Genomic DNA, 72,089 nt, shown 5'->3' with positions numbered 1-72,089 from the left:
GTCTCTGGTTACCATGAGCTGTTTACATGACACATACAGGCTTTGGACATACACAAGTGGGGTATTTAATGATGAATTATTATATGATTTATGTTGTAGAAAACACCCTAAAAGTATCTTAAGCTTGTGTTAATATCAGGCCTCTAATAAAAAAACACGTAAAAAAAACCAATGTCTTTGAAAAGAGGGAACCAGAAACAAAATGCTTACTCATTCCCGTGTTTTTAGGACTCGTTCCGGCACCACTCTACACCGACATCAAACATTGTTAGTAGTTTCAAACTGATGTTAAATAACTGATGTTTGGACATTTTACCTTAATGTAACTTCAATTTTTCCAACCTGATTTCCTGAGCGTGTATGCTCTTTACCAGAAACATAAATATAGAAAGGAAAGGGAGAGGAGTGCATGATTAACTTGGAGCTGTTAGGGCCTCACTCTGCTCGTCTCTGTCTTGGAGACAAACGCATTTCCCAGCCTTCTTTTCCCCGGATCACAGAGCACCATTTATTTTTAATGGAAAGCCTTCAAAAGGGAAAAAAAAACACAACAGCTTTTCTATCCTCCCTTCTCCTCTGTTTTCCATGCCAGGCCACAGAGAAATGGGAATTTATGAATAAATTAGCTGGAGCATTTCATTTTTTCTTGGGGCAGAGGAATAAGAAACATTTGAATGCATTGAGCCTTTCTGTTTAGGCAGATGCACCGAGCTACGGAGGGCCAGATGCTTGGTCCAAAGGACGATATCAGCAAATATGTCTGTGATGAGCAGAATGAGCTGCATTATATTTTACAATAATAGTGTTTGGCCTGAAAGATTGAACAGCTCGGAAGATTTGACAAATCAATTTGTGAGTTCCATTGAGCGTGTTATAAAGACTATAATTCTGAAGGCAGACATCTTGCCTATTGCTGATAACAGGGAGTCACATTAAGGGCAATGTCTTCTCTTAATGTGTTGTTTTTAAAGTGGAGCTCTAAAGTCATTCCCATTCAAAACAATACATTAATTTCCCCTGGCTTCATATCATGATAAAGGTTATTTCCACTGGATATAAGGAGTGGCTTTTCTTTCTGTTGCAGGTTACCAGAGCACTTTGCAGGAGTTGGGCAGAATTCGGGGAAACATCCCAGGTGGTTTCTTTTATTTCTGACACATAAATAATTCTGTCAGCCTCTTTCATACATGTACGATGTTACTGAACGTAATTGACTAAAAACGTAGGAACGCCCAGGTCAATGGTGCATTCTGGTGCCCCCCCAAGTGGGTCTTCTGGCTTCGGTGGTTCATGAAACTTTGGTTATAACGTGGAAACAATATGGCTTAAAAGAGTTGTGTTGTATTTTATTGGTCAAATCTTTTAAGTAACAAGTGGATAAAGGTTGCTCTAGCTCATTGTTGATAAGGGGTCTTTCAAGTCAGTGTTTGTTGTCGGTACTACACCACATGAATGCAGCACAAACATCTCACACTGTTATGTACAGTTAGGTCCATAAATATTTGGACAGAGACAAAGTGTATCTAATTTTGGTTCTGTACCTTACCACAATGAATGTTAAATGAAACATTTCAGATGCAGTTGAAGTGCAGACTTTCAGCTTTAATACAACACAATCCCTTCATTTCAGGGGCTCAAAAGTAATTGGACAAATTAAATATCTGAAAATAAAATGTTCATTTCTAATACTTGCTTGAAAACCCTTTGCTGGCAATGACTGCCTGAAGTCTTGAACTCATGGATGTCACCGCTGGGTTTCCTCCTTTTAATGCTCTGCCTGGCCTTTACTGCAGCGGTTTTCAGTTGCTCTTTGTTTGTGGGCCTTTCTGTCTGAAGTTTAGTCTTTAACAAGTGAAATGCATGCTCAGTTGGGTTGAGATCAGGTGACTGGCTTGGCCTTTCAACAATATGCCACTTCTTTGCTTTAATAAACTCCTGGGTTGCTTCGGCTGTATGTTTTGGGTCATTTTCCATCTGTATTATGAAACGCCGCCCAATCAATTTGGCTGCATTTGAGCAGACAGTATGTCTCTGAACACCTCAGAATTCCTCCGGCTGCTTCTGTCCTGTGTCACATCATCAATAAACACTAGTGACCCGGTGCCACTGGCAGCCATGCATGCCCAAGCCATCACACTGCCTGTGGTATGCTTTGGATCATGAGCTGTACCACGCCTTCTCCATACTTTTTTCTTGTCATCATTCTGGTAGAGGTTGATCTTGGTTTCATCTGTCCAAAGAATGTTCTTCCAGAACAGTGCTGGCTTTTTGAGATGTTTTTTAGCAAAGTCCAATCAAGCCTTTCCATTCTTGAGGACTATGAGTGGCTTGCACCGTGCAGTGAACCCTCTCTATTTACTTTCATGCAGTCTTCTCTTTATGGTAGACTTGGACATTGATACGCTTACCTCCTGGAGAGTGTTGCTCCCTTGGTTGGCTGTTGTGAAGGGGTTTCTCTTCCCAATGGAAATAATACTGCGGTCATCCACCACTCTTGCCTTCCGTGGACGTCCAGGTCTTTTTGCGTTGCTGAGTTCACCCTTGCTTGCTTTCTTTCTCAGGATGTACCAAACTGTAGATTTGCCACTCCTAATATTGTATACATTTTCTCAGATGGGTTTTTTCTGTTTTCGCAGCTTAAGGATGGCTTGTTTCACCTGCATTGACCGCATGTTGTCCTCACAGCAAAATCTTCCAAACGCAAGCACCACACCTCAAATCAACTCCAGGCCTTTTATCTGCTTAATTGATAATGACCTAACGGAGGAATTGCCCACACCTTCCCATGAAATAGCCTTTGAGTCAATTGTCCAATTACCTTTGGTCCCTTTTAAAAGAGGTTGGCACATGTTAAGGAGCTGAAACTCCTCAACCCTTCATCCAATTTGAATGTGGATACCCTCAAATGAAAGCTGAGAGTCTGCTCTTTATGTCCATGTCCATTGTATAACTATAACTGGAATATGTTTCAGTAAACAGGTAAAAAAACAAAACCTCTGGTCCAAATGGACCTAACTGTAAGTATATATGATAATAAATGTTAGTGCAATGCATCTGTCGCATGATTTGGATCTGTTTAACAATGTTATCAGTTCTTCCTTTGACAATGGTACACCCTTCCACCCAACAAGTTACATTAAAATCCCTTATGGTGCAACAAAGAACTATATCTCACATCCTTTCTGGATTTTTCCTACACTTTTGCTGTGTAAAAATGTAGCTGTTAGAACATTTTTGGATCACGGTACACATAATACATTTGATCTGGAAAACTTTGAGAGGATTCGTTCAGCAATATTGATAACGGTATTCTGTAAGAGTAAATGTTGATAATTGAAATGGTATTTTATTCTAATTTGAGTTATTGTTTATATGTTCTATGTGAGCGTAGGGCTTTCATTTCATTTTGCACCCCTGTTTAAAATTACTTTCCGAGACTTGAAATATAAGGGAAAACCTCTCCACGACTGAGCTCATACGAACAAAAGGAGAACAACATCAGGTTTGTGATTACAGAGGAAATGACTAATCTTTCCCTGTGTCATTGTAGCTGTCACATCCTAGACTCTGGCCGCCAAATGGCTGAAACAACGTAATTTGTCCTTGGCTAGTCTTGGCTCTGTGGAAAGCCAATACATGCATACATGCTTTTAGAGAGTATATTGTCATTTAGACCTTCCTCAACATGAATAATTCAGGGTTTCTGTCGGGTCACGGAAATATATTCTCATGTACCTGGCATTGCAAGGAACATTAGTATAAAATGTCTATACCTCAAAAAACAAGAAGGATAATATGGGACTGTACCATGTGTTAGAATCGCAGGCACAAAGACAGATGTGGAAGTGTTCTGATACTATATTAATTCAATTAAAAGTCCTGTATTCAAAATGTAACTTCACTAAAAGGTAACCGTGGAAAAGTATAGCATCTAAATATAAATGATGTACCAAATGTTAAAGTACTTACCCGGCACAACAGCCCATTTGACAATCCGATACCTGTATATTATATCACTGGATATATATAATGTGGTGCTGGCTTATAATTATTATTATTATAAACGTTGCAGCTTTTCTACTTTTCTACTGCCAGTTGATCATCAATTTCACTGGAGGATCAATTAGGTACTCGATACTAAATTACTTTTTGAACACTTTTGTGTTATCAATCTTAATCATCCTTATATTATTAATAACTTATCAAACAAAAACATTTTTACGTAATGAATGTGAATATTTATGTAACATGAAGTTGAATACAGTACTTGATGGTGTCCACTTCTTGTTGTGTGAGCTGTAATTTAGCCCGTCAATAGTGTTTGATGGTTTTTTTCTCGCTCAACTTTTCTATCTAACTCTGTTTTATCTTCTATGTTGAGATGATTATATTGTATAATTTTATATTTTCCACTCTTTTTTTATTTCCAATTATGTTCAGTACTTGTTTTGCATGCTTCTGCAATGAAAACATTTCCCAATGTGCTTTTTGTAAATGTTCCTAGTTACTGTCCAACATTGAAGAGCCTTATTGTACAAACTGTGTTTTTATGGAAGACATACAATAAGATAAGCCTTCTCGTGGGGAAATTGAGGTGTTTTAGCAACAACAGCAATAACATTAAAACACAGAATCACAGGCATGAGTTCACACAAGGAATAATTAGAATAACAAAGTAAAAATCAAGGGACAGTATATATAAAATAATAAATTGTTACCATATATACAATAAGCAACATTAGAGTTCACGTGATCATACAAATATCAAGCACACAATCAATAAATTAGATAAATACCAAACATGATATATATAACACTAATAATTCAATAAATGAATGAGTTGCACCTGACAGTGACAGTGAGTGACAGCCTATATTCTGTTACGTAAGTTATATTATAAAGAACATGCCTAAAATTCCCCTCAGGTCTGGACTTGTTATCCTGGAGGTCATACACAGTGTGAGGTCGGGTGGTCGGTGCCTCTAGTACAGTATACCATGTGTCTTCAGCATGAGATGCCTGTTTGCTAAATAAGAGATGAGCAACATCTCTCTTCACTTTGCACCAAATGCATTCATAGTGAATGTTGATTGCAATGTTCTGTGCAATTAAGCAAGCGTTCAAGCTTCGGGAAGAGAGAGGAACTAAGTGCTGCTTCAGGTAATAAATAGGCATCTCACTCCTGAATGCAGGGCACAAATAGACATGACATTCTACATGAACCTGCAAAAACCTGAGTGCTCTAAGGTCCCTCGGTGCTCTTGAAGTAAAGAAACCCTGAAATGTTTTATCGTAACTACAAAAAGGATCATTAATAAGGAAAAATGGAAAACCATATGGAAGTGGGAAACCATAGACTGCTGAGCTCCAGTGCTCTCCTGGCTAGTCAAAGTGTTTACCCCAGAATGATTTATGTGAATATTGAACTAAATGGGGTGTGAATCCAACATTTTCCCCAAAGCTCTGGCTCAGGAAAGATCTGCGTGTGAGAGTGCTTAAGCTCGCAGATGGCCGAGGCTGATCAGGCTCCGAGACAGGTGGATGAGCCCCTCTCCTAATTGATATCCCCATTGTTCCTACTTGGTTAGGCAAGTATACTGTATTAAAACTGACAGTGATGTGGTCTACTACCGAGTTATAGTATGTCTTATCAAGCCTTGAAACTAATAAGAAGAATTGCGGCGTCTTTGCCATAAGTGAGTATTGCAATGACCTCAATAAATCACTGTAAAAATTACCAGAAATTCGATGCATTTGCATTATTCTGATTAATTCAACACAACGTTCAATGTGTTGTTGAGAAATGAATTGTTGAGTTCTCGTGTCTTGCTGTGAATGATTCACTCTATGTATCGCACACTTGCTGCGCTGGGCCTTTCCCTACAGCTGCTGCCTTTCTCTCACAGCAGATGAAAAAAAATAAAAATACAAAAAAGGTTATACTTTTATATTTCCCATATTCTGGGGGGCTTGTGTCCTTAATAATTCTGTGGTTTAAACCCTGTTCTTTATATGCTTTCCTTTACATGGAAAGAGGAAATGATATGTGGCCATGATACCTTCAATATTCAGCTACTTCCACTATTTAAAGTTCTAGAGCTTATGTCATTCTTAGTTTGTATGTCAGACATCATAGAGTGCCATAACAGTTATTAATCACATACTTATTTGTGAAATTTGATTTGCTGTTCCTTCATAGTAGCATCCCTAGATGCATGAAATCTGGTCCACTAGAGATTGCAGTGCAGAGTGCGTCTCTGAAGGGCCAGGAGACCAGTTAGCCCAGTTCAGCTGGCAGCCCACAAATTATTCAGGGATGGATGCCGGGGTGCATTCACACATTGGTGTCACCAAGAGTTCACAACATAGCTGCGTTATACAGGTGGAGTTTGAAACCCCCACAGATAGCCCGAGCTGTTGCCACCTTCTTTTTTTAATTTGACTGTCGAGGTGATAGCATGTGTAGCATACATTTCTTATTGGTGTTGTTCGGATTAGCATTTTGTTTAAAAACACCTTGGAAAAAAGCAGTTTTCAGCAGTATTTGCTTTTGTATTACTTTTATTTCAAGCAAAAGTAGTAGTGGCAGTAGGGACAGAAACAAGCTTTCACTGTTATGTCTCGTCAAATTTGTTAGTCATGCTTATATTATGTCATGTCTTGTTTAGTTTCAGGTGTCGGTCCTGTATGTTTGAGTTTAGTCAAGTCACTCATGTCCAGTCCTGTCATGCACTTCCTGTTTTATTTTGAAATGTTTTCCCTCTGTTGTGTCATGTGTTTTACTTTCTGTCTTTGTGTTATGTCTCGTCAAGTCTGTTAGTTATGTTTATTTATTATGTCTGTCATTTCATGTTTAAGCAACTATTGATGTCATGCCAAGTGAGGTGTTCATGTATTCCCGTCATGTCATGTCTAGTCAAGCCCCTGTGCTTCATGTTGTGTCTCGTTTTCCATTTCCTGTTTTATTTTGTACTTACCTTGTTTCTCATTGCAGGCCCTGTTACTTTCTGTCTTTGTGTGTTTTCCCGCCATTGTCAGCGTCTGCCCCGCCCCTGATTGTTGTCACCTGTTGCCCTCATGTTTCTGCCTCCCCTCTCCAGCTGTGGCTTGTGTTGTGATTAGTGTCTCAGTAATTAGTCCTGCTTTCCGTTGTGTTCTCTGTCAGTTTGTTATCGTCTTTCATGCGTTCAAGTCAAGTGTTTTTCATGTCCTGGATTTTACCTAACTTTGTATTTTTGTAAAACAGCTTTCGTCTTCATCTGTTCAAGTCAAGTGTTTTTCATGCCCTGGACTTTACCTAACTTTGTATTTTTGTAAAACAGCTTTGGAATAAAGCTCGCCTTTTGTTTGTACCCATACCTGCCTCCCTTTTTGCTGCACTTGGGCCCTGTTTCCCCAAACCCTGACAGAACGAACTGACCAAAGATGGACCCAGCAGCTGAGCTACATGAGGTGAAATACAGATTAATTTGCCTAAAGAATTGGTCTCGATATGCCTCAAGTAAAGAGGAGAGGCAGTGTATCTTGGCCATGGCGCACCAAGAAGTGACATCAAGGCCCTGGTTAAGGGGCTCATTTCCGGATTGGGAAAAATACTTTATAGGTGATTATGAGAACATACCTGATTCCCGGCCTGCTAGCTCCAGGCATGCTAGCCCTCAGGCCGTTCCCAACGATGCTCCTCTTGTGGACCCCTTTTTGGGATCCCGCCTGGCCTTTGGTGGCCCGCGGAGCATTCAACAGGCTCAAAAGGGACGCAAGGCCAGGTTTGCAGCTAAGCCTCCACTAGCCAAGGCCATGTGTTCAAGTAAAGTGTTTTTCATGCCCTGGACTTTACCTAACTTTGGATTTTTGTAAAACAGCTTTGGCATAAAGCTCACCTTTTGTTTGTACCCATACCTGCCTCCTTTTTTGCTGCACTTGGGCCCTATTTCCCCAAACCCTGACATTCACACCATCCATCATAAGTTCTTTCTATTCCTTTACTTTTATGAAATCTAACCAACATTTCATAGTGTTATTGTATCTTTCCCATCAATTGCCATTCATTTCGCAGGGTTTACATATTATGATGAAATGTATGTTAGCAGATTTCATATTGAGTGGCAAAGTCCTCCATTCCCTTCAATGATTTCAATTGCTTCACAGGAATTCACATGCAACACAACACAGTACCTGTAATCCAGCATTACTGTACCGTACACTAATTATTTCTAATGATTCAGTTCCAAAAACATGACGCTGTGCATGGGGAATTTTGATTTTGCTCCTTGGATTAAACCCAGGCTACAACCATGTTCTGCTTCAGGCAGACGCCAAACGGATCTTTGATCAGGGCACTGAAACACCAGATGGACGTAATTGTTTTTTTACTTACTTGAAACTTTTTGGATAGTTATTTTTTTCAAACTAATGTTTGATTAACAGTATGTTATATTTAGAAAAAATAATACTTAAGTATTTTATACAATTTATAATAAAGAAAAGAACATTGACGGGGGTCAGGATCTCAACGACAAGTCCATTGCACTCTGTACCACCGGCTGAACTGCGGCAACGTATTATGACCACAGCACTGATCGAGGTTTTCTGCATATGTCTAGGTCTGTTTACATTTCCTTTTCATTAACCAGTCTTCAAATAATGACAGTGTTTTGGTAGTCGAAGTTTTGAATAATGAGCTAAGTGGGTCTAGTCTAAACTGAACATTTTACTATATATTAATGCAGCAGTTCACAACAAGAACAATAGTTGTAGTGGAAACATAGGCCTATACTCGACATCCCATATTATTTTCATTATAATTCATGTTTCTAGAGTCTTTGTCCATCGCACTGGATGCCCGAAAAAGAGCTTAAAACGTGTTACCATATCAGCTGCATGTATGCTACATGACCTATGAAGTCCTGCTTTATGCTTTTTGTCTGCTTTGTGGTTGCATTAAAATATTCATAAACACTTTACTATTCTTAAAAGGAAGACTCATAGTAATAAGCACAAACCAGGGCTTTATGTGGTGTTGTTTGACCCCAATCTCTGCACTTGAACCATGATGTCAATATTTAATGTTTTTAACCAACATTAAAAATAAATGTACATTCCCAATTCCTTCTCTACTCAATGCGATAATCCACTCATTCTAATAATTTGACGACTTTATGAATGGAAGCTTAAGTGGGCACTTATTATTTTCTCTTACTTAAATACTTCTGGTCCTTTGACAAGTTTCCCCTTTATTTAAGAGTTGATAATTGCAGCGGTGACTTTGCTTGGGACCTGGAAGGTCACATAGCACCAGGATGCAGAATGGAAATTTCCCCACTATGGGACGATTAAGGGTTCCTTCTTCTTATATAAGCACATGACCCGGTCAACTACATTTTAGCAGGACTTAAATAGGAGGTTATGTTATCTCTAAATGTAGATATTTCCATGAGAAAAAACAAGATTAAGCAAATAAAAAAGTTGTTGGATGAAGCTTCACTAGCAGGGACCATGCCACAACAATGTGATGTTTGTAGGTCTATTGAAAGAAGTGACAATGAATTGATATGGAGGGGGTGATGATATGATTATGACGAATGCTGTCTGTTGGAAGTCTGTTCTGTGAGGTCAGACTGCTGCCTGCTGTTCTTTTCAGCGGATCTAGTGAAGAGAGCAGCCACTTCTCAGAGGCTGCAGATTTATCATTCGGCTACTTCCTTCTGATGCTGCAGAGATTTCCTGAGCTGAAGGAGTATTTCATACTAAAGCAGCTGGGCAGCAGATACTGTTGCCTCACACTCCTAAGCTTTGCTGATTTGGAATGGAGAACGCCTGCCTCAAGGCGCACTCCAGTAGTTGCAAGGTTCCATCTCCGGCATGGTTACGCTCGGGCTGATAACGGGCCTTCACAAGATTCCTAAAATTAGAAGTTCAAACTATGCACAAGTGAAATATGAATGGGGACAGGCAGATGACAGGGGGTGATGTAGGGATAAGGGAAGGGTGGATGAATGGATGTAAGGTATGTAAGGGATGAAGGGATATCTGTGTGACCGCGGTCGTGCACACGGCCTGAAGTTAGCTGTTCTACTGATCAAATTTGCCCTTTTTCTCAAATTTATCAAACAGCAAAACTCTCAGATTCAATTAGAAATACGATACAGTTGGCCGTCAACAAAAAGGATCAAGACAAGGATTTACTCCCAAGACTATGATATTTATTTATAAATATCAGACACATTTAATACATTACAAACAGTACTACCAGTTAAAGCAACAATTTATGAGGAATTCATCAACAACAAGAATAGTATTTAAAATGGTATCCAGCCTAGAAAAACTGACTAAACGAGACAATTAAGAGGGGGGGAAACAAGCAGGTAAAAGCTAAAGATTACTCACCGCCACTCACACGTGCCCTGTACAGACACAGCAAATTGAAAAGAAAGTGATAAATTAGGACACACACACACACACACACACACACACACACACACACACACACACACACACACACACACACACACACACAGGCCTAACACACCGCTGAATCCCAACTCCCAAGGCTGCCGCTCACGTCAGGGTGCTGGATCCCTCGTAAAAGACACAAAACAGTATATCAGCTCATTGGATCCAGATTTATACAAACAATAAAAACATTAATAATCTTGGGAGATTAGAAATTGGAACAACAATGTAAACAAAAGCATCAAAAACGAACTACTTTAACAAATCAAAACCAAGGACACAAATCAGCAGTGGCGGACAATCTTGTGTATCTCGGACAGCGCAGCCCCTCACTAACCCACACAGTACCGCTGGTCTTGTTACCGTCACGGCCGTGGCGGCTGGTGGAGTTTTCTCCAGGGGGGGCTATAACTCCAAAATTTATTAAAAAAATGTAAAAAGCATGCATACATGTAGGTACTAAGGTATCAAACGAGTGTATTTACATAAATGAAAACAACAAAAACAACATTATAGATAGATAGATAGAAGTGCAAAGAGAAACAAGTGCGATATATAGAGTATGTTCAGTAGTTAAGAGTGATTATGTAAAGATAAGGGCAGTATAAAGAGGTGGGAATAATTGGCATAGTATAAAAAGATGTAGTTTGAACAAATATACAGATGTGCTATATTACTACACAGATGGCCAATATACATATATAACAAATATCTATCTATCTATCTCTATATCTATCTCTAGATATATCTCTATCTCTATATATTTAAATAATATATATCATATATAACATGGACAATACACATACTTTATGACAGAAGGCTGTGACGTCATTCCCGCCGCCAAATCCAGCTGCATTCAGCTCGGGGCGCAGGAGAGGTGCGCCCCAACATCGTCCTATCTCTTGTATCGAAGAGGAGCTACTGCGCATGTACAACTTTTAACGAGAGTCTATGGGCAAAGATTCCTGCGCCCCAGGTCGGAAATACGTCACCAATCAGACAATGTCAACGAACGAAACAACTTTACTCATCATTAACTATGAAATATTTATCTTGCACATCTAAAAAAATATATACATATATTTCGAAATATTTTTATTTTATTATTTCATTTTTATTTAATTTTTTTATGTCTTATTCAAGGAAATGTGGTGAGAGGTGAGTGGTGGGGCGGCGCCCTAGCGCCCTCTATTGGCCAGCCGCCACTGCGTCACGGACAAAGCTACAGTCGGAAACGTCTCGCTCGAACAGGACAGAACTATCAGGTATCAGCTGTTTAAATATTGTTTACCAAGTGAATGGAATGCGGAAGTGGGCGGTACCACTGTAGCACAATACTACAGTGTCCAAAAGGTAGTTTACGTTTATGGTCGGCTACATCTGGATGACAGGATCAGGATGTAAGGATTGAGGGATGAATGGATGTAGGGGCATATCGTTGAAGGGGGTCGATGGGTGCAGGGATGAAGGAGTTTGGCTAAGTATTAGGTAGATCCCTCCTACAGGTAGGGAACTGTAGGAGGGAGAGGGAGGGTGGGTTGAGAGAAGAGAGACAAGGGATGGCCGGATATAAATAGACTTAGCCATGATTAGGGATAGGGTTGAGGCGTGGCCATGCTCCTGAACCTAGGTTAACAAATGAACTTCATTTATGTGGATCTAATGTTAGTAACAAGCACATGATTGTTTTAGTTGCGTTAACAGCACATCTATTTATTTAACAAGGCTGCACTCGATTGTGTTGAATTGTTTTGTAGTTTGTAGAACAGCCACTCTCTAATCAGGTGGATTCATCTGTGGGAGTCTGTTTCATTGGAAATGAGATCTACATAACAATCAGCTTCTCAGCAGGCTCAAATCAATTGCACATGTCTAGTAACACTTTACACTCGATTTAAGACCATATGAGCATTATAAGTAACATGTAGAGAACATAGGAATTGTATTTTGACTTAATTGAATGGAATGAGTCAAATGAGCTGCAGTTCATTTTGTTATGGACTTGAGTTATTGTGATAAAGGTTTTCAGTTTGTTAAGAATGCAAAACGCTGCATGATTTTCTCTTTGCAATCAAACCAGCAGCCTTGAATATCATCACACCTAACAGTGGCAATGGTAGATCCGCTATGGTAGATCCGCCAATGTGAAACACTTTGAATGCATGATACGTGAAGGTATAGCTACATAGAGTAAGAGTTCCACCTTAAAGACATTCAGTTCCAGTTGATGGTTTATGAGAAAACGGGGCCCTGGACACAGGACTTGTAAAAACCCAATTTACCCCTTCCTACAAAGGAGCAACACAGCCAGACTGAAAAGTCTTTGATAAGTCTTGAGCCTCTTTGAATCTTTTCTGTGTGGTTTTAGATCTCTTTGTAGTCTTTTTTGTGTCATTTATAGTAGTTTTGTTTCCCTTTGGAGAAGCTCTGAGTCTCTTTTCAGAGTTATTTTTGCATCTCTTAGATTTTCCTGTGCAGTTATTTTGTGTCACTTTGTAGTAGTTTTGTGTCTCTATGTAGTTGCTTTTCTTACCTTTTTTGAAGAGCCTTCTGAAATCTTTTCTTGAGTCATATTGCATCTCGCTGCAGATTTCCTCCACTTGTTATTTTGTATCTATAGTGTTTCTGTGTCACTTTGTAGTTGTTAGGAATCTCCCTCTCCAGCACATCATTCCGGATTGACTTCCTGTTGCTAACCCTGTCTGACTCTGACATGCTTTTCTCTTCTAACCCACCAACCTCCTCTCTCTGACATTGCAAACTGCCTTGGCGTCTCTGGTACCTGGCAACAAACTATTACCTGATCCTCTGTCTGGCCTTGACCAACCTACTGGCTGGTCCCTACTGGTTTGTCTGCTTGGAATTTTTAGATATCTTTCCACATTACCTTCCCTGCTCTGTTCCAGCTGTGTTTGGATTAATTTGGATCGTTACGTACTCCCGGTTTCCTGTGTGCTGCATTTGGGTTCAAACACTTCCTGTTACAGTCACTTTTGTAGTTGTTTTGATTCCCTTCGAAGAGTCTTGAGTCCATTTGCATCTCGATGTAGTTTTAATTGGTGTCTCTTTTGTAGTCTTCACTTTGCAGTAGTTTCAGTTCTCTTTGTAGTTTTTTTGTCACTTTGAATCTTTTCTTAGTTGTATTGCATCTCTTTATAGGTTTCCTTTTACCTACTTTTGTGTCTCTTTGTTGCTATGTTTCCCTTTGAAGAAAGGTTGTGACTCTTTTAATCTTTTTCTGAGTTACTCTGCATCTCAAAAAAGTTTTTCACTTAGTGGTAGTTTTGTGTCTAGTTCATGTCTCATCGTAGTTCTTTTGTTTCACTTATTAGTTGTAATGTGTCGTTTTAGGTTATACTTTGTACTTTTGTGTTTTGTTTTTTTTGCTTTGGGTTCATTGACATTTTGAACCATGTTTTCAGTAGTTTCTGCTGCACCTTGACTTCGGTCTTTTGCTCACACTGGAGATAAACAGAGGCTGTTTCACAACTGTTGTAGCAGATGATCATTGAAACTACTCTAGAACATACTATATCACACTATCCAGAATAACAATTAACAGATAAGATGTACTGATTTGAACTTGCTGTTAAGAAATGTTAACCATCACCCTCCAAAACGGAGTCAGTGTCCTAGGGCCCCTTTCAGTTATCAATCCATGTGTGGTTTGTAGAACAATTTGACATTTTAAACACAATTTCCAAATAATTACATAAAACACCTAAAAGTTATTATTGAATCATCCTATCTATACCCACACTCAGGGTTTTAAACCTAAAATCACCCTAATAAAGAGTGCATTCACACCAAGTACGTTTGGTATTTTCTGCAGTAAGCCTTAATACTCTTCAAGAAAGCTGTGTGGTGCCTAGTTTCTATAGGGTGAGAAGCAGCAGAAAAAAGGGGGTTGCAAATTATTTTCGGCTAGAAACTTGTATGCATGACATCTGTTTTGTATTTCTTATGAAATAATGTTTAATGCATTTGTCCCTGATCAATAAACGTCTAAATAAAATTATACAAAAGGTGATCAATCCACTGAAAAGGATCTAGATTAGAACGTTTTGTATGCATGTCGTAATGGATTTCTATCTTAATTGGTACCTACACAGGATGAGGTTGATTACAAAAGATTGGAAGATCAGATCTTATGTCAATATTAGCTCAAGTAACACTGGATTTGTCATGAATACCCCTTCTGAGACGACATGACCAAACTCTACCGAATCACACGTCCACATTTTGAGTAGCGGAGAAGTGAAGTCAAAGCTATTCATTTCTAGCTAGCTATTATAAAGGTTAGATTATCCTGCTGAAGAAAACATGTGAGTATATTCAGAGGTGAAAGAACAGGGTTTTTTCTAAACCGGGCAGAGGTGGAAGAAGTACTCAACTCTTGTACTGTAAGTACCAGAGTGTAGGAATACTCTGTTACAGTAAAAGTCCTGCATGCTAAATGTTACTCAAGTAAAAAAGTATTGGAATCAAAATGTTCTTAAAGTAGCGACAGTAAAAGTAGTCATTGTTTGATTGGTCCATTTCAGAATAATATCTCTGATATGTTTTATAATGATTGATCATTAAAGTGTTCTCAGAGCTGGTAAAGGTGCAGCTAGTTTGAATGGCTCTGCATACTGCAGGGTAGCTGCTGGATTTACTCCAGGTGAACTAAAGTCTGATTTAGGGGCTGATTATATTTCATCATTAATCCAGATCTGTAAAGTAATCAAAGGGATTAAATACATTCATTATTCAAGTAAAAATATACAGATAATGGTCTCAAAATACTTATTTTTCTCTAATATTTATTTACGTAAATGTCCTGAATTGAAAAGCGTTGAAAGATAAATGTACTTAAAGTAAGAACAAGCACTCATTTTACACAATGGCTCTTTTTACAGTACAACATTACTATAGCTTGTTTTTTGTTTGTTCTTTTAAAAGAAATACTCGAGCAAAGCTCAAGAACATCCAAACAAACATACCCTAAGTACTTTCTATAAAATATGTACTTTGTGACATTCCACTGCTGGCAATATTCAAAACTCCCATGCCTTTGTCGATGGAGCCCTTGAGATGTTAACCTCTCGGTCAGCCAGCAAAAGTATGTCATGACTGCACCAATCCATTTGACTCAGGCTTCAATTTATCCCTTTAAACAGAACTTCATTCCATTTTCGGTATCTTCCTGTTCTCACATTGTTGTTTTTCCATCCCTTGTGCTAGAACTGAGAGACCCTAACACATGCACTCTGTACACAGACGAGCTGTAACGCCCTCAGGCTCAGCCGCCATCAGTGAGTCTAAAATATGCTTCACTGCATTAAAAAAATAGTTGCGAAGAGAAACAAAACAAAAAAACAAATCTTACAGCAAAAAAGCTATCACACTCAGTCCTTTTTCGCTTTGCCTGGGGATACAAATAACTTCAAAGATCTGTCAGAGAAAAGCAAAGATGAAGAAAAAAACTTCCCCCTTAAAGCGATACCCTACCTCGTTTACTGATGCTTTTATTTCCAGGGATGAGGACGAAGCTGAATGCAGGAGATCATGTGTGGTTGATTTCTCCATGGTCATGATTATAAAAGTAATCCACTAGTCTGAACAGCTTCTATCAACTAGACTATAAAAGAACAGAAAGACATAAGAAAATTACGTTTACCTGGGGAAATCTGCAGCTGTGCTATCGATACACAGGCTCTCCTTGGCTTCCCAGTAGCCAGAATAATTAACATGTGCATGTTTATTATCCACAAATCGATTTAAGCAATGCATTTGCATTATTTGCTGTGCATTGTGTTTAAAAATGATGGGCTAAGGAATTAATTATTGGCACAGTGAAATGAATGATAAGTCAAAGTACAGACTTCCAACAGGAAGGCCGAGTTTTGGTGCTCAGCGTCTTGGCACTCACCAGACAACCCTCCCTTTTTTCTGTAAACAATGGACACACACACACACACACACACACACACACACACACACACACACACACACACACACACACACACACACACACACACACACACACACACACACACACACACACACACACACACACGTATGCTGAGCTATGAATATATCTTTGACTAATGCCAATCTGATTCCCATTTTGTGCAATAACATTAAAGAATAAATGCATACAGGCTCCGTATCCACCTGCCATTCCTCATCCGCAGGAGCTGACATAATCATCAGCATTATTAATGCAGCGAGGTTACACTGGCCTCCAAAAGACTCATACTTCAAACCAGCTTCGAATCAAAGACAAATATACAAGTGTAATCATTGTCACACAATGACAACACACGGTATTAGCTTCAGCAATGATCTGCCCTTTCATATCATACATCTCTAGTTTTGATGATTTGGTTCTTCCACACAGTTTGGAATTGAAGTTACTTTGGCTGATTGCAGTGAAAGCTGTTTAAATGTCATCATGTCATAAAACAGATCTGAGCCTGCATGAATTAAAAAGCTCTTCAATTAATAAATTGGCAATTAGCTTGTAATGAATCATAGTCGAGAGAAAGTGTATTAATGCTGTTGAGGAATGATTACTTATTAATAGATGGCTCTGAAATGCCTTACAACAGTTTTTTGTATCAAACTGTTACAGATAGCACCCGACATTAACCCTCATATGTCATTCATATGATTAGGGGTTATATCATTGTGAGCTAAGTACATACAAACATTTACTCCTACATTATTTTGGTTGTGCTCTTCCTAACACTAAGCTGTGTTTAGCTCCTGCTTTGATTGACCTACTTTTCAGGATGCTAATAAGCCAGCGGGGAGACGTTTGGTGTAGCCCTGTCGGATTTGCTCACCGCAAGCCTACATCAACTCCTGTCAGCCGTTTTACTGTTGATGAAGTCTCTTTTTTCAGGGCGCTGTGGCTTCATAGAGAGGTGTGTCACACCATGGCCTCCATTACTCTTAGCCAAGCAATATGCTTTATTTATTTGCAAGTTTCTTGACTTGACGTCTTGGTTCTATGGGCCTTTAAAATCAATACAACTCTACAATGAATACAAAAGAGGCAGCACAAATCTACGAAACCCACAATAGGTATGCAGGGGTTTTTCTAGATAAATACAGTATGCGGGCGCTAACGTCACTTCCGGCCATAATTACGGCCCCGCCCACTTTCCGGTGAAAACACTGCATGAGCAACAAAACATACAATACAAAACAATACTATAAAGGAATTTGCATGGCATGTTATTTATTCCAAAGCGAGTTACATTCACTTCAATGTATGGGTGCTGTGTGGAATGTAGGCTTATATTTTATATATATTTTGTTTCTGTGGTTATCTTATATTTATTAGTAATAGTAAAAGTAAAAAAGTAGTACACGTTAAACTATTTGCGGCGCCCCCCCACAGATGAATGCTCCCTAAGCATTTGCCTATACTGCCTATGCCACGAGCCGGCCCTGGGCAGAGAAACTCACTCTAGAGGGAATTTTAGACTTTGCAGACCGTTTAGAACCACCCAAACCAATACAACACACTACGGGAAAGAGAAAAAAACCCAAAAGCATTTAAGTGTCTTTCCCAAGGACACCAAGACATGTTGAATGCAAGGAATCAAACCACTGCCCCTCTGATTGGTAAGCCACTCCTTTTTTTTAGTGTCAAGATAATTTGCTTTAGTCAGTGTGATGGGTTCAGGGACTTGTGCAACATTTAGTGATAAAGCGGGGAGGGAAGAAATGCATCTCAGTTACTTTCCCGTCTTAAATTATCTTGTGCCTATCACTCACTGTGCTCATGTGGAGAGGCTTTGTAGGCGTAGTGAGAATGAGCTTGTCAAACTCAGAGAGGTGCGGTCATCTGAATGTGCAGCCAGCCATTGTGAGGGAAGTTCACAGTCATATGAGTGGGTTCTAAAAGTTGCTCGAAAATTTGCTCTCTAACAGGCGCTAGGCCAAGAGAAGAATAATGAACCCCAGGAGCCAGGCCACATTTCACATTACTTCCAAATGATACACTCCTACACAGTAAAACCTCCAATTGTAGATGTCAAATGCCTTGAATTGACAGGATGGTAATGCACTAATTTATTCAAATGTGAAGTAACACTTCGGTCTTCAAATATGTCATCATTAGAGGAAAATATTTTCTGCATATCTGATGAGCTTATTTGTTAAGCTTGTCTGAAATATTAAGAAAGTAGTCGTAATGTGTAACACAAATTCTGTGTGAAAACCACATGGCAAGTACAGGCGGCATATTGTCACAGAGCTTCACACAGTGGCAGGTGGTACGTTGTCAGCTGTGAACGTGTGAACAAAAGCGCAATTATAACTTTCCCACATCACCTGCTCCAAATTAGCATGGCTGATTCTCAGATTCAGCCCCTGCACTGGACACAAAGGGAATCATTTTAAACCTGTTCTTTCTTCTTTTTCTCCCAAGCAGTTAGTGAGGAATACTGTGATAAACCACCAGCTGAACAAAGGAAATCTTGCATAGCTGCTTTATAAATCCCCCTGTCCACACCAACATCTCTGGGCCTGGGTTGGTGATTGTGAACGTTTCAGAAAACCGTGCTGAAATTGGCTGGCTAGCTAACCCATGCTAATGTTAGCTGGTGTTCAGTAAACTCCTACCTGCTTCTGGGACATAAAATTAAGTAGAGATAAAGTAAATCTTTATCATCATGTATTCAAATGTAATTAAGTTAAATGCAGTAGTTTAAAGGCAATCTTTTGACAACAAAATAAAATAGATGCTGAAACGGAAGCAACAACCTGTTTAACTTCCAAACAGCTCTAAGCAAACTGTAATACATTACCAATGTCAATAACTCGTTTTAATCATGAAAATATTTAGATAAAAATACAATTAAGCCTTACCTTTTCAATTTAGTTTGCTAATTATCAATATAGATTCAAACAACAAAGAGGAATGATAACATTGTAATTACTTTATCACTGACTTCAGGATAGTTACAATTATTTTGTGGAAAGGTTTCAGGTCTGTGGTAAAACCCAGATGTAATATAATATATAACACTATTGCACATCTTCTCTGAGAGCATGAAGCAAAAACATGAATTAGCATAATTCTCAAAATTTCAGGCAATTATTTTACTTGAAACCTTAAATTATATTTATAAGAAGTAATTGATAAATTGATAATTCTTCAGTTCCTCTATTGGAGTGGTGCAGTGATGAGATATGTTTGAAGGCTGACCTTGAAGCTAGCATTGGAAGCTAATGCTAAAAGAACATGGGATTTTGGAATATTTCAGAAATACGATATGTGGTAAACAAATTACCTTCACATATTAACAACACTTATGTAATGTTTGAAACGCAAATGCAATAGGCAGAAGAAAAAAGCTATATTAGAACTCCACCACGTTCACATGACGTCCCGTTAACACCGCTAAGCTAAAAGGGGCTAATGTTCGTCTTTATGACCTGGAGTAGTGTTATTTAGTCGTTTCTTATTAACTGCTGTTTTTATTACACATACACACTTCACGCATTCACCAGTGGGGTATTTACTGACATATTTTATGTTGTTGAAGAAAAGTCATACATCTCTGCAGCTTGTATTAACCACAGGCATTATTTCAGGCAGCTAACCAAAATCAGGTTTAAAAACAGATAAAATGTTAGCAAATGTAAGAATTCAAGGACCCATTCCTGCACATTTGCATACCTGGTAGGTCAACGCTTAGCTCTATGTGATCCGGCTCTGTTCGTGACATAATGATAGCCCTCTGCATTTTGAATGAGCAGCAGAGTGTGAGGTTGCAGCTTGTCCTCCAGTAATATATATTTCATCGCTGCACAAGGGATTGACATGTGGCATCTTCTGTCACCATGGGGATTGAGTTCCCTCAACCCCATGGTGGTTTCTACTCACAGAGGAGTTCTCTTCATCCTCTAGTGAGCAATCAAAATGAATGACCTGGAGTGTTGGCTTTTCCTTTCACAGTTATCAGAGTATGAACCAAACCAAACACACTCTCTCATAAAGTCACAATGGAGCCAGGAGTGATTTATAAAAGGAGTTCCTCTTTTGAGATTTATTTTAGACTTCAAAACATTCCAAAGGTTTAGACTAATGCCAATTTATGAGGGATTCTCAGCAGGATGGATTATTTGTTGAACTATTTTGGCATTACATTATTACATCACATGTTAGGCGCTTTTATCCAAGTGGCTCAGTCAGTAGGGACTTGGTCTTGGGACCGAAGGGTCGCCGGTTCACGTCCCGATTGGACCAAAAAAAAATATATATGGAGTGAGCTGGTAGCTGGAGAGGTGCCAGCTCTCCTCCTAGGCAACTGCTGAGGTGCCCTTGAGCAAGGCACCTAACCTCTATCTGCTCCCTTGGCGCCGGGTACCTGGCCACCTCTCCTCTGCATGCGGTTGTCTGTGCATGTATATCCTCTGTGTGTTTAATGTGTGTCAACACAAGAGAGTAGAGAAAGCAATTTCCCTGTAAGGGATTAATAAAGTATGTCTTCTTCTTCTTCTTCTTCACTACTGTGGACAATCCCCACAGGAGCAATTGGGGTGAAGTGTCTTGCCCAGGGACACAACGACATGCTGACTGCAGTGGGACTACTTGAGATAAATATTTTGATAACATTGAATCCCAATGCATCGTATCTCATGACATTTGTAAAAAAAAAAAAAAGATCCATTCTTGGGTTTCAGAGGGATAGGGCGTCACTTTTAGTTACAAACCTACGCAGAATCATCACGAAACCGAGATAAAGTTATAAGCTCAGTAGAGTGATGCTTTTTTCTCCCCCATTTACACACACTGTTGACTATGCCATTGGGAACCGCTATCTTGCCCAGTGACACTTTGACATGTTAACCGCAAGGGCAGGAATCAAACCACCGACCTTGTGATTGGTGTGAAAATGCTACAGCTACAATTGCTACCACTGTTTGTGTTTTCCCCACTTGACCAAATGATAAGAACAGGTGAAGGTTAAGGATGTACAATGACAAGAAAATAAATGAGAGAAACTAGAGAATTATGATGTTCCCGGTCGTGACTTATATAACACACAGCCACACACACTATGTTCCTCACAGGTACAGGAAACATCTATACAGTTGGTGAAATGGCTGTAAATTCGCTTTGTGTTATTGCCACAAATGTGACCGTTGAAAAACACTCTCTTATATCTTCATCAATATCTAATCAGAATACCTATTAAGCTTTCAGCACTCATTAAATGAACCAATACTCTGTGTTAGTAATGACATAGTACAAAGGCAGCAATGATCAGGTCTACACAAAATATAGTTGGAGTAATTCACACATGTAAAGTTAAAGTTAGTGCTCAAATATTGAAGACAATATCTTTCACTGACATGGAATTTAATGGAAAATCAAGAATATTGTTTTTTTTACCTCCAGATAGTAACATCTTACAGAGGCATTGAGGCTTTTTTTCCCCAAAAAATACTAAAATGAGAAAAACAATTACGATGCGTTATTGATCAAATCATTCACCATTTCTGTCTTTATTGACAGTAGCTTTGGATACGCATCAGCTAAATGAAATGTAATGTTATCTAATGTTTTTGAGCCTGATATGAGTATCAGGCATCTCTACATGTTTAAGTGAGCATTACATTTTTAAACACACATTTTTAAAAGGATTTTGCTCGACTTGTAAACACTGTACATCAAGAAGCCATGGGTATGCTCAAATCCCAGCTCTAAAAGTTACAGATGCATCCCAGCATTTCATTCTTTTATAGTCCCTGTTGGGCATTGCTTTGAAGCTGTCATCCTTTAGTCACTTACACTGGAAAGCATTGCTGTACAAACAGTTAAAAGCACAATAAGTTAGTTCCCTCCACAAGGGATATCTCAATCAAAAGAATAACAACATGTGAGTTTGGTGGCATCTTTTGCCATCATTTAATTTATTCTTCCTGTTAGGATTCCTTCATTATTAATGGAGGCAATGCAAGCTAACAGCTAATGTTAGCTAAGATTGTTTCTCAGATAAATGTAAGATCCAATAGTTTAGCTAAAGAGATTTTTCAGCTGGAACCAAATCATCTGGAAAAACCAAATGGAGCGAGAGATAAAATCCGCTAAAACACTAAAGCAGGTCTGTGGGACGATTAAAGGTATTCTGGTTCTGATTCTAAACAATGTCAGCGTCCTGGTTTGGCTGCGGATAAGGTTTTATCTCAGCTAGTTTCTCTGATAACTTAAGACCCAGACACTTTTAGATATAGTAAGGAACTAGGGGACAGGGGAACTAGGGATTTAGGTTTCGTCATTTTGTTCTGTAAGATGACGGGAATGCACTCTAACGTTTGCTCAGCTTGTTTCTCAGATAAATTAATATCCAGTCGCTGAGGTAAGGTTTTTACCACGACTGAAATTCTCCCGAGGCCTTCCCTCTCAAATAATGGAGCTGTTGATTAAATCTGGAAAAACACTTACTAAAACAGCTGCATGTTAAAATCACGTCTTTACGTTTGGCTGCCACTTACGTTAGCTCAGCTTTTTTCTCTGATAGCTTAACATTCAGAAGTTTATAGTTATAAACAACTAAATATTTGTTAAATAGGACCAGGGTTTGATGAGGGATCTATGGAAATAGGTCTTTTTTATATACTGCAGGATGCAGGGAATGGGAGCTAACAGCTAGTGTTAGCTTAGCTTGTTTTTAAGATAGAGTAAGATTCATATGTTTAATTAAGGAGGTTTTCACAAGGAGCCAAATTATATGTCGAGGCCTCTCCTCTCAAAAACAAATGGAGACAGAGATTGAATCTGGTAAAACACTTAATTAAGGAGATGCACACAAATAGTCAGTGTTTCCCGGGTGCTTTTTGGCTGCTGCTCAGGTTAACCTGGCTCGTTTCTCTAATAACTCAAGATCCATATGACTTCAGTTATAGAATAAAACAACTCGGGATCTAGGGATTTATATCTTGTCATTTTTATCTATGTAATTTGGAAATGTTAGATATAATACTTTCAAAGGACAATACAACACTCAGAGGGGAAAAGCGCCACATTGATCTAAAATTACATCTCATTCATGATGCATGTATTCCAAAGCCCCAGCACACCTTGGGAAGGATAATCCACATGCAGAACAGGTTCCCTCTGCTATCAAGACATCAAATCTGCTCTTAGTGGGCCTTGATAGAACGATATGCGTACAAGCTGATGCAACTCACCAGGGAGTTATGAAACTGCGCCCTGCTTCATCTGCTTAATGAAAATTTCATCAGCGGTAGTTTTTCTTCCAGGCCCGGGATGGGATGCGTCTGAGCAACACCGGTGCAGCTCTCTGGTTGCACATTGTGTCTCGGTAGCAGATTACACAACATTCAGCAGTAACAACCACATGACATTCACATTACATGAAAGGACAGTTGTATTAGAGCCACTGGCAAGCTTTTAAACACATGTTAGGGTCAGAGTCACGAATAATAATGGAATGAAAAAGTAAAATGAATATGAAATGTGTAGTTTGCATGGCAGATTTAGTTAGACAAGTTAGATTGTCTCCTAAGAAGTCGATGAGTTTTGAAATATTGCTTTTATCTATCAACATTATCATTGAGTCAGCATTAAAAGTTCATTTTGAGCTCCATACCTCGTGACGCAAGGTGTCTTGCGGGCTGCGGGCTGTAGGTTATCACTGCTGCTCCGTGCCTGATGAATTATCAAATACATCTGCAAAGTACAGCCAGCAACTATTCCATCTCTTACACCACAGTAGTCCTCAAAGTATGTTGAGAACCCCCTAAGGGTTCTCGATCTCCTATTTCCTAAACATTTTTTTTTATATCTAGCTGAGCAATATATTTTATTAAGAAGGGCAAGTTTCCATCCCCCAAACTCTTGAAAGGGCTCGTTTGGGCTCAATTAAAGATAAAACTGCCTTTTTCCCGGGTTTTGATTCCCATGTCAGCTTCACTGCTGCTGTCTAGGCTATAACTTAATCAATGTCCCCATTTCTGAACATTGAGATCTACATACAGCCGCCATCCTTTGTCGTACAAACACCATATATTTTTTAGCATTACAATATCATCTCTGTCTTCCTCCTGCTGTTGAAATATACATGTGTCCTTCGTTTGCCCAATCGTATTCTCTCATTTTAGCAATCTAGCTTTAACAGCTGGGATTGTGAGTGTCTCTTGTAGGAAGCAGTCTATGGGGTTTTAGACACAAAAGTCCATTATGATGGATTCACATGTGGCTTCCAGGCATATCTGACCCCTTTCTTTGTAAAAGAGTGTGTTCCTTTTCAGACTAGATTATGTGAGGTGACGGGTCTGGTTTTTGATTTATAGACTCCAGCAGATATTAACAGAACCACTAAAGTTTGGTTATATGGTCATGTTAATGAGTACAGGTTATATTTATGGCAGGGAAAAATTCATTTTGGTGGGGGTACAGGAAACAATTAGTAATTTCTGAGCCAAGCATAAGGTTGAGATATCAGTAACGTGTAAAGAATACCAGCTAAAAACTGCCTTATAAGGGACTGTACCACACATTTATGTAACACCCATCCAGCACACCCTTTCCAAAGCAAATTCTGCACCGAAAGTACAGACTGGTGACACAGTAAAGGAATATTTGAATAAACAAATGGGGGAATAAAGGGAAATATATGCAGTTTCATCGGGTGTTGGGCATTTACCTGGCACTTACCTGAAGGGTCACTGCAAATCATTGTAAATAATAACTACTTACAGTGAGTCTCAGAAAAATAGTGAGAAATCAGTGTGTAAATAATGGAAAAGAAGAGAGGGAAGAATTCAAACCTGGCCCTTTTATACATGCTCTGCTGCCCTAACACCATCTAAACATTACCCAGAGGAACTGGATGTGAGAATTCAGTGGCAATATCTAGTGCTGAAGATAACGCCAGAACATAGGTACCAAAATCTGCAGATCCTCAAATGGTCACTTGAGGCTAGCTCCAATAGCGAGGTTAATCCTTATTAGGGCTTTGACTTTTGCCCAAAAATCATATTCGAAGTTCGTTTGTTTATTAATATTAAAGTTCGAATGTATTCGAATATTTATTAATAATATTTTGACCATTAAATGTCTTCAGTAAGACCAATATTAGTATCACACTTCAGTTCGATGTTCTGTCCACCAGAGGGTAGTGTATCAGTCAATGGCGGGTGTCCGTAATATGTACAACATTAGTGTGGGTCCCACATATGACAGTTAACGCTCCATCGGAAATACACGAGCTTACAGGAACCTTTCGTGACGTGCACCTAGTCAGTCAATGATGCTTTCGGAAGAAAAACACAGTCACTTGTTTTGGTTTTTTTAATTGTATTATTATCAGACTCTGGATTAAACACAAACAGTTTTATCCACTGTTCTCATCAAAAATAAATAAAAAAATAAGCCAGTCAGGCTAAGTAGGTTAAGGCTTACTCCTCATCAGGCGTAGTTGTCGTTGGCGCGGCCATTGTTTTAGAATATTGTTTTAAAATAAGCGCGATTGCGCGAACCAGGAGGATGCCAACGTCATAGGTCTACAGGAGCCCAGATGACCAATAATAGCCTTGATAATGAGCTCGCGGTTTTACTTCACCAGGCGTGAAAAAAACCTTGGAATCTGAATTGAAAACAACACTAATAAAAAATAATTCCCATATAGGTTCGAATATTAAGGGCTCCCTAAAATTCGTTCGAATTTCTTTATTTTTTTAAACAATCGAATTATATTCGAACAACGAAGTTCGAGGTCAAAGCCCTAATCCTTATAGAACCCTATGTCGAAAAAACCCAAGTTACAGAAATAAACATATTACCAGAATTAGTTTTCATCTATAATTTTCTCTCAATGACCACTGTTCGGAAGATCATTTCTTTAGAACTCGACCGCATTGATGCCATTCTGTTTGACTAGTGAGACCTTCACCAGGCTTGGGGAGTAACAGATTACATGTAACAACGGGATTACTTAATCAGGATATCAACAAAAGGTAACTGTGTAGCGTCCCCGGCTAAATGGTGGTCGAACTCTCAAACTGATGGTTCATATTCCTTTATTTGCGAACCGTGATCCATTAAAGAACGCACCGTATGAACACACCGTAAGAGCTATAAAGACACAAGAAAAATACAGTTACCTTTCCTTTTACTTAAATGAAATTATTTTTAACTTCTTTTATCACATAAACAATCATGTAAGTTTACTCCCTTTTTCTCTATTTTAATTAAAAGACAATCTCCAATGGAGTGCTGTATTACCATGAAATAAACAGTTTTTAACCTTAGCAGTCCTCACATAAAACAGACAAAATACGTCCTGTTGCATTAATAAAACAACCAACGAGTTAGCTTAGCTCCATCTCACTTCAATACAGACCGACACGGCAGCAAGGCCAATGCTAATAGTAGCTACCGCTAACCAAAACACGTTCCATACATGAAACTATCAACGGCAACCAAACTCGAGCCGGGCATAAAACATAGCATGAAAGGGTAACTAAAACAAACCTTGTGCCCCTTATTAGCAAGGTGCTAGTGCGTTTCATGTATTTTCCTTTCTCTTTAGTTAGGCACACTTTTAGCATTGAAGCCACACTTTTCCAACTGCGGTTAGAATCCGAAGCACAGGAGGTTCATGAGGTCTCGGCGAGACGCTTTCAAAAATAAAAGCACTGAATATAACGTCTGCTTAATATGTAAGAAATAATGACCTGACCTTAACTAATGTTCAGAAACTAAAAAAATAAACATAAAAACAACAAATGAAGTAATGTTCTAATCATATTAAAGGTCATTTACAAACTGCACTCCCTCAAAGTTACATCAAAGACACATTCAGATTACTGTAACATTTCTAAAAATTAGAGGGATCTTGCAGGATAACAATGTGACGAATTAACAAACAAATAAATAAAAATTAAGCAAAGAAAGTGAAAACCACAAAGAAAATGCACACTTCAAGTATTAAGATAACATAAGATGTACCTTTATTAATCCCCATGGGGAAATTCAGTAGTTAAAGCAGCAACAGAATAAGAATGAAAAACAGGACAGTGTGGTTTCACACAGGATAATAAAATAAAATGAACATTAAAATGATGTACAGGTAAGTATCTGTTAAAACAAAAAAAACGGAATTAAGGACTTCAATGAAGGTATATGCATGGTATCCGGATTGTAAAATTTACGTACATTGATTGATACATGTGGACATCTTTGTGCAAAACTGCAGGTTTTATGTGCATCAGCCTAGAGAACAGTATAGTTTACATAGAAGAAATAAAGCTGATCCTTTTACAACAAACACTATTATCCTCTTTTTAGCTTTTTTCCTAACATTGTCATCTTCCTAGTAAGCCACAATTTTTTTAAATGTTACAGTTATATGATTATTTTTTTGATATACCTGTAAGAGAATACAGTACACACATGATTACATAACATGCAGGCTAATCAGTTACTACCCAGCCTGTCAGTAACAAATGCAATATGCAGTTTAATTTCACTGTTTCTAGATTTATTGGGGATATGTGAACACTATAGAAAGCACTTTCAGTTTATTTTGACGAGCAGCTAATATAAAGCATTTTTAGCACCTAATCACATATCTGCAGAGTCTAAGTCACAGCTGAAAGTAAATGGTTACAAAGGAATTGTTGTGGTAAGTGTTGAAGGCAGCTCAGACTGGGTTTGCAGCTCAGTGAGGGAGCACCTTGCTCCTGATCATCTGACGCTCAGCTCCTCCCCGCTGCCTCCAGTCTGTACGCAAAGCAGCGGCTCCGGTACAACTCATTCCGCGCTCCCAAACACAGGCTGCTCTGCGCGAGGCGGAGACTGACTTGAGTTATCCGCTTTGAATAAACAAGGACTCCTGTGGTGTCTGCTTTCAAATGCATCAGTGATGAAAGTGTCCGGGAGGAGGGACGACGGACGCTTTTCTTCTATGTGGACGGGCAGTGCGCAAAAGTGCGCTCCGTGGTTCAGCATCCTCCTCATCCTCAACATCCTCCGCTCCTGAGATCAGACCTAAGAGACGCGCTGACCGAACCCCGACACCCCCGTGCGAGGTAACCACATTTCCTTTACAGAATTCCTATGCTTTGTCGCTCCTGAACTCCTCACATGCACACACATGCACAAATATGCATTTATGCAACACTTCAATCTCCAGCCTCCAACAAAACGATGTTTTTCTGAATTCACGGGCTATTAATTGATCAATTATTGAGCTAGAATAAATCCACTGTCATCCCTTGCAGCAAGCTGGCATTTAGATCATTCATTCATGTGAGACGAGTTGCCTTGTCTTCTCCCTGCAGATCACATTTAAATCCTCTGTAATAGAGTATTGATCTAACTAATTAAAATGCTACATCCAATAAATTAGCTTTATAAGCTCCCCAGAGAACACTTCACTAGATCCTGTGGGGTTATGGCATTAGATATCTGCTTCACACCGATGTATTAAAAGTTTGAGCTGGAAGGTAGTAAGTTAAACGCTCCAACAGACATCAGTTCTGCCTGAGCAGAATGTATCTTGATGTTTTTAAGTATAAATTCAGAGAGCCAACAAATGCAACTAATGGTAATTGGCACTCCTGTTCTCGGTGAAGTGCAGTCTTGATGTAGCATTGTTTCCCTCTCAGCATCACGTCCCCTGGTGAAATTCCAGCAGGATGCAAATTGCCACAGGCTGTGCAATTCACCTTTAATTATGAGCATGGGTGTTGGCTTACTTGAGCTGCAGCATTTCTCAAAGGCATAAAACGGTGTTTGGAAACGCATATTCCTGAGGGAGCAGGGCGAACAAAATTAATGAAAATCATAAGTAAATTGTAATTGTAAAATTGGCAGGTAGCTTCGCTAGCAACTCCCCAAACATGGTGAAGGGCCCTGTGGGTCAAATTACAATGCTTCTAGCATCAACTTCAATTTTCATTGTGTGGTTCAAATGCACATATTGGTAGGCGGTATATGGGCCTGAGTGAGTAGCTGCTGGTTAAAGAATTAATACAACAAATACAATACAAAGGCATAATATGTTTTCCCACCTTTTGACAGAACATGCTCACTGAAAAAACTGAAACTTTGATATTAATTAAACGTATTATGTCCACAAATTTCACATAACTGTATAAGGTTAGTTTAAAGCAATAACATTACGTTCAACCCTTATATTTTTAATTTATCTTAACATAATTGCTTTCAGCTAACCTTATACGGTTATGTGAAATGTGTTGAAATGATACATTTAATTAAAGTTAACTGTTTATTTAATGCATTTATATTACTTTACATGCCATTTAGCTAATTATCCAAAAAGACTTACATGCACATCAGTTCGGTAGATTCGCTATGGGAAAATGTTGGGAGATGATTCAAACTTGACTGCAGGGGCCAGGGATCAAACATCCGATCCTGTGATTGATTGACGCCCTTTACCGGATGAGCCTCAACTGTTTTGGTAAAGTTCTACCAAACCCAGTTGCCCCCACCCCTATCCGATTTCCGACTGAAGTTTTATCGCCCTTGGGTGTTTGCCTGAGCGAAGTTCTCTGATGAAATTCAAATGAAACCTCTCAGCAGCAGCCTCGTCTCGTGTGTAAAAGTGGGCTTTAATTGGTGGGTGTTTAAAATAGTTCCATTCTTTTGCAGTTTTTTATTCATAGGCAGCACTTAGCAGTCGTGCTGCTGAAAGTGAGGGTGGGGGTGTAAATGTTCTCACAATTCCTTGATGGTTCAGCGCTGAGCCGGGTTATACTGTACTGGAATCAAATTTAGTTTAGATACACACAATATCAAACATCTACAGATCATAAGACTCACTTTTAACACAAATCTTAACCTAAGTTTGGACGTGTTACAGTGGCAAAAAAATGATAAATGTAACAGATTGAACGCATAAGCAATCAGAACGTGATGAATTCAATTGGTCAGAAAAGTGGGATACAGATGGAAAACACAGCTCAATACGAAAGAGGGGGAGTCCTCGTTATTTTCATACCCGACTAATCAACATGAATGCAGGGGCTGTTTTTCTGAAGCTGAACTGGGACAGATATTGTTTGTTTTTCTTGTCGCGTGAACAAATGTGTGAATAATGGTAACGTTATATGGAAGGCAGCAGGCTTCATGGTCTGTGGGATTCTCCTGAAACGGTTTACGAGTCTACTTTTAAAGATGATGACAGTCCAGGGAGGTGTTATGATTTCAAAATCCCAAAAGAGAAAACACGAGGTATCCCTGTGATTTATGACTGGAGAAATATACAGGGTCGGTGGATGTTACACCGTAATGTCAGGAGGAGGGTTTCATGTGGGAAGAAATGAACACGGAGGAGGAGGATAAGGAGGAGAAGGTGGGGGAGGAACTGTTGTTTGTGCAATTTCCTGTTATTATGTTTTGTTTGATGGAGTTTATCCAGTTTGGCTTAAGTAAAGCAAAGAGCGGGTGTAATAGAAGAACAACAGAGCAACAGTTCATTTTCTTTTTTTTCCAGTTTCTCAACTCGAGAGAAATTCAAAATACCAAGAATGGGCATAAAGTGGTATTTATTAAAAATGCAATTTAGTTGAATTTCTCTCTGTGTGAGTTTTCGGACTCAACCTTTAACCTTAAGAGATAAAAGAGCCCTCATGCAAGAACCCGTACAAGTTCTGCTGTAAAATGTTCTTGGTGCAATCTCAACGTCTTAATGTCTGTGCTGAAGTCTAACTGAAATCAAAAATCAGTTTTGACTCGTGTGCTGTTTTGGGCAAAATTGCAATTAATCAAAAATGTCTTTTTCTAAGTGATAGCAGCTTCGTATTTTTGGTTGATTTGTGTTTCAGCCAGTCTTTGCTGTTATTGGATTAATGCAATGTTTGTGGACAGGGACTGGAAGTACTATATACACAAAGGCAGCTCAACCTCTGCTGTTTTAGGCTGTTGCTTTGTGCGAAGTTTGATTTAAGCACTCTAAGATTATTCATTGCTCCACGCGGTCCTTTAGTGTCAAATCCCTGGATTAACATACGTTGTCACAAGACTACAACTAACTGTTGGGATTTTCCATTTCTTTGATAATTTATCAGAAAAAGTTGTTTGCAATCTCATCATTTGATGCTACTAAATCCAACACACTGGTGGTTTGAATTGCTAACGATAAATAACCATAATTGCACTCTATATTTCCGCTCTTCGTATTGCTGCCATGGAATTTCCCTCAGGAAAAATGAGGGTAAAACTTTATTTTCCTGAGGGAAATTACACAGGGAAATCTTATATTATGTGTGTTTTGAAAACGAGAAAAAGGTGGCATTTTGTCAAGATAACCACAAAAGTGTCAGTGCATCTAAAAGCAACAATGGTTTTCAAATGGCACCTAAAGCCTAGAAGATCCAACACTTCATAAAGAAAACAATTATGCACATAAATGGTTTTAATCCTCTTTTGCAAAAAAGCTGCAGTATCATTTGAATTCAAATTTCCAAACACATTGAGGGAGAAAAATGTAAACATAAGTTCAACTCCAGAAGTTTAAAGCATTCATTTTCTGCCCTCACCCTCCTGGGCTTGACCTAACGGGACGAGTTGAGCTTGGTTCCTCAACATTTCCTCGGTCAGCTTTATGCACGTTTTTCAGCTTTACCTTCTTTATTGTTGTTTTAATTCTCTGAGATTTACTTTTTTTTGGACTCTACTTACCATGAGGTAGGAGACAAGAGTATGTCAAAAAAGTGTCCCAAATGTAACTTACCGCTCTGAAAGACTTTACTCTGAATAGATTTTACAATTTTACAGTTTCAATTTGGGTTCTTATTTGGTCTGGAGTTTGGCTATCACTATGCAGGTTATGTAGATGTGTTTGTATATGCTATGTAATGTTAGGCCTGAGTCTTTAGTGCCTGATCATTGTTCTACTTCCTGCTGTTACCATAGTGACTGGGTTCAGCAGGACAAGGTATTATTCTATCCTGGGCACCTTGTTAAATAGAAGTTGTCATCTGTCATGTGCTTGATGATGGACTTTGATCCGAGCTAATGATCTCTCTGTTCCTCTCAGAAGCAGCTCAACGTTTTCATTATGCTCTTGGCCTGAGCAGAATATATGTGTGTGATTTCACACTGAGCCGTTTGACCTCGCGGATCCTACCTTCTGCTGGCCCCTCTTGATTTTGGGTATTTACGCCGCTATGATTAGGTTTTCCCCGAGTACAATCACTCATCCGGCATTATAATGGTAATGTCATACAGAGGCTGATTTTTGTGTGTGCCTGTAGAGTTGGCTGGATCTCCCGCCCGCCTCCCCCGTGGACTGATTACTGATCACACTTGCATTTCATATCAGCCTTGTGGGGGGAAATTGGAGGATTAGCAACAACTTCATGCTTATTCCCCCACGTATCTTCCGGGCTCCTAAATCCAGTGGAAGCTATTGTTATTTTAAGTAGCTTGGCAATTGAGCATAGAAGCAAGCTCTAATTCTCTCAAGTCTTTAGAGATGTAGTGCAATGAAAGCGTTTTGGAGTTACATCCCCGTCATTTTTCATGATGAGAAAGTGAGCAACTGAGAGAGGGCCACGAAGCCGGCTGCCAGGACCTCTTCACTCCCATCCTTAGTTCATACATAATAGATAAGTCACTGTAACTTACAGTACAGGGGCATAACTAGGCTAGTGCCCATATTTGCATATTTGTGCCGAAATTCCATAATTCATGAGTGTGCAGCAGGCAGAGATCCATAGTGCAAAGAGCCACCTTGGTCCATATGTTCGGGGGCTGATACCCACCTTGTGCACCAACAACACAGTATTAAAACGCAGCACCGGAGCTGTCAATGCTAGGCACATGGGAGCTACGTCTTCATCATCAAAAGCCTCTGAACTCAGCTCTGGGAAAGCCTTATTAAAGGCAGGATGACAGTCACACATTTTTTTCCTGCTTAATTTACTGCCATTCTGAAATAATAAGGACAGTGGATGAAAGAAAGGGACAGGGAAGGGTGCTGGCACCTTCTTCAACACATTTCACAGGTCGCTTTTTCATCAAGAGGTTCGAGAAAGCCTGACGCAGCCATCATCGTCAAGTGTTATGAAGCAGATTCATCAGTCAACTTGATGACTGGCTGAGTTATTTATTCATTACCTTTGTTCTCTGCCCGCCCCACACGAGCAGGCACATGTCAGCCTCGTCCCTCATCACCAATGGTTTAAGCATCCATATGTGTTTTAGATCACACACCCATGTCTTGTCGTATTTGTCAGATTAACGGTGTCTGTCACAACGGAGAGATCACAACCCCGTCATGTGGAGGAATATTTGTTCTGATTCAGATGCCTCTATTCCATATGAACCAATTTGTTTTGTGGGTGCATTCACTCTTTTGTGAGGCTAAGGAACGGAGAGTTAACAGAGAATGACATTTTTACAGTTTATTCATCCGTCTGACGCCCAGCACACTGTTTAAAACATATGTTAATTAAATGATTTCACTGGAACAAGACCTTTTCCCATTCATATGGATAAAATGTACAGTTGTATGAAGTTTTGCAATTCGAAAAGAGTCAGATCTTATTTAAAAAAAATCAAATGTAGGGGTTTGTCATTCAGCTTTATGGCACATTTTAGCCATTGATGTCCTTTGTCTGCTTCCACTTTTTTTCCCCTTATTACTGGTAGTCATTTCAAAGCAGCAGATGAATACTTGTGAAACAAAATGTCAAGCATCGGTCCTCCTGGTTCCCGCCACCACCAAAAGCATTGTTTGACATTTCCTCTAAAGGCGAAGATCTGGGTTTGTCTAAATATGAAAGTCGATCTTTAAAGACATTGATTCAGGTTTATTGTGGGAAGGTCACACACGTTACAAAGGCATCTGTGCTTTGATTTGTGACTTGAGCTAAAGGAGATAAAAATAACGACCTCAGTGTCCTTTAGATCAGAACCTTTAGCACTTGTTAGGGTTAGCTATTCAGGATTACCAAGGTGTTTTACAAATAGATAGTGTTAACAGTATGTTTTTGACAATGCCTCGCGCACACATGGATAAATCCCAGGCAGAAAAAGCCATCTGACCGGTGCTAATGATGTCTCAGTCCTGCTTACAGTCAAAGGGTTTGGCAGCCCTCTTGACCATGCCGGGCTCTGTCCACAGCGCCGAATGAGACTGTTCATCTCTTTTCCCCATCTCAGGGGAATGCAGCCTATCTGAAACTTGAAATTGAACTTTGAAACACACTACTTCTGTCTTGGAATTTTGCCTTTCTTACAAACTTACACAGAGCATTATTACTGAACTATATATAAACGTATATATAAGTTGTATTCATCAATATAAAAACAGCAATCAAAAGCAAGGATTTAATGCCACAAAATGGATTGTGAATTGGTGAAGAATATAATAATTAGCTATGGGGAGACCTTACAGCTGACCACAAAAAATGACGTTGATAACTTAAGACAATTATTCTCTATGTAGTCATTATGACGTCATAATGTACTCAGTATTTAACCAGAATGCAGTCATAATGATGACATAATTAAGGCAGAATTTAGTTTTTGTAGTCATTAAAAAGTCAGGATGTAGACATAATGAGGTCATACTGTAGTCATATAAAAAAATTACATAATTTCACGGTGGTTTTAGGAATAAATTGAAATATAAATCCGGCTATGAATCATATATGAACAAATCAGAGACAAAAATCAGCAGATAGATGAATGAGATCTGGCTCACTGTATTAATAATACATAATACAAACACACCTTTGAGTCTTAAATATAAGCAATGCAAGCTGACATCAAATTAAACTGCCCCTATTGATTACCTACAAAAAGACAATTATTTTTTTGTATTAAGGTTGTTCTGAATTGTTCGGTTATATATGCAAATGAGACATCATCTAAGGCTTGGGAAATTTCATGTAAATCTACAGACACAAATAAACAACGTAAGAGGAATAAACCACATTTGTCCACTAGTCTTTCCACTGGTCTAAAAGAATACTGTAATGGAACTCTTAATGATAACTTGGATGCCTGTACGCCTCGCATTCATGCAATTTATTTTTGTTCACAACTTTTATTGTTATTTTGATTAATTCATGTTAACAGAAAAGAGCACCGACAGATATCGTTTTAAATTAAACTTAAATAAATTCATGGTATATTGTTCATGTACATACACCCAGTATTTTGCTAATAATGTACATATATACATTAACTTAGATTGGCATTACATTAACTTATTAATGCATCAATGCAATTTATGATACTGTTAGTGACCACATATCACATAAACAGGGTTCCTTCCTACTACAAAGACACACAGGGCATCTCATTTCCACAAACTCCCCCATTTTCCTGTTTTAATTCAAATCTTACTTCTCATAAAGTGATTACAAGATATCCATGAATCCTACACAGAGACAAAAAAACGATATAATTGCATTTAAACTAAAACCCAGTGTGTTAGTGGAAGTAATTAAAAGTGCAGAGGTCTTTTTTCTAGAGGAGAGCTCTGTCATATTACCTAAATTCAAAAACCACAGATTTTTAATACTGGTTGATGTTTTGTTTATTCAGTTTGTTATTTAGGGGTTTGATAATCTGATCTGCATTAGTTCCTAAAGTGTTTGTGACAGTGTAGTGTATTATTATCCGGGGATATTAAGATTTAATCAGCTCGGATCTGTTAATGAAAGCAGAAATGTAAACTCCCTCAGATATGGCAGACATGCAGATTATCTTCCCCCATTCCCTCATGTTGTTTTTCATGTTAGTCGATAGCATATTTGTTTCCTCTCTCCAATCTCGTAATTACATCATTTGTCATTTTCACAAATCTACAGTATGTGTGAAGCAGCTGTTCAGCACGTTTAGCATTGAGTGTTTATTGTTTGACCAGTTAATAATTATGTGCTAATTTGGGTGTAAGAGGATAATGGTGCCTGTTTTGATATTTGCTTTTAGTTTTGTTAGTCATTTAGGCAAACAAGCCCCAAAAGGCACATTATCTCCTAATTGGGAGCTGAGTAAAAGACGGTAGATTTTAAATGATTTGTTTTTCAAATATAAAAGTCATAACCAGAAAAGAAGATGCTTTGTTTTCTGTGCATTTTGTTCAAAGCTGTGCTCCAGTATTTATGTATCACTGTAGATGTTCATTTTAGTGTCAAGTAAATATTTCATGCATCCAAAATACATGTTAAATTGATGTGTGTTTGAATATTCCTCTATTGGAAGTGCTTTTTCTACTGGGACCTTGTTATGTATTTGCTCACATTTAGACATCACACAGTGTATAGTTATTTTTAATCTTTTCTTGGTTCAAATAATGATAGTGTAAAACTGTCCCCAGTTAGACAGGATAACTCGGGAGGCCGACAAACATCAGACAGAATTTGCCCCTCACTTCGGAATGAGTTTTCGTCACAGGGCTTCTTCTTTACATCATATGCCTGTAGTAAACTGCAGAAGGATTACAAGGTGTGGACTGTGATTTGCTCCAGAGCACAGTGGGATTAGGTATGGCATTTGATGTCAGGGATCCAGGGTTTAAAAGAATAATCACCATCTTCATTTCAGCACAGTAGTGTACGTAAAAGTAGAGGGGCTATTGGCCGTTGTCCCTAATGGCTCTGAAATCTCAGGTTTACAACTTTGAAGAGGAGACTAGAGGTTATTAAAGAGGTTGGACTGGTGCAGTAATGAGTCCTTAATACTGGAAAAGACTTCTGGCTCCCCCATCTCAAAATCAATGGTGTTTTGAACATGTTTGTGTTGAGAAGCCTGAAATAAGGTCTGTAGTTAACACTAGCTTAATATATTTGTGTGTTGTTTTATGACATAAAATAGGACCGTTAATACCTCACTCAAGAATGTCTGAAACTTCTATGCATCATAAAAACGGCGATTGCTAACAAGAGTCTAAATGAAACTACTAAATGTCATCACACCTTTAGCTAAACGCTGGAGATACGCAGCCAGGTAACAGTTATGAGGTTCGTTTATAGCATTACGTTGGCTTTTATTTTGTGCCGGTTGCATTGACACTTCATAAAGTAATAAAGTTTCATAAAAATGTGTTTGCCACAGATCAATAAACCGAAATCCAATGGGGCAATCCTATTGTATTTCGGACTTCTGGTTCGGACTTCAAAAATACACCATCATTGCACCGCTCTACTTGTTATATTGAAATATTTGGTCGTATTAATCGATTTGTCAATTGGTAGAACATAAATCGGTAAGACTTAAACAATAATGGCACAATGAGTAGGATTTGTATCTAAAAAGTATACATTCTCAACACCTTAGTACATAAAGGCTTCTGGTCCAGTGAAGCAGACAAACATACATTGTACTGCTTTGTTTGTTTCTAGAAATCACTCGTTCAGACTTTCCTGCTCTCTAAACCAGTGAAATTCTGTAAAGTTATGTCTATTTTATTCCTCAAATGGGTAAAGTCCCTAGAGAAGAACATTGAATTGAGTTCTACTGGAGGTTTTTCTTCAGAATTAGTGATTTCCAGAGCAACAGATGCAGTTGCATCCGCCTGGGATTTAATGCAAGGAGTATGCCACGTAAGAAAACTCATTGCCCAGCAAATTAAACCATTACCTCCCCAGTTGGAGTGAAATCTGGAAATCTACTAATTTAATGTCTGATTACTCCCTAATACAGCCATCTAAACAATGTCAGCTACTCATTCCCACATGTAAATTCTACCTCTTCGCATGATAAAGGTGGCAATTGCAGGGTTACAGTGAAGTTTTATTAAAAGATTCAGGCTAAGAACGCAGGAGAATTCAGCTGTTGGGGTGTATTATAAGCTTGCTCTATAGTCTGAAGATTCGTCTTCATTATCCAGCCGAGCGCCAAGCATACAGATAACGTCGCCTCATTTGCTCTCTGAGCCTCGATTTCTCCGAACTATAATGCAGCTTCTCTTTTGTGTGGCTGTGGTAAAGACAAGCAAGCCATTTTCAATATGCACGCAGGATTACAAAGGTTAATCATCAATTTAAAGCTAATCTTTGTTAAATACCAATAGACGCATGGTGCGTGCTCCAGACAGATATAATCAGGCAAACCCCAAAACAATCCTCTATCTAAATGAAGTCGAAGATGGTTAATCTAGGCTTTACGGCTGGGGTTGATTAGCGAGAATGGGAGGGTGGCATCACACTTCTTGACAGATGTTCCATTGTTCTGCTGTTTGCTAAATTTAGTTTGGACTCACCTCAGAAACTGTAATTCTTCATGCCATTCTTTGAAGCAGAATTAGGATGAGCGGGTCGGACACATTTTCTCACCCAAGTAAAGTGTGCTCAGTCCCAACCTGCTTCAAATGTGAAGAGCCTGATGGAGAAAAGTATATAACCTTGCTTCGTTGTTGCTATGGAGTTGAGACACTTATTAAGTTTGCAAATTATGCAATCAAGGACGATTTCCCCCTCCCACCGTCTGGGAAAATTAGAAATTCATTTTCACCTATTTTCTCAGATAATAAGCAGGCGACTGGGAACACAGGATCCCAGTCATTATCCGGGCTGCTATGGTAAAACATGTCTGCTACAATAAGTTGCCTGGTTAACATTAAAGCTAGTTTCCCCTCAATCACACCGTGCATGTGTAGCATGGTACACAATCAAAGGAAAAGATGTATTGGTTATAGAAGTAAAGTTCTTTATTATTCTTTGACAAACATGTTGACTACTAAAAAATAATCTCGGGACAAAACATTGCATTTCCTATTAACCTAAGCCTTTTAAGTCTCTCTGCAGGAATTTCCAATAATGGGAAATAGAATCAGCTCACCTTAATGGCTGAAGCAGTAATTCCATTGACAAGGTAGACTCCTTTAATAAAGATAAGCCCCGGAGAAAATCAATAACCTGAACTAATTTCAAAAGGACTTGACTCGTCTAGACAAACACCTAACCAAAGAAGCCTCAATAAAAAACTCATTGATAGTTCTTCACGAAACAAATCAAGCTGTTTTCTCATCTGTGCTGCAAGACATTGTAACAAGGCACACCAACAAGCAATACTGCGGCTGCCCTTTAGGTGATTCCTTTTATTCCTCCATTAGGCCTCCGAAGCCGGGTTCACAAACTTCTCTAATTAAGGATTTGTCTTCAGCAACATTCAGCCGTAAAATCGGTCCTGGCCGCAGAACGTGCGGTGATAAAAGGAGTTATTTGGCTTGCGACCTCCTTTGGCTCTTATCTCCCATAAACACTTCGGTCTATTTTACAGGGCCATAGAGGCGGCAGAACGAGCAATAATCTGAGGGGGAAAAGTGAGGGTCTGATGACTTATTCATGAAGAACGTGCGCAACATGAAATTGACAATGAGAAGTTGTACTATAAGTTGTTATGTAGTTCTGATAAGACTCGTCTTGCGCTTGGAGTTATATGATCTTTGGCCCTGGCGCCATTTCAACACGCACTGTACTGATGTTGTTACAAATAATATACAGAGTGATTTTTTTGGGGAGAGATATAAAATAATACCGCATACTCATTATCGTTAGCTCGTGGATTCACACCAGCTTCGCTCTGCTATGAAAGTCACCCTGCTGAAGTGGCATGATGTTTTATTCCCTCTATCTCCTTAACCTGATTCTGTCACATCCCCAGAACTGCACACGCACGGATATTGTCATTAACTAGCAGACAGGTCTTCCAAGCTCCCTAAATGAGCCTGAATTCTCTGCATGCATCTCGCCTAACAACTTCTTCATGTGCATTAAATTCAGCTTAATCCAGGAGAGGAGCTTTTTTTCTGCCCACACCTCATCTCAGTTTGTGCATGCTGTATTGATTTAAAGTTACGGCAAATCCCACCAGGCTGCACACACGGTAAGATTGCCTTGGAAGCGATGATAGTGTTGTGTTTGCCAGAAAGAACAAGGGGAGAAAAAAGTAGCATAGTGCCAATACTTGTGGTTAGCCTTCCTTGAAAATGTGTAAACAGAGCCTCGCTGGTGGTGGAAACTCGGCTTGAAAGCAGATGTAAAGCCCAGCTGGCACCACAGCTTTCATTTCCTCTCAGGCGGAGAAGGAATGTCACACAGATGTACGGCCGACTAGCTTCCAGTGGTGATGCATAGACAATGGTGTATCGCAGCACAAAGGCAAATGCTGTTAACGATGTAATGATGGAGAGCGGTGTGGAGCTATGATGGTTTTTACTATCCCCCCTCCCATCTTTGCCCAGTCAGACCTCTAAAGCACTTGCTGCCGGAGAGCCAGAGACTAGGCACGGGGAAATGGAGCTGGAGATTGTTATTATAGATAAACACTTCCCCTACCATCTATTTTGCCCTGCGTGTGGGAAATTACAAGAATGCTGCTAAAAGTTGGGCACTGAGGCAACGGATTTCATTTCGCCTCCGAGGTGCCAGTGTGCTAAACTGTGTTCAGCACTGATGGTCATTTGGAGAAAACATGAATGAATATTTGCAGAGCTGGAACGCATTGATGCTTAGTTGATAAGTTGATGGACAGAAAATAGATTGGGAATAATTCTGATAAATATCATTTTCCTTAAAGTAAGCAAAGAAGCTCCAACTGAAAATGGTTGTTTCCGTGTGTCTCATATCATTTTAGGCAACCATCACATTTAAGGATATCACTTTAAGAATGTTATTCTTGACCTCAAACATTTGACCTCTCACCCTCAGCCCTGGGTTGTTAGCTGCAGCCTTGTGTATTTGTTAGCGGGTACATTTTATGCTAATTTCCCCATTCCAACTCTTTGGTTGGTTTTCGACTAGAACATTAATATATGGATTCAAAACAACAGAGGTCAGGATGTTGCCTTCAGAACATGTCTCCAGAACACTGCTATTGACATAAAATATTTGACTGGAGAGTTTATAAAGAAAATAATGATTTATTCAAAAGAAAACTATTTAGTTAGTTGGTTGTTACTTATTTGTTAAAGGGGCCATATGATGCTTATTTCCTGATTCAAACTTCTACTAGAACACTAGTATAATGATGAAGACATGTATGTTTGTGGTAATGAGTGGGCTTTACCACTTGCCATTTTGGCCTCCTATTAAAGAGGTGCCCTTTTTGTAAAATGTAATTTATAATGTTTTTCTTCCCCAAATAAAACCCAGTTCACAGAGGGTTAACAAGACAAAAGTTCCAAGCCAATCGTTACAGAGAGCTTTCAACACTGAAGTGCTTTAGTCAATCAGAATCAGTATGTGTGTGTGTGTTTGTGTGTGTGTGTGTGTGTGTGTGTGTGTGTGTGTGTGTGTGTGTGTGTGTGTGTGTGTGTGTGTGTGTGTGTGTGTGTGTGTGTGTGTGTGTGTGTGTGTGTGTGTGTGTGTGTGTGTGTGTGTGTGTGTGTGTGTGTGAGAAGGTTGACTGACAGAAGGACTCCTGAATTGGTGAGTCGTGGTAAAGAAATAAATAAGAGAAAAAGTGCATCTCTGTCAGCAGTACAGAGCGGTTGACAGGTTGGGTAAAAGTTGACATAGCTGTCATGAGAGGGAAATGTACTGAAATACTCTTCATTGATTTACATTTATTTTCACATAACTGTAATGGAGCATCTGATCTAACACATGTATATAGTACTTAGTTTTTTTTTGTGTACCCCTTTTTACCCCCCCCTTTTTTTCTACGCTCTTATGTTTTTATGTTTTATGTTCTTTTATGTTTGCACTGTGGGACTGCCAGAAACGCTATTTCAATGTTCTGTATGTATAACACATGTGGAAACTTTGACAATAAAGTGGACTTTGACTTTGACTTTTGATCTGAACCAACCCTAGTCATGGGTTTGTTTCAATTTTCTTAACACTGTGGCATATTTTTATGAAATTATTAACAAAAATCGCCAATGTGCCCTTTTATGCATTTGAGCCCCTTCCCCTCTAACATCCTCTGCACGTGCCTGGCCTTACCGAAGTCTTGGCAGCATAGTTTCTGAATACAGGCCCTGAGCATTATCGCCCTATATAATAATACTTGTACAGTATTTATATAGCACCTTGAACTGCTTTTATAAGTAAAAAGAACATGGAAATCTCACTGAGGTATGCAAGCTGGGATTCAAAGGCTTGAAAAACACAACTTTGCCGTAATCATTATATTTTTCTTCCATGAATACCACAATAATCAGGCTCCAATACGAACATAGAAACACATTCAGCTTGCTGTGTCCTGGTTGTACTTGCCATTAAGACGCTCATTCGTAACATGCTGGAAATCTAAATGATTCTTTGTGTTTCCCTGGACACTGTTTCTCTCTGCAGCTGCACTGCGGACACAAGACGTTTTGTAAACCTTTCCTAAATGAAATGTTGCTAATAAAACAGAATCCATTAAAAAGATTTACTTGCTTGGTTCTTCGGTGATGAATGACTGAAGCACCTCCACCTACGCAGTCCGGTCCCTGTGATCACGTTACAATCAATTACCGGCATGCGAGGCGACAACTTGAATTACTTATGCAGATGACGAAGCTCGATACTGTGAAAGTTCCAGTTCAAGGTCATTCGCTGTGGCTGAATGACGTCCTGGAGATGTGTGTGTGTGTGTGTGTGTGTGTGTGCTGTGTGTGTCAGTCTGATACTCTTTCCACTCTCTGATCTGCATATCTCACAGTTACGCTTCACTGATTTGTCATTCGCACGTACGGCACAAACAAATGAAGCTGCCCACCAACAGTCAAGTCACGTGCGCTGGTGGTCAGATGATGCTCACGGACGTTCTCCAACTAGATCTCACTTTTCGAAATGTCCTTAAGAAAGTAGTACACCTCCTTTAGGGCAGAAACTTTGTATGTGCAAATCCGGTTACCAATTACCTCGGGAAATGCATTTTAAAAACAAACTCCCCCGCTGTAATGGCACACCTAGATCCATGACAAACTGCAACTGCACTCATTCGCATCATATGTGGTGAAAACTAAGTAACGGCATTTGTTGAAGCATATTCCAGTTTCTTGAAGTCGGGATATTAGGGAGTTCTACCATACAAGCATACATTTCGCAGATGTTACGGAGGCTGATCACAGCGGCTCTCCGTGTCAGCGGCTTAGCCTATGCTCGAGCTAAATGTTGGAAAATTGTGTAATATCATGCCAATCATTTTTTCATTATACAATAGAAAATCCTCTGAGTTCTCTAACCAGTTTGCTAGTATTTATTTACTAATTCACAATATGTGAATTGTATTGCAATAGATTAACAGCATTAGTATTTTATATATCAGATAACTGCATGTGCTATATTGTCAATATCTTTCTATATGGTTAGCATTTGCTAGGATCAGGTTAGGTCATTCACTTTGATGACATCACCATCCATCTCCAAACATCTCAATCATCATTTTTATCACTTAAATGTGTTGCCTCACATCAACAACATACTTTTCTTCAGCCTCACGTAATCTCACTGTGCATCTTCCATATAGTGCACTGCATAGTGTGTTTTTATTCTACATACCCTTTTTGCTTCCCGCTCCTGCAGCATGAAGCTCCCTAACTAGTACTGACATATCTAACTGTGTAATGCCCTCACCCCTGATGCGAGCCAGCACAGGACGCCCCTGTGGGAAGCAGCTTTAAGTTGAATGCATTATTATCAGCCCGCTAGCTGCAGCCTGGTGAGGAATCACTTCAGCGCTTGGCAGCAAACAGCACATCACAGAAGGTCCAAATACTAAACCTTGAGTTCCGCAGTGCTGAATACATATTTGTGATGGCATGAAAACACTGGCAGAATCTGTGGAGCGAGTCTACCAATAGCACGCTATAGTGCCAAAGCGAGAAAGGTGTTCCAAGTTATGTAGAACTGCACACACCAGCTGTAGTTTGGGGAAATAAACACGAGATATAGTGTGACCTCCTCGAAGAAAACACCATGCCTCTATGGGACATATACCTTAGTTATTATGTATGACATGCTCTGCAGTACACACTACATAACTCAAGATTTTGGATTGCTCTCAATGTATTACTTAATTCTGTTTATGAGTTGTAAATATTGATGTTTAATAAGCAACACAACAAGATCATAGAGCTCTCTGAACATTACACATTTCTCGTCACTTTACTCATCAGAGCTGCGTTATTTTAGTCAGCCCAGCAGGCTTTCCCATAGTTTTTCTCACTTAACTATTCATCAGATAGGCCTCATCAAACATTAAGAGCATCCTCACTGTTCATTACAGCATGCCCTGCTTTTTATTTGATGAAGTAATTCATCCATAATGCATGTGTATATTGCTGTTTTGCAGGATGCCTGCGAGACTGAGGAACAGTATCGGCTTTTCTGAAGGCTTAGACCCGAAAAGAGAGGATAAAGTTGGTGCATTTGTTTGATTAAGCCGGCGTTTCAGAGCGTTCCCTCTGCGCTGAACTTTAGAGCAATTACTTTGCATGGACCAGATCAAACTCATTGTAAGAACGAGGGAAGGCTTGATTGGAAAGGCACGATGAGAATTACAGTAGCATCAAATTGGAGGAGCAAAATTAGCTTTATCCGGCTGTAGCAGCGGGGAGATCTCGAGACTGAGAGGCATAGGTGCTTTATCAGAACTGGCAGGCTGAATGAGGATCATCAGGCCACTCTCTGATTGAATTCTTTCTCATAGTCTGTTGTTGTTTCTGACCAACCGCGGAACACTTTGCTGAGTGAGTCAGCGTGCCTGGGATTGGTTGCCTCCATTCATCCAAGAGTGATGAGCAAGTCAGCCTATTTTAACAGCAAAATGCCCCAGGGGAATCCAGACAATGTCAGCTGATGCTTGAAATTAATCTCAGAACATTGACAAATGTCAAAACTAAACTGGAGAAGGCCTGGGCCAGAGTATGCAGGACAGTTATAGAGATTGTAAAAGTGTTCCTGTGTCAGTTGAACAATTTAGGCTGGGCAACTGGAGGGCCACATACAAAGAATACTCTGTGCTTCTGGGTAGTACCCGCAAGAAGCAGGACCTGACATGGATTACACCGTGGTCTAATATTTGCCTCATTATTTAGTCAAAAAGAGCTCTTGCCTCTCTTTGAATTTTTCTGATGTATTCCCAATTGGCCATTTTGAAAGTTTCCCGAATCCCATTATCTCTCAATTTATACATTTCTTTGGTTAAGCTGTAAAAGCAGGCGAAGTGACACTTCAGTTGTTTCCTAATACGAACACTGGATAAAGTCTGGAGAATGACATTGTCCCACGTTTCCCTTCAAACAAGTAGCACACAACAGGAGATTGTTGTTAGGCGTGTTTTGACATCCTAGAAAACATCTGTGCTTCTTGGTAGTGTGGGCAAGAGGCAGGACCTGACAGGGATTACACCGGTCACATATTAGCCTTTTAATTTAGCTCTTTTTTTATTTGAATTTGTCTATTTAATCACGCGTGTCCCTTTCAGAAGTTAACGAACCCCGTCAATTGTCTTGGTTGTCTTCATATAGATAACCCGTTTTCGTCACCCTCTGATGTTTTCTTTCTTCTTTGCTTCATGTCATTCATGATAGAAACATCATCTTCTGTTTTGTAGGGAAGACCATGATCAGATATTCACACATGCGCTCATTGGAACATGCCACAGACTTTATAGTTGGGAGCTGGCAGGATAATGTTTGTTTAATATCCTGTCAGAATGATTCGGACACTAGCGTTCTCACATAAAGCTCCTCCGGGTAATGTCTAGATACTTTTAGTTTTGCATTGCATGTGTGAAAGGGGCGTCTGTGGCTCGATGCAGCATTGTTTGACCCAAAATGGAGAAAAACAAGAAACGACTCCATTGTTAAAAACAGATCTTTATGCAGATTTTCCCAATGTAACATGGCTCATGTTCTACTTGTGCACAGATGGCAGTGGGCAGAAGGATTGGTAATTGGAAGAGACTGTGTTGCACACTGAACCACTCTGCAGAAACAGAGAAAAAAAGATCTGATAAGAGCGCTACATTGTGAAAGTTTTACTCAACGTATAGAAGATCACAGTTGAAACACTGTAATTAGTGCCTGGGGCTACATGTGTTTGGGTGTGCTAGCAAATGACAGATTTCTCTTCTTGAAGTCTGTAATGAATGCCTCTGCTGGTGTGTGGGTGTGGAGGAGTTAATTGTGTTACTCATGCACGCCCGAAAAAAAACAACTATTACTTACCATCAGAGCTGCAGTGTTATTTATTGAAAAACAAAAAGAAAATGTTTTTGTCCATCCTCTGTGACGCTGTGTGAAACGCTACTTAGGTGCAGAACCGTCCCTATTTTATAGCATTTTTTCTCATTACGACATTATTGACTTTAATAATCAAGGTTGAAATTCTAGTGCAGGTTTAGTCATGTATCCAATCATCATAACTCCTATCACATCTTCAGACAGTTATTAATAATAGTGTGAAGACAGGAAGTCTCAAGTTACATACAGTTAGTTTGAGATGCTTTTCCACCAGGGGGCCCCAGAGGAGGGTGTTACTGTGATGCAGATCCCAGCGGCATTGCTGTGGCTTACACTCAGTAGGCAGTACACTGAGCTATAACTTTGAACCATATTTCATGAAGGTGAAATTGTTTTGGAAATTCAACTTTGTGATCATTTTTGTTGAGGCTTTGTCGTCTCATACGAACCTGTCCTGAAAGATAGCCAGTCATTGTTTGGGTTATGCCCACCATTGCACTCCAAATAGATCTCTGAGAAAAAGGACACTGGGTCTGAGACACTTCCATTCTTTAATCTGCTGGCTGTTGGAGGTTAAATGCTTTGCTAGCGGGTAACAAAGTCAAGGTCACCCCTGTGGTTGTTTTTCTTTCCAACTGCATTTTCATTGACAGCCTAGAGATTGAAATTAGCTACCCTCTGTTCTCAACCTCCAACATGTATACTCACCAGTAAGTGGCTGTATTACACCAGTCATTTAAATAGATGGAGAAGTCATTATTACTTCACTTCATGGTCAAGCTAGCCTTGTGGGACGCCTATAAAATCCATTGCATTGCTGATTTCCATAGTTGTTTGAGTATATGGATTGGAATTAATTATCAAACTGGGGGTGACCGCATATATCGGAGATATTAAACTTGATTACAGTGTCTGTTTGTATGACCATATATTGATATATCCAGTAAATATTAAGAAGCGAAGGAAAGATAATCTACCTCCTCTGTAAACAGCTGAAGTCTGTATTATAAAAATGGGGCCAGGAATCCTACTGTGAACCGAAATGCATCTATAATTTAAAAACCCTTCCTGTATGTGGGAGTGCAGTTTCAGAGCAACAGTTAGATGTGTGTGGGTGGACAATATATTGTACGTTTTTTTTAAGGGCTCGTTGGAGAGAAGGGCTGAGCGGAAGATAAAGGAGCAAAGTCAAAAGTGCAGGGAAAAAAAGAATGATGGTGTGTGTCTGCCTCCCCAGATATTTTTTTAGGGGGGGAAAGGTTACTGTATCCAACAATAGATCCTCTTAAAATGAGCTGGAAAACAATACAAAAAACAATTGGAGTATTTCTACTTCAGATTACATATTTTATCTCCGGCCATGCTGGGAACAAAACCATATCAAACGTCTGCATTTGTGTATTAATTACTCTGTGATATAAACATTAGGAATGATTATTACTTTTAACTTCCTCACTTGAAATCAATCCATTTAATAGCACAAAAAGCCAGTCTTTGTAATAAGCTTTATTGCGGTAATAAGGATTTTGTACTAATGTCTCTAATGAGTGGCCATTAGGAAAACAAAGCTTGCCCTGTGCAGTACCTGCTGCCCACTACACTTAATGGCGGGGGGCCTGCTGAATATGAATGAGAGTTTGCTCTGCAGATGTAAAGAGGTGGCTGTTTGGGTTAATTAGTGGAAACCTGGCTTCCTGTGGCACTAAAACCTGTGGAGTCCTCCTCTTAGCCTGGTGGGATACCGTGTATAGTGCGGAACTGTTGGCTGTGCTCCCTGCTCAAGCACTTTTGTTCCGGTGAAAGACAGATTTGAAAGCCCAGATAATGGTCGGCAAGTGCAGCTCTAATGTGGGGAGGCTCTTTGTCACAGGTTCAAGTGGAAGTACACTATACGTTTGACTTTGTTCTATACGCAAGAGTTCCATTTTCATACCCACTGACTTATATTCATACATCAAGAAGCATATCGAAATGCCTCCCGGCCTTGTCGCTGCATATCACCGTACAATCAGAGAGCAAATGCACTTAAAACTCATTCAGTGCTCACTCCGGAATTCCCTATCTGTAGATTTAATTGCGGACAGGGGTGAAACCCTCCGCTTGCCATCTCACAAACTGTTTGACATTCTCAAACTGTGAAATATTAACATTTACATAGGTCTAGCCATTTTGAAAGAGAGGACAAAGTACATTTTCACACATGCAGGAATGCAGACGAGTGGAGGGGAGGGGATAGTCCACTGGTCAGTGGTTGTTGCATCAGTCACAAATGTTTCTCACTTTCCTGCTGAAGTCGAATATGTTTCTCAAAACATTAAAGGAAAGAAATAGGCACTGCAAAAACAGAATCTCGATTTATTTTATCAGCAATGCCAGCACGAATCTGATGCTGAATGTAGGCTTGTAGAATGAATGAATTGAGGCTGCGATTTCCTCGTATAAAGTGAGTTCATCGAGGTTGGACTCCACGTGATAAGAACACATTCGCTCTTGCCACTCAAAGCGGATGTTTTGTTTGTCCCTTTGATCAAGCGTAGGTTATTTTTGGGCTTGTGTGATGGTGACCTAATTCAGGTGGCATTCATTTTTCATCTCAGGGATGGCATGATCAATATAATTTGCAATATACAGGTAGCGATAATCTGAAAAATGGCTGTCTTTAACTAAAATGTAAAATCTGTAGACATCACAAAAGGCCAGGGGATGCGTTGGCATTCAAGTGATTTCACGTGATTGCAGAATGTGTTTATTGACAATGACAAAGATGCCTGATCTGCTTAGTAAGGTTGTTATTGCCACTGATACAGAGTCAGTGAATCTGTTAATCCTTAGATACGATGTTTTTTGGGGAGAAAAATATCCAAGCAGCAGAATGGGAAGGATTCTAGCAGAATGGTGGAACACTTTAACTTATTTAGAACCGTGTCCATAGTATTTCCCTTTTCACCTTGCCAGCCTTTCACCTGAGCCACCACCCACAGATGCTGCATCCTGCTCCCAGATCTCATGGAGGCCACAGTGCTTCACTTCCAACCTGGGTGGTGTAACCTTCCACTGGCCTCACACTGGTGTTCGGAGGAGATAGTCTTGGTTAAATGGTCTGCCAGATAGCGTAGCTGCCATGTGCCTGAAGGAAAAGCTGTAAAGATATGCATCAAGTGCTGTATAAAGCAATAAGGCCCAGTGGAATGTGAAACAATGGCTCCTTCCAGGTGGCGGAGCGCTGTGAGAGGAGTGGGGGGGGAATTGGATGAGACAGAAAGCTCGTCTGGCTGCCTGGCTGTTAGCATTGGACTTGGCAGCTCTCTGCCAGAGAAACGCTGACAGGCAGGCGTGCCTGTCACAGCATATAAGTGCTTCCTTGTACAACTCTGGGCCCTGAAGGGCAGGTCAGCTCTCCTGCGCTCAGACTGGGGCCCCAGACCGTAGTGTGAGGCAGGGCCAGGTGTCATACTGTTTATACGGTCGAAAGACTCTGAAAGGTGAAACAAAGTTCTTGATAAGAAATCGTTAAAGCACCATCATTGCCATTTATTATCCAAACACAATCTCCTAAACTTTGATAATCTCATTCTGTGCTCACTTATTCAATTGGTATTTAAGATGATGTACAATGCTATTACGCCACCTTTGAGAAGCTTAATCCAGTTCCGATCTGAACAAATAGGCAGAATTTTAAGATCTGTCCTAATCACAAATTTAACCGTCCCACTACATTTGCACAATCTGCTTTCTCTTTTACGGCAACCAAACATTGGAGTGTACTGCCAGCTGATCTTAAAATGTTCGCAGATTTTCACACTGTTTCCCAAAAATTGATTTTGAGCAACCAGTCTTTTCGATGTTAGTTTAAATGAATTATAAATTCACAAATGTACTAGTATCTGTACTTTACCTGTTTTAATTGTTAGTGTGATAGGTACTAAGAAATGTTTTAATGTTTGTAGATTGTCATGGGTTAAGCTGACCAGGGACAGCAAATGGAAATTAGCTATAATATGGTATATTGCATCTCTTCTCTTCTCTCTTTGAGATCGATGTATTTTTATGCATGGTCCATGTTCAATAAAGACACTTGTGAAGACATAGAAATGTGCTATGCTAATTGCTAGTTATTCTGCTCACCTAATTTGCTTCATTAGAGGGACTTCTGGAACTTAATTGTACTAAAGGTGGAGTATTTATGCAAGCAGAGGTATAATTATTTCGAAATAAATCACTAAAACCACTCAATTACACAGATATTAGCTGAGGCTTTTTATGCATGCCTCGCAAATCAATTATCCACTTCATATATAATATAATGGGTGTTATTATGACACTTGTTATTTTACTGCACAGAATTACTAAGGCCAAACGGAAATGTCACAAGAAGATATTTAATCAGTCCTATTATATAGAAGACACTGAACAGACTTTAGTTCTTTGTTTTCCTGATAGCAATAATTGGACAGAACACATTACAAATAAAGAACCAGGACCTGGTGCTATAAAATCTATTGAATATTGCATTTATTTGATAATTTATCCTTTTTTTTGTCTTTTAAATCAATCAATTTAAAAGGCTATCTGCAGAAAATGAAGCTGTAATACATATCTCACTGAAATCCCATCAGTGTGTTGCTGTGACTTCCATAAAGGACCAACATGTGTTCAAACGATCTGTAACCCAGTTTTGGCCTACGATTGAAGTGATGAGTAAGATGTGCTGAACACACAATCTGTCTGCCTTATGCATTGTTTGTGTGTGTGTGTGTGTGTGTGTGTGTGTGTGTGTGTGTGTGTGTGTGTGTGTGTGTGTGTGTGTGTGTGTGTGTGTGTGTGTGTGTGTGTGTGTGTGTGTGTGTGTGTGGCAGTCTGTTCCGAGGTAATATCCGTGTGTTTAGATTACCTTACCGTGACCTTTGCAGTTGATGCTGGATGTTTTCCTAGCCAGGCCCTGTTGTTGTGACTAGCCAAGAGTAAGCACCAGCTCTCGCAGCTTGTTTTTCCCGTGACAGTATCTGAAGACTTTTTGCGTTTTTAATGTATTCCATGACATTTAAAATAGGATGTGTTCTTCTATTTCAGCTCATGGCTCTTTTTCCATAGAGCAGTTTTACATATTGTGTTTTTTTTCAAAGGTACAATGGTACAAAGTTGAAGATATGCCAGCATTTAAAAAAACCTGAATCCCACAAAAAACGGAATATGAAAAGATTGCTTTGTTGACTTTTTCCATATGTGTTGTGTTGCAGAGAAATCTACTGCCGTAAGCATGCTAACTAGCTAGCAACAGCCTGTCTGTTATTTCAGAATAAGAATCAGATTCCCTTATTTGTCCGACAAATGGGAAATTTACATGGACACGAAAAGAAACACTATTATAGAAAAAGCATGAACATAGAATGCTTTTAACAGTAGGTTTATTTTAACAGTGAGAGACAGAATATCAAAAGAAAATCCAGAAATATAGATTAAAAAAAATATATACATTGATTTGCATTTAATTGGGGGAATAAGTATTTGATCCCCTCGCAAAACATGCCTTAGTTCTTGGTGGAGAAAGCCTTGTTGGACAGCACAGAGGTCAGATGCTTCTTGTAGTCGGTCACCAGGTTTGCTCACATCTCAGGAGGGATTTTGGTCCTCTCCTCTCTGCAGATCCTCTCAAAATCCTTAAGGTTTGGAGGCTGATGCTTGGCAGCTGGAAGCTTCAGCTCCCTCCACAGATTTTCTATGGGATGGAGGTCCGGAGACTGGCTAGGGCCCTCCATCACCTTAATAGGCTTCTTCTTTAGCCACTCCTTAGTTGCCTTGGTCGTACGTTTTGGGTCATTGTCGTGCTGGAAGACCTATCCATGTCCCATTTTCAGTGTTCTCCCTGAGGGAAGGAGGTTATCAGCCAATATTTACATGGCCCCCTCCATCATCCCCTCAATGCGGGGAATCGCCCTGTCCCATTAGCAGAGAAACCCACCCAAAGCATAATGTTTCCACCTCCATGCTTGATGCTGGGGATGGTGTTCTTCGGGTAATAGTCAGCATTTCTCTTCCTCCAAACACCACATGTCCAGTTGATGCCTAAGATCTTGATGTTGGTCTCATCTGACCGCTTCACCTTCTCATAAGCCTTCTTTGAAGCATTCAGAGGATCACTGGCAGACTTCAGACGGCCTGTACATGTGCCTTCTTGAGCAGGGGACCCTTGCGGGCGCTGCAGGATTTTAATCCATTACAGCGCAATTAAACACAAATCAATTTATATCTTTTTTTTAATCTACATTTCTTTCTTTTTTAATATTCTGTCTCTCACTGTGAAAGTAAACCTACCATAAAAATGACAGACTGTTCATTTCTTTGTAAGTAACTTACAAAATCGGCAGGGGATCAAATACTTATTTCCTTCAGTGTAAGTTTTATTGTGTTGTCATAGTCTTTGTTGTGTGTGTGTGTGTGTGTGTGTGTGTGTGTGTGTGTGTGTGTGTGTGTGGGGGGGGGGGGGGATGGTTTACCAGGGGTGTGTTATGGATGTAGAGTCATTGTATCTACAGAGGCAATAGTTAGCCAATGTTGCATCCTTTCTAAAAAATGCAGCTGTGAATGTTCATAGTTTTCATTTTGGATTAATTCCAAACTGGGAGTAATGGGTAATGATAAGAAAAACGTTTTGGGTGCCTTGTCAGGACATTCTTTATCTGCTGGTGGCCAGCCTCAGATACAATGGATCTAACCCGTGTAACCGCAGCAACAGAAAGTCTAATGGTCCGGGATCAGACCCCCCATATCAAGCATAAAGTACAAAGACTGTACAGCCTCAGGTTAGAAAAGTAAACAGAAAGATAGCCAACTCTAAGCTGATGCCGAACAATAGCATAATACATTTGACTTGTTTTAGCATTTTTCGTGTGTATTTCTTCCCTTATCTTGGTAGTTGGTAGTTTTTCTTTCTTAATCAACTGATAACTGTTATTATAGAGGGTATATACCCAGTAGTAATGGTGAATTGTTGCCCCCTGTTTCATTAAGACATAAAGCCAACAGCATTTAGACTGCAATAAAAAAGGGCAAATATTAAAACATTTAACAGACATTTTAATTAAAGTTTAAAACAGCAGGACCGCAAATGTAGTTAACTAAGGGCTCTTTAGCAACATTCTACGTCTAATTTAATGCTCTGAAACCCTCGCTACGTGTTCGCAGACTTTTATTGCCCTAGTATTGATCTTTCTCGGCATGTAATGGAAATCAAAGTCACCTAGAAGTGAGAACTCATCTGATTCCCGGCAATAAATGTGTCTTTATAAGTCTCCGAATGCCTTGATTTCGTTGCTCCAGAGGGGTATCGATTCAAGTGTGGGTTTTGACCCGGTAAAGGAAGACCGAGCGCACTGTTCTTCTGGCCCCCAGCCAAACTTGCATATCTCAGACACTTTCTCTAACAAGGTGTCTGCCTAAATGTTTTTCAGCCAGAGAAATTACACTATCAATTGAAAGTGACTGTATAGAGTTAGAGGAGAAAGCAAATTGGAATATGAAAAGAGACTGAGAGAAAGATGAATTGAGATTATCCTTTTGAGATGATACACTTTTAACAGACATGGATTGTATTTAGGGCTGGATGGCTTTTTCAGGAAAATGAGGAAAGTGCCATTCCAGTATAATACAGACATTCATTCTGCTTTATATGCCTGAAATCTGAAAGCCTTTTCTTATCTTTTTCTCTTTTGTTCTTCGTTACAGATGTGCGGTGGACTGCCGATGATTTCTCCTCCTCCTCCAGTTCAAATTCAATGGCTGACAAAGACTGCACTTCCCACCGCTCGTGTTATCACTGAGCTCGGAAAGACAGATCTGGTCCGCACCTAAACCATTGTCTCCTTTTGCTTCTGTCTCTTTTCCAATCTTCTTACCATCATCATGGCTTGTTTCCTGGCGTCTGCCTTTCTTCTGGTTCTCCAGACGTATGCGGCCCCACCTGAGTTTGTCCAGGAAGGATTTGACATAACGCTGGACTCCGTGGACCTCGATCCTGGACTACCATACAATATCTCTGGAGATGATCCCTCACCCCCACCCCCGGGGACAAATAAAAGAGCCCCACACAGTATCATTATTGGAGTACGCAAGGGGGGCACAAGAGCACTCTTGGAGATGCTGGACATACACCCTGAGGTTGCTGCCGCCGCCACAGAGGTGCACTTCTTCGACTGGGATGAAAACTATGCCAAGGGCTTTGAGTGGTACCGCGAGTTGATGCCATACTCGTACCCGCATCAGATCACAGTGGAGAAGACTCCAGGTTACTTTACGTCAGCCCTCGCACCTGAACGCATCTGCGCTATGAACTCATCCATAAAACTGCTTCTGATATTGCGAGACCCGGCGGAGAGGGTCATATCTGACTACACCCAGGTGTACTTCAACAGGCTGGAGAACCACAAGCCGGTGCAAGCCATTGAGAACCTGCTGGTGCGCAACGGAGCCCTGAACATCCGCTACAAGGCCATTCAGAGGAGCCTGTACGACGTCCACATGCGCAACTGGCTGCGCTACTTCCCTCTGGAGCAGATCCACATCGTGGATGGGGACGCTCTGATTCGTGACCCCTTGCCCGAGCTTCAGAGGGTGGAGCGCTTCCTCAACCTGCCCCCAAGGATAGTATCCTCCAACTTCTACTTCAACCAGACCAAGGGGTTTTACTGTATCCGGAGTGACGGTCGAGAGCGCTGTCTGCACGAGTCTAAGGGACGTCCTCACCCGGCAGTCAACAGCACCGTCCTCCAGCAGCTCCGCTCCTACCTGCAGGAGCACAACCGGACCTTCTTCAGGCTGGTGAGGCGCACCTTCGACTGGCAATAAGGCACCCTGATCAATCGGACTCAAGGGAGCCACTACTTTGCCCGTGATGAGGACAAAAAAGGGGGCATAAAGCACTTTACAGAAATGACATTCAAAAGCCCCTTTTAATCGCCTCTTAATAACTACTGTTGTGATCTTCGGTTTCAGCAGAGCAGTTCTATATTTACACGATAAGGCAAATAACTATGAAAAGCTGTAACTAGAGGCGTACGATTAAATGGAAGAAACTCAAAGCTTAATAACTAATTCTGTCTGTGCTGGAAGCGTTTAAGTGATCAAATTGCAGCAAAAACAAGTTTATGGAACGGATGAACTTTTTTTCCCCTCTCTCTTTCTTGTTTGATAATCTCGTTCTTAATAATAAATGGTTCTGCTTTCAAATGTACCAGACAAGTGGCATGTTTCTTTTTCTCCATTTCACTCTGGCTGTCAAAAGCCAATGTGCTCTATACCTTTTGTTATTCTGGGAGTATGGTAGGCCAGTCAGAGGCATTAGAATAAGCCTTTGATTTGCTGTTGTGGTAGGTAGACATTAATGCAAGGAAATAGGTACCCTGGAGCAGCGCTTCAGTAGTACAAGAATCACTAATGGCTTTGGACATTGAAGGTAGCCTGTGCCTGCAGCTAAATGAGTCAAACCTCTATAGTCAGCAAGCTCGAATCCGGGGATTGCATTTTGCCGCTGCTCTGCAAAAACGTTTTGCAGGTGTTAAATGTAGTCATTAAATCATAGCTTGTAAAACATTTACAGGTTTCTGTCTAAATGCTTTTTACACATATTATTGCTTTACTGATTTGGATGCAGTTTTCCCAGAAACAGCCTGTCATCCCGTACACAACAGATAGATATGGGTCATGTTTCTTTCATTGATTGGGCTTTAAACAGCAGCCAAAGCTACAGCTCCACTGGGATCTGATATTCATGTGATCTGCCCGCTCTGTCTGCTGGTATAAGCACTATAACTCTCCTGAGGCGAGTAGCCGCTGACGCTACATTGGATCTGTATCAGGAACAGATACAATGGCGAGGGGGGGCATACAGCTGTGGGCTATAATGAAATACTCTGAATATTAATATGAATAGTGTAGTGACCTGGGGTACTAAATTACAATTAGAATGCATGATATTCCTGTGTGTACACAAGTTCTGTGTGATGAACAGGCTTGGGGAGTAACATACATGTACATAACATGTAACATGATTACATAATCAGGATGCAAAGGAAATGTAACTATATTCCCTCACAGTTAAGTAAAATAATGACATAATCAGATACATTTTTGAAGAAAATGGGGATTACAAGCAGGATAACAATGTAAAATAAAAGTATATATTAAAGGTAGACGTAATGCTTGATTATTTTTCTTGGTTTTCATATAGGCTATATCTTCTTTGTTGTTTATTTTGTATTTACTGTATGTTTAATGAATACATCTGCATTTGTTAACTACACTATTCTATAGGCCTATCCTAAAAGAGGGCACATTTCTTATCATAAATATCTACTTTTCTAAGGTCACATTTTACTGTTATCTTACATAATACACTTCATTTAAAAACATCTTATTGACATTTATTTTCTGTTATTTATTTGCATTGCACTTGATATGGAGGTAGTCAAAAGGAACAGAACGTTATCAGGTTACTAGTAGTTGTAACGGATTACATTATTGAAGTCCCAACCCTGGTGATGACAATCCCCCATAACTCATCCCTCAGGGACCTTTCTCCCGTCTGCTCACCAGGGGGCACTTGGACTCAAGAGTAGCTCATGGCGGAATAGCGTGAGGATATGTGGTCTAGACGTGCTCTTTCTACTCTCTCCTCTGTGGGGGCACAGTCAGGTGAAAGGCCTATGACAGTTACCTCCCGACCCCGGCTGACGCCTGTCTGCTCAGGTATATATCAGCGAGCCGCTCATCCGGAAGGGAACGACACGGCACAGGCAGCCTTGCTCCACGACCACAACCCACACACACACACACACACACACACACACACACACACACACACACACACACACACACACACACACACACACACACACACACACACACACATACACACATTACCAATCACTCCCAAGGTGTTACATTGGCGCAGCACAGTGTTTCCATTAAGCAGGTGGGCAGGAAGGACAGAAGGGCATGTTTTGCTTACATGAGAGTACACACTGAGCAAATCCCCATTTAGAGCCTTTATTTATCTGAGGCAAAGTTGACTGAGTATGGTTGCTGTTTTCAGATACACCGCAGCTCACAGTAATGTTGGACTCTTAGGAATTGAGCTGAGCAATAGTTGTTTAAGGCTAAGGATATTTTTCATCAGCAAATTGCCTGGAGCATATATCATTGCAAACAATGGCTATGACTCATAGTGTTCTACAGGCCTTTTTATTCAAGGGATTTGTTGATACAATGCTAAAAATGGCACTGCCATGGCGAATAAATGCTCGTGTTATTCTAAATGTGGTAACAGAATGGCTCCTGGTGCTTGTTTTGAAGAAAAGTGTAAAAACCATGTTGCTTCCGTGAGGCTTTAGCCATAAATGCTAGCATCAGCATGCTAACTTGCTAATGTTTGACCAGGTTCATCATTTTGAATTAGTTTATCAATATACTAAATATTGTACATTTGAGGATGGGATGCTATTTTACAAATATCTAAAAAGGATTGGACATATTGCATTCTGTACATCTAATGTTGCTGTATGGAAAGTAAGGGGATAACCAAAACTGCTACAAGTCAGGGGATGTACATTTCAGACCCAAATTGCATTGAGGTGAGCGAAAAGTTTAGTCGAGAAATAGACTTTTATGCAACAAATGTCAAATTGAAGTCAGCCAAAAATAATGGGGTTCAACCTATGGGGACTACAAAGGTCAAAATGTATAAAATGTCATATGTCTATAGGCCTATATCAAAACATATGGTAGACCAACCAAAACAAATAATATTTTTTAAACCCAAGCCAGAATTATCCTTATCCAGCAACCATCTGGTTACCCAGTCTGCCTCTGAAATCCTAGGCAGAGAACAGATGAAATAAAGCTCTATTAATAAGAACTGCAATGTGTCGTGCAGCACAGATTTCTTTTTGGCCAACAGAACTTTGACTTCTTTTTGTTATACAGCAAAAACGCACATGTTTCTCTGCTTCTGACATGGTAGCCTATAATGCGAGGCGAGTAATTTAAAACCCTTGACACTAACAAGTTGTTTTAAGTAATGGCTACTGTTGAGTGAGTCACTTATCACTGCATGTCTTTGATAACTGCCAACCCCGGGAGTAATTAAAGGTTTGAGGGGTGGTCTAGAGCAATCTGCTGTATATGTTTTGGCTGCTCTTGTCATCCTAGAAGCCTCTAATGATCTGTTCTGGGATTGTGATTGATGAAGCACTTAGCGTCGAATCAAAGCACAAGGAACGCTTGCTACGTGCTAAGCTGTTTGCAAACTAACAGCCACTGTTTTTGCATAATACAAGTCTATTACAGAGGTGTCCTTGATGTGAATAATTGACCTCTGTATCAACATTATACGCACAAAGAGTTGACTGACATGGCTCATCAGCAGTGGTGGAATAAGTATTTAGATCCTTTCAGTAAAAGTACAAATACATGAATGTCGAAATACTCTATTATTAGTCCCACATTCAAAATCCTACTTGAGTATAAGTACACAAATATTATCAGCAACATGTCAAAAGTACTGATTCTGCATAACAATGGCCTCCATAATCAGTGATGTCGGTAACGCGTCACTCTAATCTGACGTTTTTCAGTAACGAGTAATCTAACGCGTTACTATTTCCAAACCAGTAATCAGATTAAAGTTGCTTATCCAAGTCACTGTGCGTTACTATTTGTTATCATTTTCCTTAGTAAAAAGATATATTTTTGTTTCTTCTTGCGTTTCGGGAAGTGACGTCTATGCGACAATTCAGTCACGTTTTCAGCACGAGGAAAACTACCACGCAGCAACACAAACGTAAACAACAATGGAGGGAGGAGAGAGATGCGCGTTTTCCAGCAGGAAATACAGTCACTATTTTGAGTTTGTGTCAGCTAAAGATGACAATATTAAGGTTCATTGTACTCTCTGTGCTGGAGACAAAGTGCTATCTAGCTTCAAAAACACCACGTCAAATGTGAAGAAACATTTGGAGTCGCAGCACGGCACAGTCAAACTACAGAGCAAGTCCCACCAGGTGGTGCGAAGCAGAGCGCTGCGACTAATGCAGGTACTCCCCCACCACCCAAACCACAAAAGCTGGACTTCGGTGAAAAAACAGTAAGTGGGGGAGAGTTGAAGAAGTTGGTCGGCAGTATGTTGGACTCATTTTTATGTTGAGGCGGCGGGGGTTGTTTTCGGCAGCTGCTGAAAGTAACTAATAAAGTAACTTGTAAGCTGACGTAGTTACTTTTAAAATCAAGTAATCAGTAAGTAACTAAGTTACTTTTTAAAGGGGTAATCAGTAATCAGATTACTTTTTCAGGGTAACTGTGGCAACACTGTCCATAATATATTATCATAGCCTACATTTCGCATAATTCAATTCTTCATATTGTTGCGTCAAGTAGAATGTTCCTGTTGTGAACAGAGTTAAAATACTAAAGATATTCATGTTTGTGACTTTCTTTTTTAACTTTTTTGCATTAATTGGATCATTTTTACTTTATGTACCTCAAACTACATTGGCCGACAAGTGCAAAAGCAAATACATGCAAATAAAAAAAACATCTTCACCAACTTTACAAACATGCATAGCAATAACTAAAAGCGCTGCACGCATAAAACGTGGAAAATACGAAACATTGTTCATAAAAGATGCCCAAAACACAACAGAAACAGGGACACTAAAAACTGATGAACAGAGCTGGAACCGGGACTGGAGCGCTTGTTGACATTTGGGATTATAAAGTTGGGAAGTTATCGGAAGGAATCATAAAATAATTTTAGCAAAATTTCCAGCTAAAATTGACAGTTGGCCAACTTTATAATCCCAGAATCCCAGAAATATATATATATATATATATTTATTTCTGAAGAATCTGCAGTGGTTCTACAAGTAATTATTTGTAAACTGAATGGTTTAATCATTTTTTAGGATTTCAAACCTAACCCTATTGCCAACTGCAGGAGTACCTTTGTGTTTATTCCTCTATTAAATACTATTCCACACAGCTGTGCACACAGGTGCGACCATCTGGATGATGTCTCCAAGCCCTTGTCAACTTTTTCCAAAACATCAAGGTGGCTTCTTTGAATCATTCGATTCCTGCAGCCACGCAGCAGGGGGGTGTTTTTAGCTCTGCATTTTGGCTCAAATATAAGGAGCCTTCAGGGAGCAATGCATACAACATATCCAACAATACCATACACAAATCCAGCACACAAAGCCTTTTACATCTTGTTTGATCATAAAGAAGGAACAAACATACATCTAATGAGATCTGGGACCTGCCGTTTCCCAAATTACTCGCTGGATTATCACACACACTGAAAAGGCTGAAAAACATAACAATCGTTCAGATAATTGTGTTTTTTTGCACATATTTTACAGGTTCCTTGTTTTTCCCTGTGCTTTGTGATTACTTATTCATCTGTTTGTTGATTTATTTTTCATTGCCTCGGGTGTAGAGGGCATGTGTTTGATGCGCTCTCACGGCAGTCTTTACAAAAGGGGAAGGAAGGCTGCTGCTGCATTCAGGTCAAAGGGAGGAGAGAGAGAGAGAGAGGCGCGTCTGCTTATTCACGGCAGCATTTTAAAAGCCTCTGATTAATCCTCTGAGGCTATGAAAAGAAAGGGGATATAAAAAACTCAAAGTGAGATCAGGGCTACGAATGCAGGGCTTATTGTGAAAAAATATCTGTGCAGGCATGTGTGAGGGGTGACTTTCACATGCGAGTTGACATCATGCTGTTCTGCAGGAGACAGAGTGGAGTGGAGAGAGCACTTTGGTGTTGCTTTTGCCCTGAAATGTGAAAACATTTTATATTTGGTTTGCGTTCTTACAATAACCCTGAACATTTTCACATATTGCACTGACATTTACTACTAATTCATTGAATGATAACCGAATTAGTAGATGTATATAGTACCCTGTGTCTATATATTTCTGTTTCTGTGGTGGATTGGTCTATTATAGAACTAAAAACACAATCTGCAGCTGGTTGAGAAGCTATAACAGTGTGTTATGTGCTCAACTGCAGCAAAAGAGTGTTCTACCTATAGTAGTGTTACATTATTCCCTAGGGTTTCTATATAAAGTAACATGAAGTTTCTTGAAATCTTTTTAATAGACTGTGAAAAGAACCTGCACACACATCATATCAGTGGTGCTTTCCATTCACAGACGACCGTCCTCTTTTCGAGTGTCACTTCACACTCAGCACTCAGCTCCATATATGTCTGAGTGCCGACACAGCATAGACTCCGTGTCTGTTCTTCAGGCTCCCGTCACTTCTGTCCCCTCGGCTTCTTTAATCCCTCAAACCTCCCCAGCAGCTCTTGTCTACTCAAATCAAGAGCTTGCGGAGCAGTGCCAGAAGGCATTTCACTCTGGAATATGAAATACACTCTCCTTTGGGTATACAGAGTCCCTGCTTCTGATCCCTCCACAGCTAAACAACAACAACAGTCGGAGTGCACATGGCAGAAAGCATTGCATTTCACCCCTCTCTTATAGCAGCCTCGGCCCCCAGGAGCCAAGTGTCAAACAATTGCTATTTCAAGCCTTAGTAGAAAAAGGGGCTAGAGGGACCCGACAAAAGCGGGAAGGTCTCTCTCAACTCCCTTGAAGTCTGTCAGTCTTCTCTGCCGTTCTTCCTCGTCAGCTGGGATCCCAGTTAGCATGGGATGTCTCTTCCCTTCATTCATCTTGTTCGTGACTTCTCCGGCACTTCAGGGGGCAAGGTGACATCTTGACTCGGGTCATTTTTCAAAGTCAGCCCTCATCACATGCCGGATCCCATTGTTTCAAGCTCTCTCCCCATGAGCCCACTCAAAGGATGGATGGGGTTCTTATTTTTAGAACATTAATTTACTTCATCCAAATGAAGTATGCTTCACAAATGGCTCGGGCACCTTCTTATTGCAGATTCGCTTCAGAGCAGCCCATGTGTGTTGCTCCATTTGCAGGCGAGCGCAGAGATGTGAAGATAAAGTGTCTTCAAAGGGAGAACACAGACTTCAGAGGGAACGATAACATCAACTCAGTCCCCCCCGAAGTCCTCTGCAAAGTGAACAACCTACCCCTCGTGGAGGCTTGATAATCCGCCAGTCTTGTGGCGGCTATACCAGGTAAATAAGCCAAACGTAAGGAGAGGAAGGAGAGAACAGGGGGCAAAACAACTTCTAAGTATCACTTCTTGAAAATAAATCCCCGAATTCAATTTTTTCTTCAACACTGGCATCTGTTTCAGGCTTGTTGATAAATTAAATATAATTCTTAGATATTTAGCAATTGCTAAGCAGGCGGACAGCTCATTCTGCATTGATAATAAACCTGGGATTGCTCCACTGATTAATCAGAATGTCAAATAAATAATGAATCAACCTGAATAGTGTTAGAGTGAAAGTTCATGAACTCACTAAAATAGTATTTAGTTTCATTTGAGTTTGGTAAATTGCTACATTCTGAAACCTACATGAGGCAAGACACTCACTCCTGTCTATTTAGAATGAATATGTATTGAATTACCCCTTTCTACTCAGTTTACAACTCAACCATCATCTCTTTTTATTTTCTTTAAATCTGGTCTTAGGCCTATTTCCAATTCCCTTTAGTTTTTTTTATACTGCCTCAAAAAATCTAACAGAAAGAGTGTCCAGCTATCTGAAGCCCATCCCCAACCAATATACAAATAGTTTGTGAATTTAGCCATGTTAAGCTCTTGTTTTTCTCATGACATGTTTAGTTTGTTAGTTATCAGGTTTATGTTGTATGTTTCATGTATAGACAATGATTAGATTGAGTGAATAATGTTTAGTCATGTGTCGTTGTTCACGTGTGGAGTTATAGTCACTAATGTCCAGTCATTCATTGCACTTCCTGTTTTATTTTGAATCTTTTTGTCTCGTCTCAGAGACCTTGACTTCCTGCAATTGTATTCTTTCCCGCCAGTGAGATTGTCTGCCACCTGTGTCCCATTAACCCTTGTTTATAAATTATTTGGTTGCTGTCAAATTGGGTACTTTTCAGTTCTCTCATTTGTAATTTCCTCGGTCCTCAGTCTCACTGGAAGTTAATTTGTGTGCGCCATCTTAAGGAGCGTCGCATGACGCTTATTTGTGCCGGAGGACCGAGGATCGAGGAGCAACGAGTGACAACCGAGGAGAGATAACCTAGGAACCACCAGACCATCCTCTGGTGAAATCCTCGCCAGGCCCCCTTACTGTGTATATGTCACTGCAGTGCATGACTGATCTGATGCTTCTTAACATGAGAGCAGTTTAACAGCGGAGTGAAGATAACACATTAAACTCAAAGGACTCACTCCTCAGTTTACAGTGTTTTGTTTCAATGAATGTATTACATCTGAACAAAGTGGAAAAAAATCCATTTATTAATTTTTAGGAAACCTTTTTCATGATCTCCAATTCATTATTATAATGAACACAATCAAATTAAAAGAGACATATTTAATATCTGTCTGCAGGAACAGCTTTTCCGTTTTACATTTTTAAGAATGGCTTTTACCTTTTTTGAAAATTAGTTCTTATTTCATTAAATGTATTTGGGTCTACAACAAATGATATGGGGGGGGGGGGGTGTTTGTGTGTGTGAATAAAACGGGGACAGAGCTGGCTGCTGTCAGACGATCCAGCTGTACCGGCGTCATCACAAACGGACGTCGCTTCATGTGACGCTCCAAGGAAATGACGTCCCATTGCTCTTAAAACTCATTTCCTTGCTTCCTCTTTCTCCGCGTGGTTTCCTTGCGTCTCTCCATGCATCCCTGGTGGAAGGGACTAATGCGAAAAGAAAAGACGCAAGTGAGGGACGCAGGGATGCAAGTTAAGAGAGCTGAGAAGTACCCCTGGTCAGTTTGTTTAGGAAGGTTCCTAACGGAGTGAAATGACCCGGAAGTACCTCAGTGGCAGCCATGATAAGAGCTGATGGAATTCTCGAGATCATAGGAAAGGAGCTTTGAAACTTCGTCTGTAACCTCCTTTAGCTTAGGAAACACGACCTACCTTAACGAAAGAAAAGGGAAAAATGCTGTCCCACAATGCCTTGCGGCTGCAACTTTTACCATGACACAACATTCGGCCGTTCACGGAAACAGCCGATCGTGACGAGAAATGCGTTTCATGAAGGTTGCGGTGCTTATTAAGCAGTTTAAATCTTATGCCATAACTTGCTAAAGCGCTGTGTTTTGAACGTTCAGCTGTTAATCCAAAGGACAAATATGAACGTTACTTTTTAACTGAAAAGATCAAATAAAGTCCACATTTCACAGTGTTTGTCAGAACCCTAAGTTTCACTTTCCTTTTTTATTTCCGTACAATTCCAACCTAATGAAGAATATATGTTTCACTGTTGTCCACGTTCCTAAAGCATAAAAAACTCCATCAGAGCACGGTGCAGAGTAGATGCACTTTCAGTAGTCCTGTACAGAGAACTGTAGCTCCCCACAGTAATGAATACGTTGGATACCGTAGTTAAAGTGCAGTCGGATTCTTTTGAAGCCCGGTCGTCTTTTCCTAAGTCCTTTTGAATTCTCGTATCCACTATAACTTAACCCCCTGACGTTTCACACAGGGGTCAAGGAATAGTAAATAGGATTAGAAGATAAGAGCTGATTTGTGGACAATTGGACCTTTCCCCTGGTCTCCCTTTGTCCTGTGCCAGTTTAGTTCCATGCCTTGTCAATAGAGCCAGCCTTTTTCCAAGCTAAGAACGTTTTTGTGTTTGTACGAAGAGCTAAGGATAGTTAGTGTTGTATTTTCGCAAAGTGTTTCAACTGTTGTGTCCAGTCGTTGCAGTTTTAGTGTCGTGTTCCTAACATTTACACATGTTAACAAATTAATTTGAGGTGGTAATGGCTCAGTCTGTAGAAACTTGGCCTGGGAACCGAGGGGTCGCCGGTTCACATCCTGATCCGACCAAAGAATACGAAGTGTGGACTGGTAGCTCGAGAGGTGCCATTTCACCTCCTGGGCACTGCAGATGTGCCTCTAAGCAAAGCACTGTAACTCCGCTTGCTGCTGACTAACTGGCTGCCCCTTTACTCTGCCACCTCTCCTGTCCTGTGGTTCTGTTTGTGCCTGTATATCAAGCCTGTGTGTGTCATGTGTGTAAATACAACAGAGTGAAAAAAGTAATTTTCCCGTTGGGGATTAATAAAGTATATATTCTTGTCTTATAAAAACAGTCACTAATACATAATAAATTGATAATAAACTTAAATCAGATTCAAGTTTATTGCCATGTACATTTACACATACAAGGATCTTTGGTGTCTGTCGGTGCAAACTTTAAAAATCTAAGGAAATAAGTTGCAATAGTAAAGGGAAAATACTCCCAGAAAAATGTGCCCAAAACAAATGTAGTGTCAGGTGTGGTGTGAAATCCTCAAGTGTTAACACTGCACAGAGTACAGAGAGCCAGACTCACTAATGTTTAAACTTATGACTCCCAGTCTCTTGTGTGTCATAAAGAGCACTAGAGCGACCAGGCTGTGCTGTGTGCAGTTTACTGATGTGACACTGCAGGGTTTTTTGGGGGCTATTGAAGTTCAAAAGTAATACCTTTATTTATTGACGCCACTTGAAGCTGCTAATGTGTAAAGCTGCAGTGTTATCATCTGTTATAGGTGAGATTAAAAAGATCCTTCACACTCCTACAAAGGAAAGTAAGAGCACATGAAGAATAAAATATCTCTTAAATATTCAATATGGTTCACTCAGTCTTTTCTGGAGTGCTCACGCTCATTTCAGGTTCATACTTGTATTTTGACTTTCTACTGGAGACTTTAACATTCCAAAACAACAGTTTTATTCTCCCATGCTGTCCATCTTAATGCACCTGTACCCTCGCTAGAAAGCCTATATCTGCTCTGATTGGTTTGAGAGAAAAATATTTAAAGCATTGCACCTTTCAAAAAGTAGTTCTCAAGGAGTGGGTGGAGGTGCCAAAGGCGTAAGGGGGTATAACTATTGATGCTCTTGCCACCTAAAATGGGATTTAACTCTGGTACCAAGAACCGATGTCAGAGGCTTATGTCAGTTTAGTTTTTATACCCGGTATCAGGTGTAAATAATACATACCCAAGTTTTCATATGAAGACTATCAGATAGATAGATAGAATCGGAGGATGAAACCCTCTTTATTAGTCACATACATGCACACAGCAGAGCACACACAGTGCAATTGGTCCTCTGCATTTAACCCATCCTAGTACTAGGAGCAGTGGGCAGCTATTGTGCAGTGCCCGGGGAGACGGTGCGTCATAGTGAAGCATACTTCTGATATGCTGGCAGAAAATGGCTAATTCCACAATCATAGAAACAAGTACATGCTCATTCGAAGCGTTTATGGTGAATAATTAATACCTTTACATCGTTCTGGTTAATGTTCCACAATGTACATTTGTATATGATGTTTGATTGCATTTTGAATACTAAACATCTCAAAAAAATAATACCACTTTTAGCATATGTTATGTCTGTTAATGATTAGTCAGACTGGCTACGATGGCTAGGCTAACGTCATCCATAAAAACAGAGAGAATCCCAGGTGTTCTGATCTAGTCAGCCCACAAAAACTAAATAACCAACTTAATATGAAGAATCTTTTGTAGTTACTTTAGAATCAATGCTTACTTTCATATTTTCTATTGCCCATGTGTTGAAATAAACTATTCCCTCAAAGCCTCATTCTCACTACCGTTGAACACCGCTGCAAATGATGCCCCAAGTTCTCACTTTGACTATTGTAACTTTCTCACAAAGGCTTGACATAATTTGCCCAAGAGGGTGTTTCTCATCTCAGTCTGAAAGCATTATGTAGTTTGATCTCCCCTGACAGACACAGAGGGGTCGGCATTATCATGCATAGAAACATGTTGTTTATTTATGCTCCTCTGCACATAGCTCATTGATTCAGAAATTGGGAGCGTTTTACATACACACACAATTTTAATGAGTTTCCCCACATCGGCCAATAGGAAAACGGCATGTGAGTGTGAGTGGTGGTCGGTAATGAAGGAGTGTAGATGGTCAACTAGAACACAGCCTAGCTAAAATGTCAATTAAAAAGAAACAAAGACGGAAAAAGGAAGGGGGCGAAGGAACTGTTTCTCCTCGCAGCTGTTTTTGCTTGCAGAGGCAGTGCGCAGCAAATGGGTGTGCGGATTATTTATAGGCAAAGCCTGGCTCTCTGAAGGGAAAGAAGTCTGAGTCCAAGATTATGACTTTCTTTTCTGTGGAATTCAACATCAAACCCAGCTGTCGTAATTTAAAATTTCACACTTGCTGTCCAATCTTCTACAGTCCTTATGGGGAAAGAGTTTATAAGTGTACCAAAATTGTTACACGGTGTCAGGATTTAAAACTCTATGGCAACCCTTGTAAAACACAGCATGCACTTAAGTTGTTGTGTCTGTTGCACTTTAAATTCAATCAAGTGGTATCCAAACACATTTTCAGCGGCAGGGCCTACAGCAGAAACTTGCACAGAGCCAAAGAAGCTAAATCTGTGGAAGTTTTCCTCTGTAAGAAGACACAAATGAGGTGTGGAGGTGGGAATATATGGTGGCCGACCCGTGCAAACACGCAACAACAGCTCACCACCTATATTAGAATTTAACTGCACTTAAAAAACGATGCAAATATAAAAACACAAATGTGCCAAAACACATGTAAATAAAGACACATCTTCACCTACTTGACAACACATGTGCAGCATTGAGAAAACATTCGCCAATTTGACTTGTCACTCTTACAGATTAAGTCTGGATCATAATATTAATAGACTAGGTAAACTATGTTAGCTAGCAAAATTACAGCAGATCAGCATCAACATCGGAAGAAATCATGCATTCAAATAGTTAAAATAAGACTTGTATTTTTTTCCAGTCACAGATTACCACCTTTATAATCCCTGAATGTCCCCAAGCACTCCGGCCCCAGCTGCATGCATCACTTTTTAGTTTCCCTGTTTCCGTGGTTTGTTGAGATTCATTCAGTGATTTTTTTCTTTGCAGTGTTTTTAATTGGCTTATGAATCGCTTTAAGTACAAGTGTCACAATGTTGGTAGTGTTTTCTAAATGCTGATGTGTTGTCTCTGTTAAAGATATTTCTTCATTTGCATGTGTTTTGGCACATTTGTGTTTTTTTTTTTAAACTGAAGCGCGTTTCTCCTAATATCAGTGTTCTGGGCCATTGAAGCGTGTTTGCACGGGTCGGCCACCATACATTTTCCACCCCTACTCATCATTTGTGTGTTCTTACCGGAAGACTTTGACAGATTATCTTTTTTTTGCTTTGTGCAAGTTTCTGCTGCAGGCCCTGCCGGAACTGTTTTAGGCTGTTACGCGTTTGTCTTCGTCAACCACCGCAGAACGGTCCTTTTTTTGTTCTGCAAAAATATATCTCTGACTAGATTTTAAATTATTCGCCTTGTCTTTTTCACAAAAATATAAATATTTGAACTGTTCAGAAATCTATGTCCTGTGTGACCAAAGAAAAGAATCATCCATACTCTGGTGCTGTTTCCTTCTGCCAGCTGTCCACTGCGGCTTTGTTCCTCCTCATTCCTCACAGACTTCAGCATTGACATGTCAGAAAGTAAAAAAGAGAGGCAGCCAACAGTCAGACTGTGCTGTAATTACCGGCCTGTGGATGTGTACAGGGAGTCTGCTCCTCTTCAAGGGGATGGAGGGCAACTGGCAATAAACTTTTGTTTATCACACCACTGCTCCGTTCCCTGTCCTCAGTGAGACTCTCTAAGTTATTCTGCTTTGATGTTTTTGTTATATGGGACTGTCTGAGGCTTCTGACCCATTTTTAATTTAGCAGACCAAATACAATTTGCCGGATGAACACAATCGAACTTTTAAAGCCAAGTTTGTTTCTTCGTCTGACATTTTTATTACACGGATGATAATTATTTTATGTCACTTTCTTTGCAAACCTCACAAAAAGCAATATTTAAAATGGAGAATGGAGCACCAACATTACAGGAAAAGTCAATCCCTGATCCCACTGGGGGGAAAATCCACTAACACCCATTATCATAGATTTTGTATTTCAGGAAGCACTAGACAACTGGCAGTCAGTCACGTCTTTATTTGTTTATTCTTATCTACAGTATATACAACCAGACGGGGGTATACTGGAAGGAAACAGGTCTCCATGCAGTGTCCCTGTTACCTTTTTTGTGCAGCATCTTGTGATTGCAATGTTTCGTTTTTGCAGCGCTTTTAGTGAACCTGTTTGCATGTTTTCACACATTTGTTTTTGTTTTTGTATTTCTCCTAATGGAAGTCTTTTGGGCCGTTTTAGCACGTTTGCACCTGTCGGCCACTGTATGCTTTTCCCACTTGGGTGTTTGCAAGTACTTAGCAATTTTTGAAAAAATCTGTGACTAACAATTCTGTCATTTGCTGAACAGAGCCAGATTTTTACCTTACAATAAATCTAAACTGCTTTTACATTTTTAATAACTCCAGCATATGATAACCTTAAGAGAGAATAAGTAATGCTGCCTACTTATCTGTCCCCTCCAAAAAGCACCATAGCTAAAAACATTTTGGAAGATTTGTATGCCTTTTTCAATTAAGAGGAGGACTGTGAAGTGGTTATAGGAGCATTAAAAAGGCTTTTTGGCATGAGAGAGCTGTACTTATCAATCAATTAATGAAAAGGAGATAATTGATGCACCGTAATTACACCTCCCACATGTTGAACTAATTGAATGGATTAAGATTTAACCCCAACCTTGGTTGGAAATGACTGAAAAGAAAGAGGGATGAAAAATAGATTAAGTATCAGGGCTGAAAAGAGAGATGAGCACAGCTACATATTAATGGCAATGCAGAAAATGACATTAAGTATTCTTCAGTGGAAACAGTGTGACCCTGCCTCTTATAGTGTCAGCTGTTTATTCTCCGCTGAGACCATTGGATACATTTGAACTCATCCTCCTGTAAAGGAGTTAGATCAAATAGCTCAACAACCTTCTCTTTTGCAGGATGGTTCTTCTAATAACTCTGGTGCTTTTACACTATTATGTAAATGTTCGATTTCATCCATAACGTCTTCACATTGAAAGGCATCCCAGGGTCAGGGTTATGTAATACATTGCACCTGAGGAATCTATTAAAAAACTCTTTAACCGCTTTAATGCCATTTTCTGGTGCGCTTCAATTTATACATACAGTATATGAGTATGAATAATTACATCTTTCTCCCGAAGGAAAGAACATTTAAGTAAAGTTGGGAATATTATTATCTCGATGGCCTTTAACCATATAATTTCTTCCAATGCAAAATATTCAAACAATTAAACAACATTATATTTACTTTTTCAATATTGTCTCCCTACGGTCTTAAACACATTTAGATATAATGTATTGCCCTGAGGAAGTTCTCAACGCTTTGTCTGTGAAGAGCAGATCTAGCCTCAGCAGACAGCCCAAACCCTCCTTCCCCTTTTCCCACCTGTCTACATCATTTTGATATCTCTCAGACTGGACAGCTATTAGCAGAAAAGTGGGTCCTAAAGTTTAGACTGCACCTCTCCAGACCACAATCTAACACCTCCTCCGTGATGGGCTGATATATCTGTCCTCTCCCAGAACCACCTTTCAGAATGTGTGTGTGTGTGTGTGTGTATGTGTGTGTGTGCAAGAGGCATCTTGATTAGGTGTGTATATATGACAGGCCCAGCAACACCTGGCCTCCCCAGCAGGAAGCCGTGTATGTAATAATGAGGGAATGCATCAGGGACACACAAGGAGCATCCAGCAGAGAGAGGTTGAACAAAGACGACCGCAGACTCCTTCCTCCAGCAGCCACCTAACCACACACTCCTTTCTACTGCCGTAAACCACATGGGGGAGAAGAGATAATCACATTTTCTGTCAAACTCAATAGGTGATGGCAGCTCTGAGAAAAAAAAGGAAATTATTAGCGGTGCAAATGTGTCTGTTTGTTTCTTTTTTTGCTGTCATTGCAGCTCAAGTTTCACAGGAGCAGTAACTCCCTGGAAGCTACCAATGAATCAAAAGCTGGTCACTTGATTGGCAGCTCATTAACCTCCCCTTAACACGGACAAACAACCTTGAAGAGTAGCGGTAAAGCCGGAGAAATCAAGTTCAGTTTTATGATCATGGGACATGGGCACAGGGGTGGAAAATATCTTGGATTTTATCTTATGTAACTTTCATTCTGTTAAGGTAAGAGATAAGATTAATGAGTAGCCTCCCATGATATTCTTTATTTTGTTAATAATACCATTAAAGAGACCACTGACATTCTTCTAGCTTCAACTCAGTTATTCAAGGGCATGCTTTTTTCTTTGAACTCTTGATTGATGATATCACACTGACTTCAGTAATTACACTGACTGTTCCTGCATCTTGCAAAAGAAAACACAATTATTATTTTTGGGCCAGGGGCCATTGCACTACAAAGGCC

The 72,089-nt window shown here is 39.9% G+C and overlaps 1 protein-coding gene across 1 annotated transcript; it reads left to right on the top strand.

Annotated features, from left to right (window-relative positions):
- The first annotated feature begins 28,254 nt into the window (after positions 1 to 28,254).
- hs3st1l1 (heparan sulfate (glucosamine) 3-O-sulfotransferase 1-like1) lies at positions 28,255 to 55,821 on the top strand. The gene is made up of 2 exons (XM_063875125.1): positions 28,255 to 28,518; positions 54,318 to 55,821. The coding sequence occupies exon 2, from the start codon at positions 54,495 to 54,497 to the stop codon at positions 55,434 to 55,436; it is 942 nt and encodes a 313-aa protein (XP_063731195.1). The 5' UTR covers positions 28,255 to 28,518; positions 54,318 to 54,494; the 3' UTR covers positions 55,437 to 55,821.
- Positions 55,822 to 72,089: the final 16,268 nt, after the last annotated feature.

Source organism: Eleginops maclovinus, chromosome 22 (assembly GCF_036324505.1).
Source record: "Eleginops maclovinus isolate JMC-PN-2008 ecotype Puerto Natales chromosome 22, JC_Emac_rtc_rv5, whole genome shotgun sequence".
Taxonomy (NCBI): Eukaryota; Metazoa; Chordata; class Actinopteri; order Perciformes; family Eleginopidae; genus Eleginops; species Eleginops maclovinus.
This window is presented reverse-complemented; position numbering and strand designations above follow the sequence as displayed.

What these genes read in the sequence shown, in the direction of transcription:
- hs3st1l1 (XM_063875125.1), top strand. Translation starts at nt 54,495, where the DNA reads ATGGCTTGTTTCCTGGCGTCTGCCTTTCTTCTGGTTCTCCAGACGTAT.